The 72,089-nt window shown below is 42.2% G+C and overlaps 2 protein-coding genes across 3 annotated transcripts; one reads left to right on the plus strand and one right to left on the minus strand.

Annotated features, from left to right (window-relative positions):
• Positions 1–9,829: 9,829 nt before the first annotated feature.
• On the minus strand, positions 9,830–33,368 carry LOC6738890 (knirps-related protein). 2 transcript variants are annotated; one of them, XM_016169169.3, is made up of 4 exons: positions 32,279–33,368; positions 29,963–30,035; positions 14,886–14,963; positions 9,830–12,629 (listed from the first exon to the last, which is right to left on the minus strand). In XM_016169169.3, exons 2-4 carry the CDS (start codon positions 29,987–29,989, stop codon positions 10,803–10,805), a joined length of 1,932 nt encoding a protein of 643 aa, XP_016032712.2. In that variant the 5' UTR covers positions 29,990–30,035; positions 32,279–33,368; the 3' UTR covers positions 9,830–10,802. The 2 variants fall into 2 exon arrangements, with proteins under 2 accessions (XP_016032712.2, XP_039149128.1); XM_039293194.2 differs by lacking the exon at positions 32,279–33,368 and adding an exon at positions 31,098–31,153.
• Positions 33,369–49,458: 16,090 nt separating this feature from the next.
• On the plus strand, positions 49,459–53,302 carry LOC6738891. Its single transcript, XM_002085650.4, has 3 exons — positions 49,459–49,714; positions 49,773–50,808; positions 51,021–53,302. Exons 1-3 carry the CDS (start codon positions 49,639–49,641, stop codon positions 53,176–53,178), a joined length of 3,270 nt encoding a protein of 1,089 aa, XP_002085686.1. The 5' UTR covers positions 49,459–49,638; the 3' UTR covers positions 53,179–53,302.
• Positions 53,303–72,089: the final 18,787 nt, after the last annotated feature.

The following is a 72,089-nucleotide window of genomic DNA, read 5'->3' on the forward strand; positions in this document are numbered from 1 at the left end:
CTTTTTATTTTTTTTTTGTTTTTTTGCCTAGTTGTAAATTGTCTGTCGACAATTATTTTATTATGCTGTCAACACTTAAATGTAATAATGCCAATAATATTGTTTTATGACAGTCGCAATATCTTCTGCGGCTGGCTGCATTTTCGATATTGTTACCAGGCCAGGCCAGGCTCCAGCTTCTCAGCTCCTCAGCTCTCCGGCGTTTTCTTTTCCATCGTGCAGCTCGGAATCGATCGAGAGATCGTTGGTGGATCGCAGTGTGGGTTGCTGGATGGCCGTTTTGCCTGCCGGCTCTTTTCGGCTGTTTAATGTCGGTCTAGTTGAGGTCTCCGCCGCTTTTCGGTTTCGTTTTAGCTTGGCTTTGAGGTCAGCCATGATCTCGGATCGGCTTAGTTCAGTTCGGTTCGACTTGGATTGGATTGGATTGGATCCCGCGCTATGCATATAGTTAGTCACTGGCTTGGTGACGGTGGGAATTCTAGTCTACTCCAAATCCAAGGCTCTTAAGCTGTGCGCCCGCTATTTTCTATTTTGTGTTCTGCGGCCGTTACTATTTTTTATGGCCCCACTAGTAATTGGTTCATTAGCCCTGCAGTAGCAGCTAGTAACAAAAGCGGAGTAAGCCAAAAGCAATTATATTGGTTTTGGCCAAAACGCAAAGAAAGAGCAAGGCAGCCGAAAAAGAAATACGCCGAAAACGAAGTGCTGTCCTCAATGGGGATTTTCACAGTCTGCATTTAAGCAGTCCAAACTACGCTTGCCCTTTCGCCATCGTCAATGGTTTAATCCACTTAGAAAGACTCTAATTACGTTTTTATTGGCGTTTTGCACTGACAGCTTTTATTACCGACACTGAAAGAATAGTAAAAACCTAATGAACTGGCTCATTTGAATAACAAATTTCAAATAAATTGCACAGAACGCGTAATTCCACTATTATTAAACATTTTCCGAACTAATATTCAATTTACATAGTCTATGTGTTCTTTTCGTATAATTTTCAAATCGTTTTTTATTTGCTGAACCTTTCATTCTATAATATCTATAATATAACATCTAGAACCTGTAAACGTTTTTGCCAGCTGACTTTCTTTGGTATTGTTTTTTAATGTGTTTACAAGCTGCAATAATGATAACAGTTAGAATGGCATGGTAAGCTTTCCATTAAGTATACGACCTGTTGCCGCAGATGCGAGTCAACTTTCAGCACCTGATTACACCAGTTAATGTATCCCGTGGGTGGGTTAGACATTTTCCATGGCTTTGGCATCTGTAAGTCATCGTTTATAGGACCAGAGCACTTTCCAGGCGTGCTTTCTCTTTATTCTCCTTTAAATTAATAAATAAAATAAATCTTATATTTTTCCCCACTTATATGGATATTTCTTTAAAACTAAAATCTTACGATTTACGAAGCACTGAAGTTCATGGGGCCTGTAAAGCTGGTAGAGTCTCTAAAGTTCATATATATATATCCATATATCAGGCGAATCCATAAAGGGACTGAATTTCTAATCGAGTGGTTAATTGCAAAAGGTGGCGAGTGAATGTGGCTAGTAACTTTTGGGTTTGTGTCAATGCCTTTGGACTATCAACTCAGGGCCATCAGAAGTGGCTGCTACCATTGGATACAATAAATAAGTGTCTGTCCGCTGCATTCAAAAAATTGTTACTGCCAATGTTGCTGTTGTTCTGGTTAATGTTGCCGTTGTTGCTGTTGCATTCAACCTCATTTCGTGCGGATGCTTTTCGTCTGCGGAGCGGCATGGAAATGTGTGCGCGTTTCAAACTAAATTGCTTTAAATTAGCTTTTCGATGCTTTTTTTTTTTGCAAGTGGCAGCCCGAGCAGGTCTTCATTTGCGCCGAACAGCAGCAAAGCACTGGCAAAAATATTTCAAAACATATATTGCAACAAATAATGATGTGAGGTTGTCTCATTTTTGTTATGCTGCATATACTTTTGGACAAAGTGTAAATTAATATTTTCCCTAAATATAAACAAAGTTTCTCATAAGGATAGTCAAGTTTGTTTGTCACATAGACATCCCTTTTTCTCAGTGCAGCTAACAGCAACAACAACAGTCGCAATCCATCAATCCATCCCGGCAAGCATCCCGTGTATGAGCTTCCAAAGCCAGTTCAAGTGCCCGGGTCATCGTGGATGCCCCCACCCACCGACCTCATGCCTCCCGCTCCCCTTTCCCCTCACCATCGCTATCCGTGTGGCAAGTGCACATACATATAGACATACGAGTGTGTGTGTGTGTGTGGAGCGGTCGCTTTGTACTTTGGCTGTTGCCGCCGCCGCTTTTGGTGCGCTTTTAGCCAAAGTTTATGGCACTGGGCGAATGCACGGAATGCATGCAGCAGATGCAGCATCCCAAGTTGCAACTGGCAACTGGCAACCTGCAAGATGCAGCAGCAGCAGCACTGCCTCTGTGGTCCTCCGCTCCCAAGTGCGGCCCATAAAACCTGGCAAATCTGCGTATTTCACATGTCAAGATTTTCGCGAAACAGAGAAGAACAAGTGCAAGATGTGCGACGCTCCCCGCTTGACAGATTTATGGAATTTGCAGCAAAAGCAACTGCATCAGCAGAGGCATCAGCATCAGCATCAGCATCAGCGTCAGTGGAAAACAAAAGCCAATGGAGTGGAGCGTTTTTCGTATTTTCGGTGGGGAAAGGTTAAAGGGATCTACCCCAAGATCCCCTTCGGAACGGACAAGATTAGTAGGTGGTCATGCAATTTCAGGGCAATTAAGAACAATCGACGACTTTTGATGGATTGGACGAGGAGCCGCACTCGGGTTACAGTTATTCGCGGTATGCCATATAGATAGACATTCTTCAGGAACCTCTTATGAGAATGATTCTTTTTACAACGCAGCTACAGCCAAGATGATAAAGGATTTCAGGGGGTTTATTAAGATGTATGAAAATTCCATTGACTGTAGCTTCTTTTCAATTGCGGGTTGAATTGAATTTTTCAGCTTTATTTAATAGACTTTTATTTCGCAGTTGGTAATTCCTCAAAATTGCATTCTACTTGAAGTATTTTAAATAAACTTATTTTTTCAATATTTTTTTTCTCGTTCTTGATTGCACTTAATAACGAAGTTTGACAATATAGAGACAACGAGATATTCTTGAAAGCTTGCCGCACCACCTTAATTATTTTCCAAAAGTAATTTCATTATTATTTCTTTCTATCTTTAAATGTCTATTTAACTGAGACTTCTTCTCTGGGCTATTTCCGAACACCTCTTCTTCTCGAAGCATTCTTCCCATCCCAAATACATTTCTATTCTTGCCTAATTGTTTTCGGATCGTCGGCTGTGTCAGTGGGCTTGAGCACGTGCTCTGCTCCTAAACGGCCTTTGTCCGCCTGTCCACCCCCTTTGGCCATTTAGCGGCACTTGCTTTTATGGACCGCCGATGGAAGGAGGATAAATGGTAGAGAATAGATATTTTGGAAGCCAAACAAAAGCCCCGAGCAGCCAGAAACTGGTAGCAAGTTGTGCGCTTCTTCTGCGGATCTGTAACAATTAGTGCTGCTGCTAGGAGCTTTTGTTTGGCTGTTCTCCTTCTGGGGCCATCATTAAAAACTGCTTATAATTATTTGTAGAACGAGACTCGCGGACTCGCCCGCCGATTTGAAAACAATTATAATTCGAAAATGGTAAGCCGGCAATTTCGGCCATTAATCAAAATTAACGCCACATGCGCTGAACGCTGAACGCTGACCGAGGTCCGAAACTTTGCGATTTTTGGCCAAAGATCTCGAGATGGAGATGGGCGACTGACTGATTGGGTTTCCGCATCGATTTAAAAACTGTTCGCATAAGAAGCATACGAAAATTAGGCGACCAGTGCGGATAAGAGCGAATACGAAAATTCAAACTGGAATTTTGATTTATGTTTCAATTTAAACATCGGACTTGTGGCCGATTTGGATTCTGATTTTGGCACCAGATTTTCCGCCATTTGCTTCGGGGGCATCAATCATAAGCCGACTGCACCTAATGAACTTTGAGGCCAGGCAGTTAACGCTCATTAAAGTAGCCACCGCCACTAATCATATGGGGCCTACTTCTTCGGCTCGCTTTTAGACCTGCACAGAGAGAAAATAAGTTGTAATTTTCATGACCAGGATCTGCTCCTCCCGTGAATGAATCCTTGTCCTTTGAAAAGGATTTCTTGCACTGTAAAAAGACCCATTCACGTTGAACACATGCATATGGCTTCTATTCTGGATACTTATTCAATTTGAAAACTGTGTTACCATATAAATCGTTCAGTTGATGTAAATACCTGGTATGTACATACATTATATAGAAGTTTACAAACTCGAACATATATCAATGGTCCGATATTTTGGCCGGTGTGGTCAAGTAGTACAGTTCGGTAGTCTTTTTGGGTCCCCTGCCTGCTACCAAAACTCGAACCGCCTGCTGGGGTGTTTTGATTAATGATCTGTGCTCTGCTCACTGGAATATAAAAAGCCCTTTTTGGTCAGTCGAATCGATCGATTGTCGTTTTCTGTTTTAGTCGGGTTAATAAACTCCCCGATGTGGACTTCGGAGTACTACGTATATGGTAATAATGTATAGTCATACTCGTGTTCATATGTATAACTATAACAGTTTCATTAACTGTCTGCCGCATTAATTAAAACATTTTCGCCAGCAGCATTGAGGCCACAGTGATTGTATCTTTTACGAACAGGCATCAATTTACAGTGGTCAACTTGGAATTGGATTGATAAATGGTTTGATATTTAGGCGAAAGTTATTCAGGGAAAAATGGAATATTGAACATATTGTTGCCTTTTGTGTTGTAAGAAACTAATGTGGCTTATAATAGTTTAAAAACTCATGTATGAACAGTAAGACTTGGAATAAAACTACTTTTAATATGAATAGTTTTGGTGCTAGTACTGGTAAGTTTTCACGTCGTTTGCTAACTTTTTAGCCAACTTTCTCCTCCCCAATTAGTTGCATTGTGGTGCAGTGTAATATTTTATTTTATCTGCTGGTTGGGCGGTTCAGAGGTGGGCGGCATTATGATGGGGAAACCCATACTTTACTGGTATTTATGGTAGCCGAGCGATCTGCGAGTAATAGCCACATTTTATAAACAACTTATTTCCTTAATTGATTGTTAACAATGATTGTCGATGGGCCCCAAACGAAGCTCTTCAGCGCGCATCTGCACTTGGTGCTTTTGGCCACTGCTGCCAACTGACGTTGTATCTATTAACCACGCACTCCATTATTATTTAATAACATATTTCTTAAGTATCTGCCAACCCAGTTCAGAGCACAAAACGAGCCTCTGCCACGACGATGCTCGACGTTGGGCTTTCTTCGCCGTCGTTCGCCTCCTGACCATAATTTGTGAGGCCTGCCTCAGATCCCGATCCCACTTCACCCCTTTTAGGCCTACACCGAGAGAAATATGTGTACAGCTCCCAATTGTATTTAAATCTTTAGAGGATATAATAATTTCAAGGGTTAATCTGATTGGAAAAGCGTAAAAAAGAGACACATACTAAAGTTAAAGCAAAAAAAGGTATCTCATGTCAAATATGATTTGTAAAATGGTTAAACAATTCGCTTGGGAAAGGGATACGTATTCTTTAATTTTGACTTAATGTTTATTTCATTTTAAAAATTATTTTATTATTAAATTGATGCAAAATACGAATACCATTATATATTATATAAATGTTATGGATTTATTCATATTTTTCCCTTCGTGCAGGCCTCGACGTTCGACTAGTCGTCGCCGTTCAAAGTGATTGCCACCCCATTAAAAAAACGGCTGCGCCTTCTAGTTGCAGTTGGTGTTGCAGCGTTGCAGCCTTGGCTCCTGCCACGATCACTCAATAAGTCTAGACAAAATGTACCTGGTACCTGTGATTGTCGCTCCTCGATGGGGAAAAGTGGGGGATAGCTGCCGTAATGGATCAGCACGTTGCCAGGTTCGCTGAGTTGAGTTGAGTTGAGCTGAGCTGAGCTGCCTGCCAGCCTGTTGCCTTTCAGACGTCGTCTCTACGTCATCAGCAACAATAATAACAACAGCAGCATCAGCAACATCAGCCGTCATTTTTTTGGGGGAAGGGGGAGCCCCTTCAATCGTGAAAAAGCCAGCCACCATCAAATTTGTTGCATGATTATGTGGTAATTGCGGCTGTCAATAAAACTCCCCCGTTTTATTCTTTACAACCGAAAGCATTCTACGCCTATATTTTCCCTATGGAAATGCACACACTGAGCAAAATATAAATAAATAACTAAAGATACAGTTTATCTTATTGATTTAACAATGGGCTTTAGTTTCTCTATATGTGTAAGCTAGCTAAACATTTTATTATTTTTATAGTTATTTGAATATTTAATTTTCTTTAAAACATGCAATTTTACAAAAGTTTGCCCTGATTTCTTTCCCTGCCCATTTGGACATGTAGACGCGTATTTATATATCCATAGAGAGATGGATCCACGATGGGATCCGTTCCGTACCATGACTTAGTTTGACAAAGGAATGACATCCAAGTACTTAAGTGATTTCTTTACACCTTTTATGGAGTAGTTAATGCGGTATGCGCACAAGTCTCACATTGAGCAAAGTCATGCCGGTTGCCCCCTGCTTCCTATATAACCCCTTGAACCCTAAACCACCGATACACTCTATCCCGATTCATGGCACCCACCAAACCACAAGGCCTATACAAAACCCAAGCACTTAGCGGCGTTTAGGCTGCGGCTTTTGTCTGCCCTGTTCTTTATCTTTGTATATTTGTAGCCTGGGAGACGATCGAATACTACTCAAAGTCCAACTCCTGTTCCATAATCGGTTCGCAGTCTCCAGTTTTGTGAATCATTGGGATCGAAGTTCATGTATGTAGCTCATCTCAAGTGGAGCTACTCGATGTTTATTGTGTTTGAACTATTTGGTACTTGTCTATCGCTTTAAGAACTTCATTCCCTAAAATTCTCATAATGAATTTTGTTTTCCATTCCAATTTAATATAAATATCTCGGGCAAAAACCTATAGAATATCAAATTAAGCTATTACCAGTTATGGGTAATCTCAACTCAAATCGAGGCCCATTTTGATAACTTTGTTTGCCCGGCTGGCTGACTAACAATTTCCGTTCCATTTGTGCAACTGTTAGCCCAATTGCAGACCCCCGGGCCAGTTGTGTTGGCGCAGTGGGCGTGATATGCTTGTTACTCGCAGATTGCGGCAATTGCATCCAAAAGTGGGGCCCGCGACTGCGTTTTCAACGCTTCATCGCCAGTTATTGGGCCATGCCCCAATCCAGTTCGAGCGTTTAGTCTCCGTCTGTCGTCTGTCTGTCTGTCTGTCTGTCTAGGTGTTAAATATCGAGAGGCTCGGCCAACAGCTTCCTTCCTTTCCATATCCATATCCACATCCACATCCATATTGCCACACTCCACGGGTATCTAACATAGTACGATGTTGTGGCATCCATCTGGGAGTGTGGCATCCAGCGCAGTGGAGACATTTATCGCGCGTTGGTGTCGGCTCTATCTGGGCGATGTGTTGCTCCGCGTGTTGTTGTAGGTGCGGAAAGTGGTCCACACGAGATTAGGGTGTAGCTATCAAGTCGTCTTGCTGTTCCGCCTGCGACTCCCCGGCGAGTGGGTAGCAAATAAAAGCGCCAAAGCACTTAATGCATTTGGAGCAGATACACACTGTGGGAGAAAAGCCTATAAAAACCATATAAAAAAATCAATTTTTAATTCTACCAATAGACTAGTAATAGTAATTTTTATTGCAGTCTACCTTTAACATTTTAGAGTACAATTAGGCTGAATCTAGTTCCATCCCTTGGACAATTTATATAGATCCCTGTTCCATAAGGTATATAGTTAATATTAAAATTACACTTCTGTCTTGAAACTTAAGTCACTAATGTTTCGTATTCGAATAAATCATGCTGGCAATCAGTTAATCAGTTAATAAGAGCTTACGTATATATATTGACTGTGTTTATGGATCATTTAAATTTAACAATGCTTTTAATTTACAGCTCTCCTAGTGTATTACTTACACCACCCGGTTTCGAATAGCCCGTAAATGGAGCTCCGAGTCTAAGATCGGTGGCATGGGTGCGTCTTCCTCTCATCAGCGTCATCGTCGTCGTCATCTGGGTCTCCTCGTCTTTAGCGTCTGGATCCGACTGTGTGTGGAGCTTGTTAGCGAAAAAAAAGGGGGGAAAAGGAAAAAATGAAACGCTCGCTGCTGGGTGTTGGCCAATCTTTAAAGATCAAACAATAAACTTAAAGATCTGCTGGGTTTCTCGGCACTCGCCCCTCAGCTTTTCTCGCCTTCGACATGCAAATTGTGCAGCCGAAGAAGTGTCAAACAATGTCAGTGGGAGAATGTGTCTCGCAATTGAAATTTATTTGCACTACAATTCACGGCTGACAATGCGAGGAGGCATCGGGATGTACTACCTTACTTAGCCCGCTTTCCCTCCCGCCGCTCACCCCCTCCCTTTGCCGACGGATCCCCTCTTGGCCAAACGAAAACCCTCTGCCCAAAAATCACAGTCGAAGCTAGCGATCTCTAACCCGTCAACTCGTCAAGCTGTGAGCGTCAATCCACAACAAAGTCAACGACGAAGACGACGACCAAGCCTGCCTTGGGGACTACACTGGGAGAAGTGGGGAGCAAATAGGGCGATGGTGAATAAATAAGATTAGATGAAAGTGTATCCTCAATCCTATAATACATTTTGGAGTCATCTTAAACGATGTAGATTTGATTTCTTTTATTTTCGATCTTTGTCACATAGTTAAAAGTAAATTCTTATAAGAAATACAAAGACCACGAAATAAAGCTTCAATTTATCATGGTCAAGAAACCAATGAATATTATATTTTATATAATTTTCGATTATAAAGTAGGACCATAGATTTTTTATAATTGTTATGTGTTGGGTAATGGTAACAAAATAAGTGACTTACTTTATGTCATATATAAATCGAAATATCTGCAGCTTTCACATAACACCTGTCATGACCCCTTTTTTCTCTCACTGATCGATTGCAGCTCAGCCTCATTCATGAGCCCAGGGCCCAGAAGGCAGGCAGCTCAAGCGTTTTGTCGCTCGAATCGCGCACAGCTTCTGTGCTGTGATTTTGCCAATTGGCAATTGCCTCCTCCGGTGCCGTGAGCATTTGCAAAATGTCAATCTGGTGCTGTGCATCAATTCAAGTGTGAAATAAATAGAAACGAATCCAGGTCCCAAAGTCTAGCATTTTGCTATAATTTTCGCGCCATTTGCTGTCGACTTTGCCCGTCCGCCCGTCCGTCCGCCTGTCTGTCCGTCCGTCCGTTCGTCAGTCGAATGTCTGCCGCCTGAGTTTTTGCCGAACGATCGGAAGAGAAAGAGGAGCTATGCTGAAAGTATTTACAATTACGCAAAGATTGATTGAAATAGATTTCGGATTGATTGGCTGCTGGTATGCACATCGCTTGCAGTTCTTTTTGCGCAATGGTGGGAATATCGCCGTTTGTGTGAAAGAGGTTAAGGAGGTTAAGAGCCGGCTTCTTCGGCGCTGGGATAATTTCTAATTAAGCCGCTCCGTACGACGCCACGAGAAGATACATTTTATGCGACACATTCATCTAGCAGATACTGCGGCTACTTTTTATTGATTGCCATCGGGCAAAGCAGCGCCGCAGGAGTCTGAGAAATCAGCTTTCTCCGCCGATCTCGTAGATCGTGCAACGTCGCCTCGCCGCTTTTGAGACCGAAAACCAAGCCCAATCAATGAAAGAAACTCTTGTCCATCTAGATATTTATTTGTATTTATTTGTGGTGACATCAATAATAATTTTCTCGGCCATCATTTCGCCTGATCTGCATACCAAATCATCGGACGAAAATGAAAAATACTTATGCAACATTAAGATTAATAATTTATGCTATTTGCTATACAACTTGGTGCGCTTTGCTTTACATTCACATTTACATCCGTGGATTGTCGTACTTTTAAAATTTGCTAATTGTGACTAATAACTCGGGCGAACCTCAAAACGAGTACAATTTGTCTACCAGCGCTGATTATTCTTCTACAGAACAATGATTGTTTTTTAAACTAACAAATACTCTTGGGGGATTGGAAACGTCTAAGTAATAGCTAGTCATACAACATTATACTTTATATATGGTTTATAGCTTAGAAGAAAACGAAACCTATAGATTACAAATTCCACTACGATATTATGCATTCGCGATACAGATAAGCTGCCTTCTTTGCATATTTTGCTACAGTTTCTTTTCTTTTACCATTTGTTTAGCTTTTCATTTATGTTTTTTTTTTTTTTGGGTTTCTGATCTTGTATTCTTGCCGCTTTGTGGGTAACCGAAAAATTTGTTTATAATTCACTGCATAAATTATGGAAAGATAACATTTGTGTTATACTTTTCGGTCCCCATATGCAAATCCCTTGTCGGGGGCCGCTCGACTTTTGCATATTTTGGCAATTTGGTTAGTTGTTTTAAACGATGTGATAACATCTAACCAAAACGGCACGAACTCGTATTTAGCGCTTGTTAATCAGAGTCAAACTTTTCTGCCCGAAAACATATATTTATATAACTCGCATGCGTTTATTGTTTTCTATATTTTGTATTTATTTGGTGGTGTCTTAGCGGGGGGCTAATTTTCTATTGCCTCGATCGATCTTCAGTAGCTGATAACTGTCATTTTGCATTCTTAGTTTTCTTATTTTCTTTTTTCAGATGTTTAAATGTTTTCAGACCTTGGTGGTTAGATCCAAGGCATTCGAGGTGGCCACTTTGACGGGGGCTTCCAACCTCAGACGCTTTCCATTCTCACTGCTGGCCTCTATGAGTTCGTCCAGTTTTCTCTTGATCGTTTCACTGGCCTCGCTATCGCTTAGGATACTATTATTATTATTATTATTGTTATTGTTGTTGCTGATACTGTTGTTGTTATAGTGGGTCTTTTCAATGCTGGTCTTTGCTGTCTCTGTGGTGGTGGAGTGATCCTCCTCCGCCTCTGGATCAGCCGTTTCTCGAACTGCTATCTCCTCTTCAGGCGTTACTTTCAGATCCTCATCGTCATCATCTGTATCGTTCTTTTCTACATCGCTGGAGATCTCGGTTTCTGGTTCGATTTCTGGGCTACTACTCTTGCTGCTCAGGGAACTGCCGGTGGTCTTCATGCTCAGATCAATGGGATTATCTTGACCGGGACTGGGTCTGGCATCCTCGCCGGCTGGGGTTCGCTCTTCTTGTTGAGCGGGTGAGTGGGGTGGCGTCATGGAGACCACCAGATCCTCCTCCTCATCGTCGTGCTCGGCGCCATCAATAATTCCATCCACTCTCGCCTCGTCGTCCTCTTCGTTTTGGCGACTTTTCACTCTCTCCCTGCCACTTTCCGAGTTTGGTGTGACCAGAGCTGAAATTGAGTAATCCTGCTTGGAGTGTGGCGGTAGTTTGGTGGTCGGCGGAGGACTTTGTTGCTGGGACTTGAGCACAGCGTCCAAATAGAAGCGTTTGGTTAGCTCATCGGCAGCACCACCATTCGTTAGCAGGTGGTTGTTGTTCGCGTGGCTACTTGGACTTCTGGCTGGTGCTGGCTGATCCTCTTCCTTGTGGTGCTGCTGGTGGTTGGCAAATGGTGAAGTACCCGGTGCGAAACGCTGGCCTGCACCACTGGAGTTGAAGAGATGTTGCACGGCCGCCGCAGCCACCGCCGCCTGTTGTTGCTCTGGCGTGGGTTTCAGCAAGCCCTGGTGGTGCGAGTACAGGGCGGGGTGGTAGCCGGGGAAGAGTAGGTGCGAGGGAGGCAGGAACGCGGGTGGTGGCATCACGGGCATGGATGCTAGGCCCGGGAAAGGCAGCGGCAGGAATGGCGACAAATCCTTGCGCATCTGTGGCGGTCTGCCGGGCGCCACTCCTCCTCCTCCTCCGCCCGAATGACTGCCATCGGCACCACTTGAAGATCCTCCCGAATTGGATTTTCCGCCCAAGTGCAGGAGTGGGTTGCCTCGCACCGAGCTCACCTCCACAGAGCTGTCGGAGTTATGGGAATCCGGTGAACTTACCGAGGGTGATGCCACCACCGGATGTTTATGGGAGCCGTACTCCACGCTGCCATCCAATCCCAGCATCATTAGCTCCTCTTTACTCCGTGACGAGCCGCCAGCATTGGCAACGGCATACAGACCCGGATAACCACCAGGATGACCGAGCATTCCCAGAGCTGCTGCCGCAGCCGCCGGTGGGGGCACACCCGACATGCCCTTGACCCCGTTGGACATTCCTTGACCGCCGCCCGATCCACCGGCACTTCCGCCACCCGCCTGCTGGCTATTGTGGTGCGCCGCCATCGCAGCCACCGCCTGCTGCTGCTGCTCTTGCAGCAGACAGTGGATCTTGAACCAGTTAGAGCGACGACCATATCGGGATCCACTCTTCGACATGCCCACCATGAGGCACTTCTTCAGACGGCACGCCTTGCAGGCGGTGCGGTTCTTCTTGTTGATGATGCACTCGCCGTTGTTCTTGCAGTCGGATATAGACGACAGATTGTTGTAAGATCGGCCAAAGAAGGACTGTAATGCGAAGTGAAAGTACGAAAATGTTAGTTGTTATATAAATACTGGCAATTATAACGGATTGTTAGTTTTTATTTGATACTCTTTGCTAGGATGTTACTTTGTGGGGAATCTACTACTCCTCAAAATATGATCCGTATATTCTACTCCAAACTCCTTAAGTATTCCATTGTACCCACTTCAAGTGTCTGTTGAGTCCACCCACAACGGAGCAGAGCTTCTTCAGCAACTTCTTTCATCGCACTCAATGATGTCATTCAATAAAACGCTTTCGATGCCCGGCAATAATATATCATTATATATTTTTCTGGTGATTCATCGCTGGCGGGGCTGCTGAGACCCAGACCTCTTTAAACGCTCTGCCAAATAAGCGGCCAAAAAAAGGAGAAATAAGCCAAATCGACATGCACAAGCGGCAACCACCTACACCTCCGGCATTAACCGTTGGCTGGGGCACCACACAACCACAATCAATTGCAACAAAGCAAACAAACAATTTAATTCAATGCGGAGGAGCCATGAAAACCTGAGAGCCAAAAAGCTGAGAAGAAACAAAAAGCCCCGGACAGACAACAGGCAACATGTTGCTGCTGTTGCTGCTGCTGCTGCATGTTGCAAAGGTTATGGCTGTGCAACACTTATGCCAAGTTGCAATGTTGGCAGTAAATCACCAACGCTTCACGGCCTGCCCGCCCGCCTGACTTTGCAATCAACCAAAAGGGACAGACTACCTAAATGACTGACTGAATGGATGCACTGGAAAAAACATGTTACTTTTTTAAATCTTTAATAATTATAAATTGTTATATGGACTCTTATATATATATATATACTTGGTATATAAATTGAAAATTATATTTATTAAACAAATCTATAATTCTCATTTATTAAATTAAATTTGCATATTTTGTAAGCAATTGTATTGCATTTTTTTAAATTTATTATTTGCTCTAGAAACAACAGTGATCCGAATAAATTGCGTTTATGCTGAAATTGTATTTTATTTTATTTGGATGTGCACATGCATATGTGCATTTTTTTCAGTGCATCTGACTTACTCTCCGTCTGTTTGTCAGTTTTCAAGTTGGTTACTGTCGTTTTCTGATCGTAGGTGGAGCTCTTGAATGGAAGAAACGCCGGTGCTGAGATGCTGACGACGAAGCGCAAAATTGAACCGAGACAGAATAAAAAACAGAAATCAAAAAAAAAAATCAAACAGAAAAGAAGCAGAAACAATGCGAAAATCCACTTTTAAGGTTAATTGGGCATCAAGATTACTGGGTCGGAAATGGAAATGGAAACGGAGGATTTCAGGCCCGTACCTCTTCGGTTTTCAGACCATAGTTTTGCCGTTTTCAGTTTCGTTTCAAGAAGCAGACGGACGGACGACTATTTACAAGCAATTTTGTGCATCAAGGCAGATTCACTTTTGTTTGTTTGTTTTTTCTTGGGTCTTTAACTTAGTTGTTTTTTTTTCAACTTCTTGTGGGCGTTAAATTAGCCAAGCGAGGCCCACGCCATTGCGAACGGGGCCCAAGCACAAATCAAATAACGTTGACCCACAAATTGTACGTTAGTTGACCTTTTCTCCTTGGCGTGGGCAAAAAAAAAAAAAACAGATACTACGAAACATCACAGCAAAACTAAATAAATAAATAACAAAAGCAAATCCCTCGACTGAACTCAAATCGAGTCGGCGAAGAAACGAAACGGAACGAACAAAAAATGATCATCCCACCATTAAAGGAGTATTCGTATTTAAATCAATTATTTGTGGGGCGCTTTGTTTAACTTTGACCTTAGCCTGGGGCATCCATTTGTTGCTCCCACTCCCCCTCCTTTATGATGAACTCGGCTCCGCATTCCAGTTTCTCGAGGAGAATGGCCTCATAACTTTTTCTGCTTAGCGTTTGCATCACGAAGGCGGCGAATTCGATTTATTGAAATCGATTGAATCGATTGATACGAACGACTTTGGCCGCAGAGGAATGCCTGCACAAAAGTGTTTGTTGCTAAGAAAACTTTGGGGCCAAAATACAAGGAGATTATAATTGGCTCATTTATGAAGAAACTACGTGGTGTAAATATATAGTACCGTGCAAATTGTCATAATTATTGTTTATTGTGTTTATAGAAACCTAAATTAAAGTAAATTTAACTGTCCTCAAGCGTTCTTTCTTGTATCAGCAAAGAGATGTAATCGTTGCATCTCAAATCAAATCAAATTCAAATTAATTCGAACATCGAACTCACCTTGCAGCCCTCGCATGTGAAGGCTCCGAAATGGAATCCAGCCGCCGGCTCTCCACACACCTTGCACGTCTGATTCATCTGGAATGGCAACGAGTAGAACAGAACATGAGAATGGGATTCGTACATAGTATTTTGGGGGGAGGTCGGCCTCCAACCCACTGGGCACCCTGATCCCCACCCACTCAGCAACTCCAACACCCCACCACCAGCTCGTCGAAACTGTGGCAATAAATTCATAAAATTTCAATTAAAAGCAACAGCAAATCATGACACGAGCATCTGGAGCTCTCCATCTCGTTTCGATTCCCCCAAAGAGAATTGGAAAACCAGCCGCCAGCAAAATTCACACGCATTAAAAATTAAAATGCAAACATAGTTTGTCATATCGCGGAATTGGTATCAACGAAAGAAAAGGAGCACGGCTTAAAACGCAAAGCGAGAAACGAACGACGACAAATGGAAATGGGAAACGGGCCCAAAGAAGCCCCCAACAAATGGCCAACCAGACCCGACCATGAACCCCATGCACAGGAAGAAGCCTTGTGGTCTTCGCTAAATGTTCTCATATTGAAATGGGTCTTGGAATAATTAATTTTATTAAAGTGCGTCTTATTTACCGAATATCATTGATTATTGTATTCAATAGAATGTGGTCTTTATATTATATTCACTAATAATTCAGACCTACTTATCTTTTTTCCCAGTGTAAATGGCTAAGCGGCTCTTCTGGGGCCCATAATAAAATATGAAGATGGAATCAAATGAAAAATTGCCTCAGAGCACACACACACTCTTTGGGCAAACAAGCTGCATTTGCATTTATATGGCAAACTCCGTACCTTTCCCAATTCCCATTGCTCCCCTCGCAAATAGGCGCAACTTGTAGCTGAGGGAATATTTGTTTATTTATTGCGAGCGAAATGTTTATCAACAAATTGCCATCAATTGTTGTGTTTGGGTGCCTGGCCAGGAGTTGGCTTTTCGGGCTCCCTCCAGTTATCCATGGTTTTCTACAGTCAGGTTGAAAACTGGGCTGGAGGATCGGCTGGAATTGCGTTTTCTTATTGCCACTTGTAGTTGGAACTGGAGCAAAAAGCTTTGATGACAAGTGCACATGCAACGAGGGGGAAATTGGGCAAGGGAAGCCTGGAGATCATGACCAGGTGATCGTGGGAGACTCTCGAGTGCTTTTTTTGGAGGTTCCAGTTCCAATGGTTAACCAAATTATTGTTAAGAATTAAAATGAATGGATTTTTTTGCATTCTTTCTTTAAATTTGTTTTTACGTATCCAATAGATACAATCGAATTAGAAGTAGGCCCAGTAATATAACTGTAAATTTCGAATTAGGTTAACACACATTTCCTTTTTGTAGTTCATGTGAGTGATGGCTACACCTGTTAATTTCCTTTTAGTTTAGTCTGAAAGTCTTTTTATTAGAAGCACTGCAATTGAAATGCTTTCGAATATATCAAAACTAGCCGAAAATAGGCTGCCCAACTGGTAGCCAATGGGCCCAGCAGCCGCACTCTAAATCAGAATCATCCTCCAGCCAAGTGCTTTTCCACCTTTTCCGAAGGCCTTTGTTATGTTTTATAGCACCAATTGGCCCACGGGCGATTCTCGGCCATAATTCTTGCGGGCCACAAACAATTTGGCACATTACAAAGTAGGAGAAAGCACTCAACACATTCACTTTTCTCATTCGCCTCCCCCCTGGAAGCGAGCATCCGTCCAATAAGCAAATCCCCGAGGTGGGGGTCTTATAAGAATACCATGCCAATTGGCTTAGTTCGTTCGGGTTCAGGTCTGGGTTCCTTATTTTCCAGCTGGTGATTGTTGCTATTGTAGGTGCCTTGTTTGACTGTAAAACATGCTAATCTGATTTCGTGTTATGTGTTGAGTTGGAGGTGAGTTTCGGCCCGACTTTGGAGTCGGGGTCGCCCCTCGACTTGGGTTGGAAATAAATTTCCTACGTTTAGGTTTCATAAAGCGTCTTCGGGTCTGGTGCTTGCTGGCCGCCAGCCTGCCTGGGATTAATCGACAAATAAAAATCACATAAAATAAATTAAAAATTATGAGTTTCAAGTTTCAACAACCTGCGGATTGGCAGCAGATTTAGTTTGATTTTAAATCACAGCCCAGCCGGCCAGAAAGAGAGAGAGGGCCCAAAACACGTTGCAGATGAGCCTCGCCGTGAAATTTATGCAGACAATGTGCAATATTAAAAAGCCATAAACATTTATTTTACAACAGACAAGCTACATATTCTCTCCAGGTCTCTGGAATAAGGTAGTGATATGATGGCCGACTCTGTGTATTCCTCACCTATTTATTAGCTGTCACGTTTGAAATTAAGGCAAGTTTCGTTTCTTGAGTAATGAGTTTATCCCTATTTGGTAATGAAAAATACCTCAGCACATCTTACAGATTTCGAGGCGAGATTGATAGGTTTTTAGTTTAAGTTTAGTATAAAATATACTTGTTTGTTATGAAAAGTTGTATTGCAACTAAATTGCAAGAGCTTCCGCATTAGGTATACAATTATACAGTATCATTACATAAATCAAGTTTTATTTAAAAAAAATACATAATTGACTTGGCAGAATTGCCAAAGAATAATTGCAATCAGTGATTTATGGACCCTTAAAATTTAGTAGTCTTAGCTTCTTAATCGACCTCCTTGATTCAGACCTGTTTTCAAATCATTGCTCACAACGAAAATACGACTTTTGTATCAAATTGCATAATTTGCGTTGGCCCAAAAAATACATTTAAACTCACAATTAGCCTGGCTATTAAGTGAAAGTGTTATAAATTAAATACGAGAGCGACAAATGGGGCAGCAAAGCAAACCGCATCGTCTGCAAGATTTTAATTAAATACACATATTATAAATAACCTTTTTCTTTTGAAAGCAATTTGTTTTTTAAGCGACTAACAAAATATTTATGCCCGTGCTCAGATTATTGATGGGCTGCGAATATTGATGAGCTTTTTCGACTACACAATGCCAATTTATTTTAATTAGTTGGTATATTTTCCAAAAATAAAAGTTCCCCCAGTTAGCCAGAAGTGCAACAAGTTGATCCAAGACAAATAGACGCCAGCGAATAAATATATAAATACCTGCAAAAACTCCACCAGTCATCATCCACAATAATATAATAGTGGATGCTGTTGATTTTGTGTGTGATTAATTATGGCGATTGCTGTTCTGTTTGTTGTTTGATGTTGTTTGGTTGTTAACCTTAACGCGCAGCAAAAATAGCAAGTAGAATTTATAATTTTTCATGCCCCGATGATGCAATGAAAAAAGCTGAATATACATACACAATAATAAGATGCTTTGTTATATGGCTTATTAAGCTGGGCAAATAAAAGACGCGGCCGCGCAAAAAAATTAAATAAAATTATTAAAATTCATTTAAGGCACGTTTACTCCAGTTTTGAGCTCGGCTTGGCTCGCCTGTAGCTGTTAAGAGCTAAGTGCCATTAAGACCAAGTCCAAGCTCGGTTTTAGTTTCAGCTTATTTTCAGTTTTGCTTCCCTCGCTTCTTTTTGGCTGGCTAGCAAAAAATTATGATAATTGCCTGACCTTGGCTGTCATGTACTAATGCTAAACCTCAAATTTGCACATCCAGTGCGCAGATTGGATCCCCTCCCCCTCATCGCAGCCAACATCCCCCAACATGGTTCGCATGCAATTATAAAAAAGCGCAGGCTAGAGGCAAAAACATAATTTAATTAAAATGAAATCATGCACAAAGCAATTGCCACGCTTTGTTCATTGTGCGCTGCGGCAAATTGTTCTAGTTTTTAATTTTTTGTTCGCCTTACCGCTTTTCAGTTGTTGTAGATTTTTCGTTATAAACATTCATGACTCGTCGGCACTGAAGACGGTCGCTTGTGTTGGTGTTGCTTGTTGTCGGCGATGAGCAGATAAATGTGTATAAACAAATGCGATTAGCTATAGACTGCACCTATTCTGTGAGTCCAGTAGTGGGAAAGTACGGAGTGCAGGTGGCTTTTCAATTAATATTCTTATTTCTAAAGCACCAGAATAAACTTTTATAGATCTCGGTATAACCGCTCATTAGTAGCTATTAAAAGAACACCTTATGTTAGCTCGATATTTAATGGCCGTTTTTAGTTAGCATCAAGCCTTTAGGTTCAGAGTTTGCTTTGTATGATATCAAAGTACCTTAGCAAGCGGAAGCAAAACGTGTGGCTCGTTCATCATTAAATTTACACAAGGCTTTCTTTAAATATTACAAACATTTTTCGAAGCTTATGCCATTTAACATTATTTTTTTTCTAAAGATGCTTTTGAAAATCCTCGCCTTAATTGCACCCGTTTCATATTCAATTCAAATAAATACCTGTAGAGCAAATGCATTCACTCCCCCAGAGCTTTAAACAATGACTTTAAATCGCATTAATCTAAATCGATTATACTCTCCCCTTCGCAACTGGTCCGGTCCAGTTCTCAGCTGAAGGCAGCTGCAAAGTATGTAGAAGATTCCACTAGTCGCAGCTTCTATTCCACCCCAGCCAATCAGATGAGTCATGTTGGCAATGCAAACTCGTTTATTCCCCGGTGGATCTGCAGAAGAGGAGCGGAATTTGTCAAAATGGATATATCGCATGTTTCTGGCTTTCATTTCGTTCCTCTCCTTTTTTCTGCCGCATTAAAAATACTTGAGGCGGTGGAGAATCAGCTGCACACACGCATTTCTTTCGCTTTTCCCAACTCAGCACTCCTCTTTGCTTAGTCACGCGGCCTCTATGCTTAGGCAATTTGTCAAAAAAATAACGCACAACAAATTTTACACACATTTTCAGGGGGCCAGCCCTTCAAGGCCCCTCAGGGGAGTGATCAATCATAGGGAATCATTCAGTTCGTTTCCTCGTTTGTCTTTTGCGAGCGGAAATTATTCGCAGTTGTTATAGTTTGGCCATTTGGCCAAGTTTGGAGATTTTTTTGTATCGCATATGCTCGCTTTGAGATTTTATTGGTTGCATTCTTGAGAGAATTATTTAATAAGCGTTGTAATCTGTCTTCCACAGTTACTGAATTTTAATCGAAATTTGTTTCACATCATTGGCTTGTTCTTATTAAACAAAATACAAAAAATTATTTAACCTAAGCGTTTTTTCAATTACCGCCTTAGCCGAATTGGATTTGATGATTGATTTATGCTTTGTTTGACAATTGCTGAATGGCCAATGAAAACGCCCTTATTTCGTTTCACTATTCTTCCCTTTGCTTTTCACACAGTAACTCCCCTTGATTTTCTTTACTTTCTTCGTGTTTTCGGATCTCAACACCCCTCGAAAGTGAATCCATCATCATTTATCGTCCGCTTAGCCGGGCGAGTTCGTTGCCTAAGTCTTTCGTTTTGATTTTAGTACTTAGCTAATTGTTGTCGTTGTCGCCGTCGTTGTTGCTGTCTTAAGCTACATAAAAGCCTAAGCCAAACACTATAATTATGAGCCACGATGATCATGGCGCTGATGATGATTATGGCGATGATGAAAAGTGCTTAGCAGAGTTTGCAACTTGAAGCATCATCGCTGCTGTCTGTTTCTGTTGCAGCTCTGAATCTCTGAATCTCTGAAGCTCTTCAAGCTGTCAAGCAGGAAACGTTTGGATTTATAATGCTCAACCGACACACCCCTCTGCCCCTCGCTCCTGGTCTCGGTCTCGTCTCTGTTTGTCATTATAATTAATTTGTAACTATTTTTATGAGCTCATGTGAAATTTAAATTGTATTCTCCGGGCGTCCCTGTTTACTCTTTCTCTGCGAACGACGAGAGCAGCTTTCAGCGCCCGTATGCCAAGTGCTTGTGCAATTTCCGTTTAAAATTTGAAATCTTCCGACAAAAATAGTACAAATTATGCTGCAAAAATTGACAGGAAAACGTCAAGTGGGAGAAGTGGGTTGGGAAAGGGGCACACATTTTCCTGAGAACTTTAAGTGCAATTTGCAATGCTGAAATTGGAAATGGAAATATTTGCCCGTCAAATTTGGTGTATTGGCAAAAAAATACCAGCTCATTAGCTTTAAAAGTGTGCTTTCTTTTCAAATGTATGTAAATAATGATTCAAAGTTTAATTATATTTAGAATATTATGTATTTGATATTCAGTACATTTTGGGTACTATTTTAGTACATTCTTTGTTATTCATGTATTCACATAATTTATCTAGAATTTTCAATAGATAGCCCCCCTTTAATTTTAATTTCCTTAAATTTTATCCAACAAAGCAAGCCTGCCACTAGTTCACTTGCTTTAGAAACAGATACGGTCCTTGTTAGAGTATTCACAATTCCCGTATCGTTCTAGCATCTCTTAGTCAGTTTTCTTGTTATGCAAATGCGTGCAAAATGTGCGAGGTTTTCTTCTGTTTCCGAGACTCAAATGCAATGCTCAATGTTGCTGCAGTTCCCCGATATTGTTGCCTTTGGTGTTGTTGTGGTAGCTGTTGTTGCTGTTGTGGCAGTTGCTGTTGCCTAGTTGTTGGCTGCCAGCCACACGTTCACTGATCGCTGTGGCATTTGTTACAATTTTAAATGTTAGCTCAGGCAAAAGCGAGGCAACGTCGAACTAACAAACTTGTGCCAATTGTAGCTTACAAGTGTTTGACTTGACATTTCGGCGTGCGCGTCTTTACTGAATTGGCTCCATACATATATTAGCCATATCTGTGTGCTGCGCTTGCTCCTAGAAACTTGTATTAGCTTGGGCTTTTCTCCGAGTGTATTCATATCGTTCGGGGCAGCTGACAGGCGCAGCCGCAGGTGAAATGCTCAACGAAATTAATCACAGCCAACCAAATCCCACAAAGGCCACAAAAGTTGGCTAACAAATTAGTGAGCGCTTGGAAAATTGCATTTAAGTTGCTTTTTGTGATTTTTACTATCCATGATTTGGCATAAAAAGCTGCCTGCTCGATTCAATGAGCATTGGAAGTGCACCAGATGCCAATGACTCGACGTGATGTATGCGAATCAAACATTGGCGCTCACAAAAAACAGAACTCCAGATAAAACTTTGGAAATAAATCTTATGCTCAGCATGGCAGGCAGACAATTTCGACAAATAGAGGATGCGACAAAATGAATGGATTGCACCATGAATGGCTGAACGGATGAATGGTTGGACGGATAGATTGCTGACTGGGTTGTCTGAAAATTGTCAGCTAGCTGTAGCCTTGAACTGTCAGGCTAGATTAGACACGGGCTTAAGAATATAAAGTCGTGTAAAATCTAAAATTATAAATGTATTTCTTTGGGATAAAAGGTAGTTTTTAATAAGTATATATAACCCAAAAATATTTAGAATACACCACTAAAATTGAATAAAACATTGATTGGCCTTCTGCTCACTATTTTATTAGGCTACCTAATTCGAAATCACATCAAATTTTTGTTACGGTTTTTACATGCAATCAATGAAAGACTCTCTCCTCTCTAAATGGAATCATTACGTCTTGTTGCTAAAATTCTTCCCACGCTTTTTGACCGCTGCAGGAGCCAAGAAATTCTCAAAATCAAATTTCATTTTAATTAGTAGACATTTTCACATTACGTATACGCCAGGTCTGACTGCCATCCTTTTAGCCATCTCTCCATCTTGGCCTGTGTGTGGTGGGGCCATAAAAGCCGAACAAAATTATAACAGCCAACTTGCAAAACATTTACACCAGCCCACCAACCAGCAAATGCAGCGGGTGGAGGTGAATTTTAGGCGGTGGCAGGCATCCGCTTTCTTTGCCTGCAAGAAAAATGATTCATGGAGGAGGCCCGAGACTCCTGCTGGTTTGGTGGCTCAGCTTCGGCTTCGGGCTGGTTTTGGTATGTAGCCATGGTGTGGTTGGCTTTTTGGCCATAGCGTCTCGACGCCGGGCAGACTATTAACTTTGAAAGTTGTTTAAACAGGCGAAGAGCCAAGAGGCAAACCTCCACCTTCTATTTCTTATTTTTTTCCTGCTCTCTGGCTTTTGCATTGGAAGCTCCTCTTTGTCGTCGTGGTTGGTTGTCTGCACCAGCTGCCTGCTGCTCCTTTACCTTGCAGCCAGTGTCATCGGCGTCGCGGCTCGTGGGAATTGGATCATTAGAAGCCGGCAAAAGGAGAAGGCGAAGGCGCAGGCGCAGGCAGGGGCCGAAGTGAGTAGAAGTTGGTCAAAGGCGGCACTGGGAGAAATGCTTGGATTAATCTTTTTTCAACCTATCACATTGAAATGTGGCGCCATGTATTACAGTCAGAATATAGTAATGGATTTTCTCTTGTAATATGATTATCAAAAAATATGTGTGATTATCTAACATATCTAACAGATGTAGAGTTACATATTAAGATATCATGTTATACAATCTATCGAGTACCACAGTGCAAATCTTGCAGTGCAGCATTCAGATGTTTTGTGAGTTTTCGGTTCGATTCGCCTGCCTTGGCAACCCACCGGGCAATTTTGCATGTGTTTTGTTACTGTTGTGGAGGTTGTGCCAGAGTTGCCACCGTTTCTTGTTGAAAAGAGGCGCGATAAGTAAATGTGTCCGCAAGTCTCGGCCTTTTTCTTTTTTTCTTTCGTTTTATTTGCACTTGCACAGGCAACAATTCTTTCTTTTTATTTTTTCCCCGCCGTTTTTTGTTTGTTTATTTGTTTTCCCCGCTTTTTTGTTGGTTCAAGCTTCTATTTCTTTGTATGCGATTTATTTGTTTGTTGTCTCCTTGTTATCTGAGTTAGCTTTGACTCAGTGGGTTTTTTTTACCCCCTTTGATTATCCCCACTCCAGTTTGGTTGTATCCGTGGATTTCGGGGGAGTCAAAAGTCAATTAAATAAGAGCGGTGAAAAGCTTGTACTTGTTGTGGCTTCAACTGCTTGTTGTTGCTATTTTTGTAGCTGCTGCTGTTGTGTTTTTGCGAAACGAGCAATTTGTGCCTGTGCTATGCGGTTGACTGTTTTTTTTCGGTTTTTTGGCTTGGGTTGGGACCAGAAGTGCACTATGGGAACCTTTTCACCAAAAAGTTAGCCAAGTTGAAAAGTGTTTGGTAGAAAAATTACTTCGGTGATTTATGAAAAAGGTTTGCGGTTTGAGTCTTTTGTTTTGTATGCCATCGCTGGAGAGAAAATTTGGGAAGTGTTTGGGTTGGAAGGAATATTTGGAAGAAATTTTGGTTGCTTAAATCATTTGATTTAACACATATAATTACTAAGAACACATACACATATACACACATATTACACATATAATTACTAAGAAGGTTTTTATTTACAAATGAAGTTTGTTGTCTAAGTCTTTCGATATTATGAACCACAATGTGTCGTTTTTTCGCTTGAATAGTTAAACACATATTATTCCCAAGAACTTATTGTAATTAAAATGATGTTCGTCTTCTTTTAAGAAAGTACAATATTTGGAAGTCTGACTAAGCGCATGTAATACGGGTCTAAATATCTTTCTTCATCTCTTCACTCATTTCCGTCAAAATAAAATCGACAACGAGAATGAATTTCGCTTTCTGTTAAAACGAGATATTCCCAGCGACAAGCCCATTGAAAAATTTTGGTTTCACTTTCCATAAAACTATCAAAAAGGCGGTGAATTAAAATTGAATTAACTTGCGGTTTGCGTTGACTGGTGGGAATCAAAAATAAGAGAAGAGCCCGGGATTTGGGCAAAAAATGGTCATTGGAATGGCATTGTTGATATTTACTTTTCGACTTCTGCCCAATCTCGTCTCAATGCCAGCTTCCCCCGCTAATTCCGCAGATGTGAGGGGAATCTCCGTCACGTGTGTGCAAAAAGGTATAGAAATAACAATAACAAAGGCATTTGTTATTAGTAGCCGAGTGCGCTTTAAAAATAAACAGCTAATACAACAATGGGCACAATTTGTTCGCTGCGCCACTGAAATCGAAACTAAAGCTCAGCCCGGAGATTCAAGCTCGGATCTAATATAAGCGGACATGCGGGCATGCAATGATCTTCGATATATGTGTATCTATTTGCCTATAGTATATGCAATTTATATAAATTTAATTCAATTTGCCGAGCTAAATTGTTTAGTTTTTGTTTTGCTCACAATCGTGCAGAGGTCGTTGGCGGGGGCGAAGGCAAGGCGGGTGCGGGTGCGGGGCTTCTGTTAATTTCATGATTGGGTCTTGGCTTAATGTGTAATGCCTTGACTCGAAAACAATTCTAACAATTTGGCAGCTCATTATGCGGTGCGCTCGCTCGCTTAACCACGCCAACTTGACTCCAATAAACGATGCACAACCTTGACCTTAAGTCAAATGAAAGATAAACCAAAGCACGGGAAAAAAACTCTGCTTCTGCGATTATTTTTTATTACGGATTACAAACCGAAAATTATAACAATTTTGTTACGCTTCTTTGGGGAAAGGGCCCCGCACCGCCGCATTGTAGCAAACCCCTGCTGCCCAGAAGCCCCACGATCCACTATCGTTATTAGGCGCCAACTTATCAGCGTAATAAAGTGGCGGGGCAGCCAGTTGGAACAGTTTCTGTGCGGTGGCAACGTGTTGAACTTGAAAAGGAAAGCAAAAGCAAAACGGGGAAGAAGTCCAATACGCAAGGGTCGATTGAGAAATACTCTTCGAAATTGGATTAATGGACTTAATAAATTAAATTTATAAATGCATTATGTGGAGTAAAGTAAAGTAATGTTTATGTTACATAAAAAATGCGCTGACATATGGAAAGCAAAGCATAGAGTAGTAGGCCATGCTGAATTCAATTTTCAACTATTCTGTTTAAAAGAAGAGCATTTCAGATGCGCACTTAATTTTTAATTTCTTGAGAAGCCACGAGGCATAAAGCACTTGCAATTGGTTGAGTGTCTTGTGGCGGCCGGCGGGCGGGCGGAAAAGGGGAAGGCAACCCTGCCCCAACTTTATCTCTAAGCCACGCGCTAATTTGAAAATAATGCTCCCCAATCATTTTCACATTTTTTCACATTTCCAGGCACTCTTTAGCCTTCTGCGCGATCGGCGTGGAGTGAGCAATAACGTAGACAACCCCATTGGTTTACCTTGTGGAACATAGTTGCTGGCTAGTCGGCCCTCCCACTTGTTGATTGTCTGTATAATTACATAATATTGCATAATTTTGCAAACAGTACTCGGTCGCTTTGGGATTTCTGCTCTGTTAGCTACGAAGAGTCTCGGAAACTCGGAGTCTTTGGGGTCTCATTATCGTCGGCTGACCGACGATCTTCTTCGTTTTCGCTTTCAGTATCAGTGCACAATGTAGTACTTAAATAATAGAAGTTTAATAGCGTTTTGTTTGGTACCGGCCGTATTTGCAAGTCTTTATTTTCTGCCGTTGCTGCTTCTACTTGCTGTTTTTGCTGCTTTTGGACTACTAATGCATTCAGCTGTATGATTTTTGTCAAGGTTATCCAGTTGGCTGTGTTAGCGGATATAATGACATGATGCATATGGTGGAAGCCAAAGTCAGCATCAATTTCGGTTCTCTGGCGTTTCTTTGCCTGTTTGATTTTTTTCTTTTCGCTGTTCGGGAGGAAGTTCATTTTTAAGAGCGTTGTAATTGTGTGTAGTTCGTTCAAGTTCGCTGCCTTAGTCATTTGGCAAGAGCCTAACGAACTTTGCAGAACTTTTCAGCCATCCAGCGAATTGCAATATGTGTGCAGCAATGTTCCCTCACATGGCTTTGGGGCTTCGGACTGGCTAATTTAGCTCATTAATCATCGAGCGGCGGCTGCGGGAGAAAATCGCTCCGAAAGCTGATTACACATGCACGGCCCACCAAATCAAAGTTGTGCCAAAAGGCTCCACCACATGAAGACATCTGTTCCAAAGCCAGTGAAATGTATCTGCAAACAAATGAAGTTGTCTGCCAGGCAACTCATTCCGATTCTAAGGCTCCTCACTGCACGTCTAGTAGAGTCATCAAGTCCAGGATTGATCATTGATCTTTTGGCACTCAATCCTCCGCCTCCTCCTCGTCGTCTGCTCACGAATTATAAATAGTGCAAATGCGTGCAGTGCATCATCATCATTAGTTTTCGGCCAAAAACCGTGGCAACAGACTTGTCTAAAGTCTGGGTCTAGCCGCTTCTCGCCTCCCTTATGTTGCCCTAAAACTTGCTTTGGCAATTATAAGAGTCTATGTGTCTGACTTTGGTTTCGCCTGCTGAATTGTTTCAATTTGTTTGGTGTATGGTTACTTACTAAAGCTTGAAAATTTAATATTTATATTTAATACTTGAAAAATTCAACAAATTAAATAACACTACATTAAACAATAAAGAAGAGAAAAAAATCTAACAAAATCTCTAATTGTATTTCAATTATAGAAAAATGTTTCAAAAAAGACACATTAGTCATTCTGAATATAAGGCAGCGATTAAAGTTATTATCCCCTCAAAATATATTCCAATTGATACAAGTTCACTTGTCCTAAGCACCCGTTTGTTCGTAAGAGTATTGGCAATTCCCCTGGCAACCCATCGACTTCTACGTGTCCTAAGTCTTTCGTTTCGTTACGTTTTGTGCTGCAAGTCAGGCATTTTCTAATTGCAAGTTAATTTCTTGTTGCGAACATAAATTTAACATTCTAATTGAGTTATCAACCGCAACATGTACATACACACTCCAAAAAAATAAAAAAAAACGAAAACAACCGCGACAGGAGTGGATGCGGCGGTAAAACAAGTAGGAGAAGGAGATGCCGACGCCGGACAACTTTTACAGCTTCTCATCTCATCGTCCTCAAACCGTGTTCACTTTGGGTTTTCGCTTCCAAACTGGCTACGCATGTGAAAAATGGCCTACACATGAAGCCACTGAGCTTGTATTCCGCTCCTCTGCTGCTTAGCTGGCTGCTTTTCCGACCACAAAAGTTGCAACAAAGCCACAAGCGTCCGGGTAAGTGCAGTAATTACATTTCGGTGTGTGTAAGTTTTTGGGCCTCTGCTAATTTGCCTGCTGCTTCTGTTTTTCTTATTTAGTTTTAGGCATTTATAACTAATTTTGCTGCCGGCTTCTGCGCTTCTCCGTTGAAAGAATTTTCCAACGTGCAAATATGCACTTTGGCATGGCTCGTAATTAATTTACTTTGTGTGTTTGCCCAATGGCAGCCGCAAAGGAGAACGACACACACGAAAATATGAAAAAAATCCATTACGCAAATGTTTATGACCAAAATGGTCAGCGGGCGAAGAAGCAGCGGTGGCAAGAGCCTCTTCATCTGCTGCCAATGCAAATAGAAAAGATTTGCCAAAGCCCCCAGATGCGTGTGCCCCAAAACTCAAGCTGCAGATGGAAAATCGAGGATGGAGGATGGGAACCGAGTTTCAAGTGAGCTTCTCTCACATACATCATAACATTGTATTGCATTTTCGCCCGGACCGCCTTCCAATGTTTCCCCGTTCGAAATTAGTTTTCTTTTTCCGCAGCATCTTGTCATCAACGGGATTTTGGAGGCGTGATTGTATCGAAGGTCGTGGCGAAATGGAGATGTTGCAAGAACATTAAAGCGTTCGCAGAAGATACTTTTGGCGCACCATTTATGGGTGCTTCATGCTAGGAAACTAATGACACTAATATAATCGTAATCATAAGTGGAAGTTATGGCTTGGTAGGTGAACTACAAATACCCAAAGATCCAAATTGTTCAAATAAAATTCGAAATTAATTACTCAAAGCTGCTTTAGATGTTATCCATATCGCGTATAGTAACTTGATCCGTCGTTATCTGAGGTGTATTAAATATTTGAATTTATTTTCATTAGTTTCTCATATGCATAAATAATTATGGCTATTCAAAAAGTGGATTTTTAGCATTCGTTTTTTTAAGTTAAGTTTTATTTTTATGGTTTTCTAATATTCACTAGATTTTTCCTAAAGGCAGAAATTCGATATGCATTTAAATCATATTCTCCACTAAGATAAAAACTGTGACCAAGAGAATATTTTTAGATCTACTATTGGACTAATCCAGTGGAATTCCTTACCCGTTACCAGCTCGTTTCATATTCATAAATTTATTAGCTAACGCTACCAACTTGCCGCTCGAAGACATCATTTTCAAAAGTGGCCCAAATTCGAGCCGCTGTTGTTGCCTTCATTTTAATCAAACATTTAGTTTATCGTCTCACATTTCAACTAATTAACACTACGACGGGACCGCCTCTTTAAGCTGTGAGATCTCCAACCTGGCTCTTGAATGTTTTTTGGCTGGCTTTGGCTTAGCCAGCCTTCTGCGGTGCCGGCATCGACTAAATCGACTGATCGACTAAACGAAAATCAGCTTAAAATCATAAAAAACGCACTTAAATAAAATTTAATATTCAAATATTGACATTTAGTGCCATGTTAGCAGCAACTTAGGTGTTTTCTTCGCCTTCTCTCTTTATCCCATATTTTTCGAGCTGCCCTCCTAGACAATAAGCCTTAAATTATGCATGTGGATTGAACGAGAGACGCCGCAATTCGCTTAGCATTAACTAATTGATCTGCATTAATTTCAGGCCGCGACTAAAGACAAAGACCGAGCAGGTGAATCGCGTATGCTGGGTATACTTAACGTAGTTCGTATTTGTATTATGATTATTATGAGTTTTTTCTCCTATTAAAATTATGACATCATTTAAATATTTTCGCCGTTGTTGGCGAGATTTTTGTGTAAACTGGTTTAGGCTACTCACAATTTTCGTCGCTCTTTCTGTCGCTTTTATTGTTGTTGGGCAATTATGCATGCCCCCAAACCCCAAACCCCATAATTCATAAATTCATTTTGCGCCCAAATTCGAAAATGCGGAAGCGCTTTGATTTGCTGATGCTTTTGGGGCCATATCATACATATCTTATCAATAATGCCAGATTTTCAACGCGCAAATGGTCTTGCCTTCTTGTCGCATATGAAATTATTAGAGCCATAAACTTTTTATGCCTGCTCAATATTTAGCTCGTAAAATATTTATTCTTTTCGTCTGTATATACATATGTTATGTGTGTATGTAGTTCGAGTTATTTGATTGTGGGGATCATGGAATAATAATATAAATATCAGATTGCTTACCGCATATGGATTATCCTGATTCATCATTATGGTAATCGTGAATCGCTGAGCCCGTGGTGCTCAACCAAAAGAACTGAAAGGAAAGCGACAATACAGTTGTACATATTTATTCGCCACATATAAAGATTGTAAATTGTAGTAACGCTAGACTTAGAGACAACAAAAAAGTAAAGATAACCTATACCAAAAGTGAACTGTTTGCTCAAATGACCTCTAAATGGCTTGGTACTACTTTTTATATGATCAGGTTATTTCGATGCTCAAGGGTGGGCCAATATCCCTGATATTTGATCTGCACTGGTTTAATCGAGCTTTTGCCTTACACTGATTGAAGAATAGCTCCAAATCCGCTTGGTACTCTGACATTTAACCACGCTGCCAGCTAATAATAATAATAACCATAGTAATATTATTATATATCGCGATGCAAATGCTGGCGGAACTGGGCTGCTTAGCTGCACCTAAAAACGAACGACGAAGACAATCAGCTGCCTCACATCAGCGGCTCTCAAGAAGAACCCCCAGAACAGCTCCGTGAGTCACCCTGCATGGAGACCCACTTCTGGGCAGAAGACTCGGACAGGTCGGATCCCCACCACCCGCCCCTCGCAGCGAGGAGGCATGTTAACTGACAACAGGTGTTTGCTGCTTGCCGTTTGTCTTGAAACCTTGCGGCCTGCTTGCCACATTTGCATTTGATATTTTGTATGCTTGTTTTGCTGCCGCTGTTAACGCGTCCGCACTAAATACTTTCACACATTGCGCCCCCTTTCTGCTCTCCTTTGGCTTTTCCGGCCTGCGACGCGGACCCCTCAAGGATGTGGACTGTTCAAGTCAGCACACGACCTTGATGTGTTAATTTCCCAGCCACTTCTGTCAGTCATCCGCCCGAGATACACTTTTACAATTGTATTACAATAAAGGGAACTATCTGAAAGCCTATACAATTGAACATGTATGTTTAAATTATCTTCATACCATGTAAAAAATAGTAAGGATAGTTAAGGTTCCTATTTCTATGTATTTCATAGCTCTATTATTATATATGGATGTTATTCTAAGCCTCCTTAAATTGTACTAAGTTGATAGGACTTCAGTGTGATGCATGATATCCAATTTGGCATTAGGTGCATACCTTTTTTCAGAGTGTTGGTCTAAGGAACAGCCTCAGGAAAGAGCTGTGATCTTGAATGGTGCCAGCCAAATCAACCTGTAAAGAAGATTGCCCCAGCTAACTAGAATAAGTGCGCACTCTGCGACTTGTAGAACATGGCAAACTTACAAGGCACTCGCCATAAGTGCGAGTATATGGGTTCTGCCTATATTTGCGACAAATGCAAAAGCAATCCAAGTTAGATTCTTCATTTGCCTGCAAGCGAGTCAGGGCAAAGTGCACTTTAAAAAATAAGCAGCGTTATAGATATACATCTTTTAAATTTCCAAAAGTCACTTCTTTGTGAATATACTTAAAAAGTGCTTTTCTCATTGAATTAATTGAATGTTATATAAATTATTATTTAAGCTGCAGCTTCAAGCCAACTGAAATTGCCAGCTTAAATATTCTAAGAATTATTTGATCAAAATAATTACTTTTAGATCATTTTAAATGATCACGACCTTGATGGATTAGACAGCCCCACTTTCCTTTTTGTCCCTTCACTATTGAGCGCAATAATTTCTTTCAGTGCCGCAGTTAATGCCATTCCCATGGATCTCGCCTGCGTTTTCGAATTTTTGTAACAAATATTCTGGCAAATAAAGCTTTACACGCTATTTGCATTATAAAGCAAACATGTGCGGCGACTATATCTGTGCAGGCCATCTCGCTCGCACTTGACTTACATTGATTCTGTTATATAGTCGTAAAGTTTATTTGCCCTGCCCTTGCTGTTGTTGTTGTTGATCTAGCCATGTTTTATGGCCACACTAAAAAGTGCACTGGTCAACAAAGATCGGCCAGAGAAAACTTTCTCACAAAACCGTACAGCTGGGGGCTATAGCTCCTACTGGGCTGTCGTATAAGTGTCATATAGGGGAGTGTGTATATGGTTTGTATAATTAAATCATACAAACCCCGCCGACAGTCGTAGACAGTTCGTCAGTTAGTCGGATTGTCAAGCGTTATCTGGCGTCGCCATCTTCATCTTGACTTTTTTTGTTTTATGAATTCTATTCGTTAATGAAATTCACATGTTCCCCATCTACAACTCCGAAGCCCCATCTCTATCCCCGTTTTTATGTCCGCATGATGGATGTGTCTCAAAAAGGCCGTCAAATGTTCGTTCCGTTTCTTCGATATTGAACCTTTGAACTTACCTGCTTTTACTAGCCGATCAAGTTAATCCAATTTATTTGCTTAGTGTTTCTATTGCGTTGCGCACTTAAGGTCTGCGTCTCCTAACATTGTGAACTTTCCGTTTAAGGTTTTGTGTATTTTCGTGTATTTGCTTGCTATTATTTTTTGTTCACCTTGCGCCAATAAAACGTCACTTGAGCGTATAGAGTTGTTGCTGTTTTTGCTCAAATTGCACTTGACTTTTAGAACTTTAGGCGAGCGTGAAGCATGTTTAATATATATCTTTTGGGCTGTTTGAGTATGTGTGTTTTTGTATCTAGCAGGGTGTACATATATCACAAGAAGGCAATATTTTGTATAATTTTTTATTGTAATACAAAGTTTAAAGTTTTGCTGTATGGTTATTTTTTATTTAGCTAGAGATATTTCCGTGGGACTTTATTTGGTGCTGTTTTTACGCTTTCTGTGTGCGATTAATGCGATTTTTTATAGAGTGACCACACCTTTGTGTAAGGGCACTCCTGGCTGCGCACGCGCACTTGCCGTAAATTTCTTTATTTCCGCTTTCGTTTGCCGCTTTTGAGCTCTTTTTGCAGTGACGTATTGCAGACTGAACTCTACTATTTCAGTTGGCACTACATATATTCGTAGTATTGTTACAATTCATTTTATTTAACTGAGTAACTTTTAGATCTTAATTTGCATGTGCTGATTTTTAGCGGCGGCCAAAACAACGTAACCCCTGGGACGTAAGACGGAGACGACGCAACGACGACGGCGACGTGCGATCGAGCGTGCGAGCAAGAAGCGCGAGCTATCACTAAAGACTGATGTTAAGCAGTTCTGCAAAGTGCTCACACCGCTGCGACTCGGCGACTCAGATGCTTTGCAATATCATCCGACGAACGCTCGGTAGCACACTGAGCTGAGACTTCGGCTACCAGAGAAGTAGCAACAACAATATCTCTGGCCGGGGAGATGATACTACTATAAACAAAAACTACAAACTGGTCGAAGAAGCAGTAACAGAAACCGAAACAAAAACAAAAGACTGCAAAAGCGACAAGCTCGAGCCCAGCTGGGGTGCGATTGTGTGTGTGAGGAAGAAGACGATTCCGATTCTCTCTAACGGTGATACACCCGAGCACTCAACCCCCTACCGAGAAACAACCAGGGAGAGAGAGAGCGAGAGTGAGACTTGAAAGAGCGACTTTGAGTCAAATTGCCTGTCTGTGTGAGCCGCTGTTTGAGTGATGTTAACTCGAATCCGAGTCGTTTCGGCTATTGAGTCGTATTCACAGATCGAGCTGAAACTGAGTAAATGCATATGAACATATATTAAAAACGTATAATTACTACTTAAATACAAACTATAGCTACACAAAAGGCAAATTTATATCTTGTTTGCAATATACATATGTATGAAAAGCACAGTTTATATCTCGGTTAAGATAAAATAATAAAATGTTAGTAATTGCGAACAAATATAAGTCGTTTAAGATGTAGTCTAAGTCTATTTGGTGTGTTGCTTAATATTACCAATTTTAAGGTTTTCCTTTTACTGTTTTTATCTCTACTTTATTTATAATCAATTTGATTCTTTAGTTAAATATAATATAATTACAAAAATACAACGATTGTTAAGGAACATAGTTTTGTTGATTTAGTGTCCAATGTTTTATAACTTGGGAATATTAGTGGCAAACTGTTCAAATGTGGTATATAGTGAATTAACAATAATTCTTACTTTGTTAGTTTATAAAAATAGGATACGATTCAATATGTAGTGCTTCCAAGTACATCACTATTTTTCCAGTTGCTCACTTTGAATATTGCACTCGATTGTTTTTCTCGATCTCTCACCATTTTGTGCGGCATTTGAGTGCTTCACTCACAGGGCACACACACTCGTGAATATATCTACTCGAAGAATTCGTTACCACATTTGATTGGCTCGATTAACACAATCGGAGCACCGTTATAACCAGTATACCCACACAGACAACCGGTAAAGAGAGCGGCGTGCTCGTGAGAGAGCAATCCACCAACACCAGCGCAAGTCGTGATCGTGCTGCAGTCGTCGTCGGGTGTTATAGATAAACGAGCCGATCCCGTTTGCCGTGGGCGAAAACGAGACCGGACTATAAGGCCGTCTCCCGTGCATCGGGCGAGTTATATACCCGGCATATATGTTCTCGTTTCGCTGACCAATGCAGAGCAGCTGGCTGAGAGCTACCCATGCAAACGAGAGCGATCAATGAGAGCGATCACTCACACAGACGCATCCATCGAAATCGTATTAGCGGCTTGCCAGTGGGCGTGGTCTATCGATCGGGGAGTTGTACCCACCACCCACCTCCCCCGAACCCAACAAAAGTCCATCGAGCATTGCCCACATCCAGCGATCTCGACTGAAAGTGCGAATGAGAGGGACTAAGTGTCTCAGAAAGAGAGGGGAGTACGTAAGTCTCGAGTGATGGAGTTTTCCTAACGGTCTGCAACTTTTTCCTTTTTTTTGCGCATCTTCCACTAGTTTTTTCGCCCGTTTTGCAGTTGTCAAGCTGTCATAGTTTCGATCATTAAATGCGATATCTGTTGATAGCCATAAGACATTTTACGATATTACTAACATTGTTAGCTGGCGCCCCTAGTGCGAAAGAGAGACAAACTCGCCGATCCGCCAGATTCCAGATGCCATCCGCGGGATTAATGTATCATAAATAGCTTAGTTTCTGGAAATTATACCTCGACCGTATGGTAATCGCTAAGTATAAATTATAATTAGCCATCTTTATGCTCAAGATCTACAAAATTGAATAGTTGCAGTCGCCGGTGTAATACCAATTGATTGGTAAATAGTTGCCGTTGGTAGTATCGGTCATTAAGGTCTATGAATATTCATACCCACAGCTCTTAGCGCATAAAGTGTTTTTGCGACGAACAACGATATTTGCACGTTGTATTAAAAATATTATATAGGATTATTTACATATGTAAGATCATGTAGTTCGATTGGAAATAGGTTTCGCAACAAAGATCGATCAGTCTGGTAAATAGATATACTGTTAAAATTGTATTGGAGCGACCATTATAATGGGATAGATGTATGATAGAATTTTATGAACATGAACTAACAAAACTTTTTATGTCAAACTTATTACAAAATACAATGTAAATAAGGAAATGTTTTTGGTTTCCCCTTTTGATTGTGCACTACTAATGATACTTCATGTTCTCAGTATTGTTCCATCGATATTACTCAGTTCCCATAACAACAGCCCTTTTTGCCACGACAAAGACTTTCTTAATGAAATATTTTACAGATGTAAGTATTTTCCTTGGCATTTTGCAATGGGCGTGAAGCCAGCTTATTTCGTGGCTCAATACGATTTCTATACTAATTTTCCCACTTTTCCCGCTTTCTCCACGCACAACGTCTTATCCCATTTTGACTTTCGGTAGGAAAATGTCACAGAAGTTAATCCAATTTGCTGTTTTACGACAGGGCACAAAACAGTGGAAGCCCGCAGCTCGTTATCATCCTGTTCGATGCTCTTTGGAAAGGGTAACCCTTCTTCTGCCTTCGGTCGGGAAACGCCTCTGATTCTTGCGTTTCCTTCGGAACAGAAATGGGGTGTTTTAAACCCATTACAAGGGCCCTTACCAGAAGGAGTTCGCTTTCCTCGTTTTCCTCTTGCGGTTTTCCGATTGCGGTTTCCTTTGCACCCGCACTCTCAGCCAGATACTTTACACAAATGTTCACGCTTTAATTTTTGGTCCTTGGCATTTGCATATGGCCAGAAGGAGATGGAGTATGCGGGAAAGGAAAGGGGCTAGGTAGTGCCTGCTAATCCCTGGTGAGCAACAGATTATCCCCGACAATTGTTTGTTCTTGATTTGTTTGTTATGGGTGCACAGCCGGGACTAAATGGTGATTCTCCATTCTTTCTATTAATCTACACTGGAAAAAACGTAACAAAGATAAAGTCTTATTAAAGTAAAAGTCAAGACTTTAATACTTGTGTAGAAAATTGATTAATCATAATAGTCAAGGTAGGAGTTTATTGAATTATGACTACAAGTTCTATTTTTCATACTAATAGTACATGGGCTCTATCAATTTCGCGCAGTGTATATTTTCACAAAAATGCTGCCTTACAATTGCAACAATTGCAGCAGGGAAATGCTCAAGGGGTTTCCTCTCTCTCGCCGCCTTTCTTTTCCTCCGCTTTTCCGCTGCGGCCTCGCCCCTTTCTGGTTACACTTTAATGCGTTCTAATGTATGTGACTTTTGCCGGGATTTCTCGTTTGCCATTTGCCGCCGCCGAAACTCGAACTTCGAGTGACTTGCAGAATGCGGAATCGGTGAATTCGGAGCGGAATGTGTATGAAAATGGACTAAAGTCGTCCTGACAATCGGACATCATCAATCACCGGCTCGATTTGTGTTTCAACCCAGCATGATCGGGCCCCTTTCGATCAATATAAATATTTCTGCTGAAATTAGGTTACAGGCAAATTGTGTCCATACGAGGACACAAGGCATCCAGTTTCGGATGGATGCGCTGCAGTTGCAGCTCCAGTTTCAAAAAGAAAGAAAAGGAAAACTTATGTCATGCCAGGCTACCTTTGGTTCGGTTTGTGAGGACTGCGTGTACAATAAATTAATTATAAATGCATTAATCACTGCCAAAATCAACAACAATCGTAGCTGTATATTTTTTATATTTTTTTGACAAATACTGACATGAGTGCTCCTCGCTAGCTGTTCGTCTCATTTCATTTGGATGGCGGTTCGGTTTTTGGCTTGGTTTTCGGTTATCGGTTTTCGGTTTTCGGATTTCGATTTGGTTTTGGTTCGATTCATTCTTTCAGGCAGCGCGTGAAATGAAAACAAAAATTTAAAACACGTTTTCGCGCTTATTTCTGGCTAATTTATGCGTTCGATTTGAATTCGCCTTGTTGTTGGCTTCGATTCGACAGAACTCTGTCTTCAAATTACACTCTCGCAATGTGGGTATTGCAAAAATAAAGCTAACCATCGAGGATTCAGGGTTCAGAATCTACATATATGTACGAGTTCAAATTTTGTACAACAATTAGGGTTAATTTCATGCTACAAAGGCTTTCTACAGACTAAAATTGACAATTATATAAATCGAAATTAAATACTTTCGATATTTAATATTTCAGAGCATTCCCAGTTCGTCGACGATTTTGAGAACCCCTAATTCATTTCTCAACCGAGTTTGATTTTGATTGAAAGCCAACAAAGAAACGAAAGAAAACAAAATTGATTTCCACCTTGCGGCAGTTGGATGCCCGATGCTCTTTGCATGTTTCACATTTGGCAGCCTCAGTGGTTTTGGTTTATTTGGAATTCGGTTTCGGTTTGCAGCTTTCCGTTCGGATGGCTTTTATGCGGACGGAGAAGTATGCAAATGAGATCATTGATCTGCTTTTGGTATCGATTTGTTTTTGAAGAGTTTGGAAAACTTGAAACCAAATCATATTTGACCCTTAGGGGTCGCCACATGCCAAAATTAACGAAAACAGAAATGTTAATTTCGGCATATGAAAAATGTGAACTGTTGACCATATCTCTCCATGTATATTTATATATTTTTTTTTTTTTTGGTCACTTCGCATTAGACGGTTGCCTTTGCTCCCTGTCCCCGTTCTACGAGCGCGAATTTGAATTTAATCAAATGAATTATGATTGTCAATGGAGCGAACTGCGCGATGATCAATTTGGACCCCGACTCCCCATGTGAAATCGTGGACAGTGATAAATTGGCAGATCAGTCGGAACCCTTGGGCGATATCAATCAGCTTTGGAAGTGGTCCAAACAAATTGCTCCACAATTCGGGCTGCCCAAAGAAGCGGTATTAATCCTACACTTTATGGCCGGACTAGAATATATCCCAACATAATGGGCCATCCGAGAACAGCTTCCGTTTTGTCAAAAACCAGCCATTAGCTTTTCCCTTTCTAGAGTTTGTTGCGTGCACAAAAGTCGGGCATTGTTGTAGTTTGTCTTTTTTCCGCTGCGAGTGGAGATTTTTCCCAAATGTGGCCGTAAAATGTGAACGAGTCGAACTTAAAGTGCCATATTTAACAATTGTTCCACACACTTGGACTTGGACGTGGATTCGGTGGGAACCTGGCCGAAGTTGACATCACACATCAGGGGCGAAGAAAAGCCAACTCTGTCCATTCGGACCGATTTCAATGTGTAATTGTAACGCCTTTGTTGTTGTGTTATTAACACCTTGCAGCCAAATGGACTATGAAATTGTTGTTGCCCCTCCAGGTGCGAAAGGTTTTTAACCTTAGCTGTAGCGGTCCGAAAGGTGTTCCAGAAAAACAAAGCTTTCGGTTCACTCTCCTCACTTGGCCCGCTCCACGGAATTTCGTGAATTTATGCATAATGGACATACATTAAATTCATAACATCAAGTTGGTCGATTTGTTGGTCCCACAAATGAACTTCGGGCTCCTCTGCAGCCGCCGATGCTGTGAAAGAAGCCCATTTTAGTGGGTCATAAATGGAGTACGATTTTTCACAGCTGATTCCGAGAAACGCTTGCCCTGAATGGCACCGCTCTGTATTTCTGTATTTTCTGGATTCGCCGAGTGGGTGATTCAGTTCACCGGTCCGAGATTTCTTAATTGGAATCGCAGCGATTGGAAGGTGGAGACTAGATGGGCACGGAATCTCTATAATGTCGGTTCTTTAGAATTTTGGAGTACGTTTCGGTAGGAGGGTTATTAAAGATTTAATTTAGAAGTACTGCCTTATTAGGACACTTGAAAATGATTGAAAGATTTATTTATTAAACATGTTATAATAGAAATATATGAATATTTGTTATACGAGCTTAACTTGTTCATGTTTTAGATGTATGAGTTCTAACTTAAGATTTTTGTGATTTATTTGAGTAAATTCGTATCAGAACTTGACACCCAGCACTCCCAGAGCATCTTGAATTCGACGATGGCAGCTTTTCCGCATTTCCCATGGCCGGGTTATGTGAGAAAGTAGCCGGCCTGCGCCAACAGATGGGCAATAAAATGGCCAGGCCCACAAGGCGCATCTGGGAGGATGGGAAGGCAGGAGGACATGACTTCAACCTGCCTGAACTTCAAAGTGGGGCGATGCAGCCACCAGGCAGCAGGCACCTGCACTGGGTTAGCTCCCTTGCCTCCAAGTCGGCCGTGGCATAGCAAATCATTTTGAAATGAATCATATATCTCGGACCATGACACGAAGACCCAGAGATGAACTTGCGCCGGGGTGCTGCAATGGGGCGTTGACTGCGTGCCGACAATAAAACTGTGAAGATGTATAAATCAAAGCGCTGGCGATTAGCCGGGGGAAAATCGTATAAAATATGTTTTCAATTTTCCCGCTGCCACACTGGAATTGGAATCCAATTTAATAGATGGATTGTCTCGCCTTTCCACCAAGCCCGCGCTGAACTTGACCCAATGATATTTAGTTAGCCAGGCGACGACTCCGGCCAAGACAAAGGCAATGTCGGCCAGGAAAGTGGCAAGTCAAAGGCAGTGGCAGTCGCATCTGCATTATGGCAATGCGGAGTATTGTGTTGCCTCTTCTTTCCCATGTTGCCAGTTAGCCAGGTTGCCTGTTGCCGCTTGCCAGTTGCCAGTTGCCAGTTTGCCCATTCGAGCTGACAAATGACTAAGGTCGCCGCGCGTTTGCAGCACAATTGGCCCGATGGGGCGGTTTCTGTTTGGACGGGGCGGTAAGAAGGTCGTCGGATCGCTGCAGTCGTCTTAGCCAGTTCCAACTCTGATGCATCACACACCGCTCGGCAGCTGCGGTTGCGCCGGACGCCATCGAACACTTGAAAATAAATGAGAATAATATTCGAAAAATGAACTACTTTCAAACTAAAAATTGTAATTACTAACTAAATAGAACGAGATGTCTGTTTGTAAAAATGAACGAGATTTTTATATGAAATGTATGCAGATAGCACATTTAATAAAAGTAATCATGAATTCTTAATTCAAGAATTCATCTCAATTTCTTACTTATTACTTGTTTTCAATTGGTTATTCTAGTCGATGAAAACTTGGAGAAGATTGTAATTATTTCTAACCTGGATTGGATCAATCTCGACTAAAGTTTTGGTTTTATTGCGGCATTTTGAAAGGTCCTTTTAGGCTTAGGCACCTGAAACTAACCATATCTTCTCTAAGTGTATCCGTAGCTAAAGAAACCTCAACTTCGCATCCGAGCAGGTGTTCCGCTACATAGAAAAGACACAGAAATCTCAACTGAAGCTGTTTGATGCGCACGAATTCCGTTTTTAGCTGAAGCTTAGGCGATGCCAGTTTTCAGTTTTCCATTTTGCTGCAATAAAATTTTAATAAGATTTTTCCTCTAGAATATATGTGCACACATAGCTAAATCGTGATGCAGCTCATCGCTCCAAACTGCCCAGTTTTTTGCAGCGTTTTGTGTGGCAATCGATCGCAGCTCCATTTTTGTATGCCTTCGCCTGGCGAAATCCAAACAAAACTCCGCACTTTTGAAGGCTCTCCATCTGATGCCTCCATATAATATTGATTATTGAGTAGATCTGCACGTGTGTGTCAGTGTATTGTTAATGCAAATTGTGCTAAAATCGCTAAACGTTGTTAATGACAGTCGACGTCGACTTCGAGCCGAGTGTTGAGCTGAAAAGATGGCGATAGATGCACTTTGGGTGTGTCGGCTGTTTGTCTAATAGAATAAAACGCAATCAATATATTTGTATATTATATAGACAATAATTGCAAAATAAACGATCGGACGATTGTGTGGTTAATTGTTCGATGTCGTCAAATATGAACACGTACAGAAATACAGATATACGACTTCTACTGCGCTTGATATGAAAACATACTAATTGGTAGATAAACTTTAAGGTCGCAGGTCAAAAACTTCGATAGATCAATATGGATTAGTTTATTTTAGTTTTGGATCTAAAATGCAATGCTTCGAAGTCTTTTCCCAGGTTTGAAAGATATAAATGCTTGAGGGTCTCCTTCCCACATGTTATCTGCCATTTGTACTCAACTAAATCTTGATGCTGTCAAAATTTGTTAGTTTTCCGAAACGAAACTGGCAATTAAGCCGCAGTTTAGCCGAATACCCTTCTGGATCTTGATCGGCACTAACTGTTGACCCTCACGCTTGATCACTCAATTAGCCTGACCGCACACGGAGCTCCTGCTCCTGCTCCTGCTCCTAACTAATAACTCGGAGGCTCTACGTCCAGATGTTCCTGAGATCGCCCACAGCCGTCAACACTGGAGTATAAAAATGTATTATGTCCACCCGAAAAGGCAGGGGTGTGGCTCAAAAAAGAGATGTTCGAGGGATAAAGAGGGAAATCATAAAATTTGAAATGGAGAAAAAAGAACGAACCTGACTAAGCCGCAGATGATGAAAAGAGCGTGTGTCGCAGATTAAGATTTCCATGTTTAGTTGAGAAAATAATGCAGAAATCATGAATGTAAACGGCAATTGTCATTGTTTCGGGGCGACCCAACCTAAACAAGCAATAATATTTGCCTTTCGGCATTTTGCGCATTTAGGGCGCTCACGCATGTAATTAGGAATAAACTGAACTGAGGCGAATATGCAAACTGAATGCTCGAAACCGAGGTACACCGAAATCCGAATCGGCATGCCACAGATAATATTTGGTCCTCAATGCCTAAATCCTCGTTCTCGTGCGTGTGTACTTAGCAAAGTCGCTGGATTTTCGAAACACTCGTCGCTTGGGAAAATGTGTGCCAACAAAGGGCTTATTTAAATGTGCATTAGAGCCCCTCGCCTTAACCCTAAGTCGTGTCACATGTCAACAATTTTCCAAAACGACGATCTGGAAACTTCCTGTCCGGCGATTAAAGAAAGTTCCTGGCTAAATACGAAAAAGAGGAACTACGAGTTTTCAAAATTTCCCTCAGGCACACGAAAAGACAGCCGACATATGGTCGATTTTATGGTCAAGAGGAGCAGAGCGATCCTAAATTGCCACTGGTAGTTAGTTCGGGTTTTTCGGCCCTTAGCCTATTGATACAGTCATTAGGCTACCGATCATCCCCTGGTTAATTGCCCTGAAATTAGGCTGTCATCGTCATTTAGTTTCAGGAAGTGCAGGAAACATCGCTGTGGGTCTCGATCATCGATTTGCGGCCGAAAGGCTTCTGCTGCCGTCAGCTGTTGGTAATCCCTAATAGTGCGATCATTATAATAGCATCATCGTCTATTTGCAATCAAACAAACTCACACAGTTTTTCGTTGATTAATAAACTGCGGATTATTCACCATACCGCAAAGCTGCCAGAGCTTCTTGTTAATGAGCTCCATCGTGATGAGTTTCTCGAATGTCGAATGTCGAAGTTTGATGTCTGAGGTCACGCCATGGATTTATTTCCATCGCTCACGGATCATATTTCTCGCAAGGGGGCGGTAGCCCAACACCTGCGTATTAGCCGATCAACCGTTGAAATTTCCGCATTCCGCTGACCCACAAAGGTGGCCACAAGATCTCGCTCCACGACCGCCCAAAAATCAACTGGCTATCCAAGATCGCGCCGATATATTTTCCCTTTTGTGCATAATAAATCACACACTTTTTCTTTCGCTGCTTTGGCGTGGGAATATGAAAAAGCGGTGAAATAGTTTCAATAATCAACGGAGAAACAAAAGCCTAATCAATTAAAGTCTCTTATCATTGCGGTGCATCAGCCAGCGCTAACGAATAATATTTTTTCGGTTGTTTCTCGGCCTCTTATTATTGAAAGTGTTTTGTGGAGCTCACGATATGCTTGTAAAACAAATCGAAATAGTGGAAGGGGACAAGAGAGAGAGAAAGATTCGACTTACACATACCCTATATAAATATAACTTTTGTTAAAAAGCTAGATGTGGAAAGAAAACTATGAGTTTTCTAGAGCTATAATGGATGGTGATGAGCGGGAGATTAGACTTATTGATTAAGGAAATAAAATTAAACCTAATATTATAGAATTATCATACATCCTATAAATTCAATAAAATATTTGGCCGCAACATTTGCGCACCCACAAATTTAATAAACCCTTTTAATTCAGTACTTGCAGGGTATCAAGTTTTTCGGGGCTATTCGAAACGAGTTTCTGTTTGATTGAAAATCCAATTACCGATCATTGACAGTTACGTTGAGTTTGTTGTACTAATTTCGAGATCTGGAGGGTATCGACGGCCGATCCGTGGTGGAAGGACATTCATCAATCAAGCCATGGCCGACAGCCCATGCAAAATTATATCATGTGTTAAAAGTTATGACGGATCATCGGAGGTGTAAAGTGTCGTTGGCACTGCCCTCCTTCGATTTGGCTCTTCCTTTTATGGCTTTGTCTTTCTTTTTTCGCACAGCTTGAGTTTTTGGTAATACATCCACTTTTCCATCCATTACTCATCGCATTCAACGATCGGCGGAACAAAAAATAAATACGCCCAATCAAAGCGATCTTTCGACGCAAACAAAAGGATCGTTCGAGATTTTTATACAACGCTTTTTGATTCCCAATTGACAGGCGGCATACAAATCCCCCGATTGTTGTTATAAATTGGCTCAAAACCCATGCACAATGCACTCGGCCATCAATCATACAACGCAACTTATACTGGCACATATGTATCTGATATGTTATAAATGTTTTCATTCCGGGCAGTTCGTTAAACCGAAGAGTTCTCACCTCGGAGCTAAGGGCGATTCCACCTGCGTATCTCCTCGGATGTCGAATCTATGAGATTCTTCGCCAGTTTAACCTTAATTGACTTGACGCAAGTTAAACTTTATCGGGCTGTGTCTATCTATCGTATTTTCTGCTGTCAAAGCTTAATATCTGTGCCTATCAATTGTTTTCGCATCTGAGTTATCTTTTTTAATTTCAAGCCCGGCTTTGCCCTCTGACCCGGGTCAAAGTTGAGAGTGTGCGAGTGTGAGTGTGTATGGGTCTCCTTTTCTCCCCATGTCGCGTGTTTCATTAGAGGCGACAAACAAACACAGCCAGTCCACAGATTTCCAGCAATGATCAGCCCGCGGACCTCAACTCGCAGTCGCAGTCTCACATGCACAGAGAAAAAATACGATGGCTTGCCTAATAAATAAGTATTTTTTATATCCATATAGTCAGAAAAGTGTATTAATAAAGGGAACATTTTTAATTATATTTCAAATGTCTTCTTATAGAAGAAGGTAATAGTACCTCCAGAATTAGCTTTCTTTCTGTGCAGCATATAGCACACAGCGTATTGTGACCTCAAAAATAACGAACGTGCGGTAAAAGCGTCGCCAACCTCAGAGAGCTCTAACCTGGCCAAAAGCAACACACACTCGCACACTCCTTGGGCAAAGAGTCTTGGTCCAGTCAGCTAGAGTAGCAGCATCACAGGCAGCAGACTTCTCCTCCTCCCAGTTTCCTTTTTTTTATTTTGTTTTTTTTTTTTTGCGACGTGCCACACCTGTTTCATGTAGTCAAGCTCTTCTCTGCCTAGGAACCAGCCATCCAGAACAACACCTGGAGAAACTTATAGAAATTTGTCAATACAATTGTATTCAAAAGGGTTTAAAAGCTTCTAACTTTTTGTTAGATGTAGGTTTCTAAATTTAAATGTTCTCTTAATATGATTATTCTAAAAAAAACGTGATATATGTGTTATAATGCAGTTAACTGCATAATGAATTTTTTAGTTGCCTATATTTTTTCCATTGCAGCCAGCGCCTTGTGAGAACTTTTGTTGTTGTATTTTTCTTAAGTTGTAGTGGAGTTGGGGGGATGGACTTTGCAGGCAACAATTTTTTGGTCTCTAAACTGACCTTAGCCAGAGATCTGGCTTTGGGAGCTGCAAACGCATTTCTGATAATGATGGACTGTATTAACCGTTAGCCAAAGTTGAAGCCAGGCTGCTTCGGGCCAGGCCTTTACCACCATGCATGTGGCCATAACAACAACAAGCTGCGGCAATCAGTGGACATTTTAAGATTTTCCAACCTCTCTGGTGGGAAATTGCTGGCCAGGGTTTCGCCGAAAAATGAGCACCAGAGAAATGAAAATAGGGGGAGCTAAATAAAAATGAACGGAAAAAACCTTTGACAGCTGAGGCTTTTACTCTCAGTCTTTAATGTCGCCTGTCCCTAAACAATTTGAACTTGTCAAGCGTAATCAGTTTTCCTTTCATTTGCTCTGACATTTACCGCCGCCAACGAAGCCGACGTTGACGCATGGCCATGTCATCAGCTCCTCAGCTCTCCAGCTCCTTGGCCATCCACGAGACACCAACGTGTCCGGCTTCTTGGCCAGAAACGCAGACGTGGACGCAGCTCGGTGGCAATTATCAAAAAGCGCGCAGCTTTTCACACGCAGCCGATCGATCGCAGTCGCATTGCTGGGATGCTGCAGTTGCAGTTGGTGTCGGTTGCAATTGGAGTCGCACTAGTCGCAGATACAGCGGTGTCACTAATTACGGCTCATTATAGTGACCAAAGTGTAACATGTTGTCAGCTACGAGGACAACCAGCAAATGTAATGGGAGAGCAATAAACGAAGGTGCCAGTGCAGCGATTGCAGTCTGGAATACTCTGCCAAACTAATATCTTATGTTACTAAAAGTAATGTTACTCTAAGTTGATTTTAAATTTCTGTTTTCCATTTGGCTTGCTATATAGTAAGTATAATAGACTTGCAATTGCATTTATCAGGTGCGAAGAAATCTGTTTATTTAGAGTTATGTGAGGAAAGCACTACTTCAAGCGAAGAAATCTCTAAAAATGATCGTATCATGAGAGGAATGAGGTAACTTATAACTACGGCTAATTGACTTTCCACATTAGAAAACTCTTTTCTATTTATGGCCTTGGCATCTACTTCTTTAGTTTATCGTATAACATTCATTCTGGAGGCTGGGGCAAAAGTAATCGCAAAGTTATCATACCCACACTCCCTGTTTTCTTTTCCTTTTTTTTTTACCAACGACTCGTGGCTCACACATGCGAGTGGATGGATCGAAATCGAAGTTGGAGACGAGGCTAAAGTCAAAGTTGGAGGAGATATCCAAACACCTGACAGTTGGCTGTTGGCGCTAACGCTGGGCCTTCGTGTTATTTCTGCCAAGTGACCATTTTTGGGCAGCCAAGTTTCGTGTGAGTTGCGATCGAAAGTGCAGCAAACGCAATTCCCAACTATTTGTTTCGTATCTCAAAAATTCTACGGCGTTCGGTTTCGAGAGCCTAACAATTAAGTTCTCGAAAAGACAGCCAACCTGTTCGGAATTTCGAAATTCGTAGTGATGCCAGGCGAAATGTCATTTTTGGACCCCGTCTCACAAATTAGCTCCATTACATCGCTCGAACGATCCATCGATCTTGGCTGTGAAAACCATTTCAAGTGGTTTCAGCAGCCCAGAAACGAAAAATACAAACCCCTCTTGTACTGAGCGATACTCTCACTTGAGAATAACCCTAGAGTCGTCGTTTGCTACACGAGTTGCCCGAATCACTTATGAAAATCGCTTGAGAAACCCTTGAAAGCCGACGACGATCAGAGTCGTTCAAAGTTCGTGTCAACATCATCAATTTTGATCAATATGTATGGTCTAATGCTCTCCCGCTCCATCAATAAAAACGCACAGTCGAGGCCAGAAAAATAGTCGTGAATAGGTAGAGTTCCTTAAAATCAATCCAGTAAGTATTTTCTGAGAGATAAAGATCAGTATATAAATTACTGGGATTAAATAAATTGTTTAGCTTGAAGGCCAAACTGATTAATATGCAGTGGAATGAAGCTTTTTTCCATTATACTTTGAGGCTTTCTATATTTTTCAAGTATGCTAACATTTTTCAAATATAAATTCATAAATACTATTTATTCAACCCCAGTTGTCCATGTGTATATTCCTCTCTCTATCTGCCATTTAAACGGCTCCTTTGCCTTCGGGGCCCGATCGTGTTTGAGTTCATCGCATTCGTCTCCGATCGTAGACTCGACAAAAATATGGAAAATTACAATTATTAGGCATTTGGCTTGTTTGTTTATTGGTAGGTGTATTGGGGTTATACGCTAAATGATACATCGATCGTTTGAATAGAGCGATCGAGCAAAACGACGCGATCCGGCGCGATCAGCGCGATCGTTCAATTGATTGCCCGCCCCAAACCGATCCGATCCGATCCGATCCGATCGGATCCAATCCGCTGGCCAGCGGACAAGTGAAAATCTGTGGACCGACTGGAAGATGAATGGAAATTGCTGCCTAAATGGCAGCGGACATGATCGAGCCGATCATCACTCCACCTCCTGGCATGATCACTTTCTTTTCGGACTGGCCGGGGAAAAACGCCAAGTGGTGGTGACATGTGTTCGTATGGGAAGATGGGTCGCCTCAACTCTTGACCCAGCTGCATAAGCAATTATGATCTTGATGATCCCCGGCGATCTTGACTGCTGATGATCTTCATCATGATCAATGTCCGAGATCATCTGGAGCGAGGGAGCTGTGGCTGGGATCTGGGGGACTTCGTCTAGTTAAGTGACGCCCTAGGGCCGCACTCGCTGGCGACCCTGTTTAAGTTTATAAAAACTCATTATAATGTCTTATAAATGCACTTGTATCAAGTGGGATTTCTTGATTGCCGTCTCCGTCTGTGGCACTGGCACTGGCCCTTCCCTTCCCTTCCTGCCATTCTTGTGCCTCAACACCCCCAACTTTGCTTTTGGCCTGATCCGAAGCTGCTCCTTTTCTTGAACGCGCTCCCGGCGGCACTTGCAAAAAAACTTTTCAGACTAAAACGTATTTTCCTACAAAAAAGTTTCATTTTCAGATGGTCATATAACGATTTTTTAGGTGCTAAAATTTGTTGTGCCACATGAATTGGAATATTTATGATATATGCTGTTTTGTGCACTGAAACTATTTTTTCCAGTATGCTCGCTGGGTGTCTGTCTTCTGAGTCTGGGCCTTGCTCTCCACTCGACTCGAGTTGAGTCGCCTGTGCTCAGCACTCGGTTCGGCTTGGGGTCCGGGCTCCCATGCTCTCATGCTTAGACACATAGTTCGCTCAAGATCATAACATGACCTTTTGACTGGCAGTGATTTCAACGCCCACGCGTATAAAACAGACCCAACAGCACCACCGCACCACTGCACCACCAAGGCAGAAAGCCAAAAGGAAGGCAGAAGGCAACCACACCACAGCGATCTGGCTCTGTGGTCTGTATGTTTATGGAAAATGGGTTATGAGATATTTCTCTGGCCTTTATCTTTTGGCCATTTCTATTTTGACCATGGGAAATAAATTCTGTGAGCTCGGGTAGGTTGGTCGCCGGCTAATCGAATGGACAGAGTGGCATCTGAAAATCTGGCCGAGGAAAAGCCAACCACGAAGGACGTTCGTTCTGCATTTTACACCTACGCCAGCCCGAAGGTTAATGATTCCGCCTGGTAACTTGTTGCTATTTCCTTATATGTGCGGTAATTGAACTCACGCGTGTGGGGATAGTCCACCCTTGATGGAAAATCGATAGACCCCAAGCCAGCAGTTCAGCCCAGCCCCGAACCTTCCGTCGACAGAGTCTTCCTTGTTTTCTTGGTTGTCCTTTTAATTCATGCCAACGAACAGCAAATAGAGTGTGTATTTTTGGAACAGACATCGGGCACGCGATGATGGCTTCAGTCTTTGGCGCCCCACCACCCACATAACAAGTTTAGCCGACTGCATTAACCCACTGCCAAAAGCGAGTGCAAGGACTCACAACCCCCCACACGATATCGAAAAAGGAAGGTTAAGCTTGACTTGTCGAAGGTGGAATACCTTGCCCTCACAAATTTATTCAATGCAAACGGGTGTGATATATAGGAGTACAGGGTAGGCGATATTTGCAAGCAACATTAAAACCATCATAAATTCATGTTGCAAACTACATATTTCCGAATCCTTTTTGCAACAAAAGTTTATAGTTCTTGGCTGTAGCGTACCATAATAGTAAACTAATACATATTTTGCTTACCTATATATTGACACGTTTCTTATATTAGACATTAGACATAGATTATTTGTGATACCCTTTCAGTAAGGTACGAAAATCGGCTTTGTTTACTGCTTGAGTGGGGTTTGCTGTTGCCAGGACAACCCGTAGGCATTCCAATGCAAAACAAATCGAATTTCGGTTGTCGGAGCCCAGGGTTTGAAGGAATTTCAGTGAAGCTCCTGCACAGCCTTGGTGTGGTGCTTCACCGAGTGCTAGGACTCCAGCCGACCTTTGATATTTCGGCTTTTATATCTAGTCTGCGAATTGGAAGTGCAATGAACTGACATGATTACGGGACCGGAGGCCAGGCAAACGCACAGGTTGTTGGACTTGAAGAAGCAGCAATGGGCTAAGGAGAGAGGTGGGTCTGCCAGGATCCTTAAAATGTATACTCCGTAATTAAATATTATATTTCACAGAGGAAATAGCGCGCATGGATGAGATGTACCATCATCACCACACCTCGCACCACAAAATCGAACGCACCTCCATTCGCACATACTACTCCAACCTGGATCTCAGCCAGACTTCGACCTCCAATCAAACTTCAAGTCAATCGCGACGAGCGCCGGGTCCGGATATGCAATTGATCCTGCGCCAGCCGGAGTATCGCCAGGGCAATCAGGCCTATATGAATCAGTTGGAACGTTACATCGACGATCTGGATGGGGATGCCGATGCGGACTTTGAGGACGAGGATGAGTCTATGTATCGACGAACCAGGAGAGGGAGCTATGCACCTGGAATGTCATCTCGCCAGATGCAGAATCCTGCCCGCTATGCGGAACTAGTGCCCACATCTCTTCAAACTGCCAAGGGAAGGATGCAGAACTCTCGACAGGAGGCGCAGCAACATTTGAAGCAGCAACACCAGCAACTTTTGCTGCAGCAACAGCAACATCAGCAGCAGCAACAGCAACGCCTGCGGAGTCCCAGTTTGCCAGCCATTAGACACAGGGTGAGACACCAGGACAGCAAGACGGGAAAACCAACTGACATTGATCCCGGCAACGGGCCACATCGATTAAACAATCCCCCGGGAGGCGCTGGCAACCCGGCTGGTGGAGGTGGCGGAGTCCCGGGGCCTCCTGGTTGCCAGGAGGAGGACACATCCGGCTATCTGAGCGATACGCCCAAGAATCCCCACACCCCGGACATTTGGTTCAACGACGGTGCGAGTCAAATCGAGAGCATTAGTGGCATGGGAAGTGCCAGTGTCCTGGATGGCGGAAGTGTGGGCGCTGTGGGAGGGGGCGTGGCCGGGTGCCGACGCCTCCGCCGATCGATACAGGCGGGCACTTCAGGTGCACCAATTCCTGCGCCGATTCCTATGCCCTTACCCCATCATCAAGCACCCCCGGGAAATCCACTGGGTAAGATATACACCATCAAGGGACGACGTGTGCCAGGGCAGGGATACGAGCCACTTGCCGCCGATGGATACATGGCCGATGGGTGAGTAACCAAGTGACCCAATCACATATTAAACAAACAAGCTAACTGTAATTAACCATGAAACAATTTAACTGGGTAACCAGCTTTATTAGTTTATTTTAATTTGTATGGGGTGTTGTTGCCAATAATCTTGTATGTAAACCATTTATATCTTAATTTTAAGATACAAAACATTATAATTATAATATATAATAACCTTTCTATTCCTATAGATACTGCTATATGCCTGCGCCGCCCAGCTCATCAAACATGAGCTTGAGTCGCGATGTCTCCACCTCGAATACTTACCAGGTGCACATTGGCAATCCGGACCAGAACGATTTCTTTGTCCATGAGCAGCACGAGAGGGAGAGGGCTCGGTGGGCCAACTTTAATGGTGGAGCTGGCCATCAGGCAGCCCAGCAGCCGCCAGGATGGCTAAGTCGCGGAATGCACGATCTGAAGGACAGTGAGGACGATGTACAATCAATGCAGTCATCCTCAACCTACTTGAGAGGGCAGAATGCCCCTCTAGATGCACATACACTGGCCGAAAGAATGGACAAAAGACGCAAGGCAGCGGAGTACCACAATGCCATCAAGAAGCAACTTCACGAACGGGAATTGATAAGGAAATGGGAACAGGAACGGCATCGGCAGGAGGAGCAGATCGAGGAGGAGCGCATCCGCAGACAGAAGCAATTGGAGCAGGAGCGTCTGGAATTTGAGAGAAGAACTCTTCTGGAACGCGAAGAGGCCCAGCAGAAGAAACAGCAAGTAATGCTGGATGCCATACAGAAAGCTGAAGTGGCGGCCAAAATCGAGAAACAAAAGAGGCGAATGGTCCACCAGCCATCCAAAGTTTCTCAAGAAACAGAAGAGGATGATGAGGCTGAGCTAATGAGAGTTCAATCCGTGGAGGAGGAAGAAGATGCGGAGGAAAAACCTGCTGCAGTAGATCCACCTTCCCAAGAGGAAGGAACATCGAATACACCACGTGGTGCACCTCCAGTTATGACAGAGGAAAAAGTTCTTATAGGTACCCCTATCAACCTTCGACGCACCATCACGAAACCCATTAAGCAACCGAGGGATCCTAGAAAAGAGGAGCCGAAAGAACCAACCCAAAGCAAAAGACAGTCCTCTTTCCTGGGGGAAGATAAGGAGAATGTGGCGCTGCTGATGCAACCAGCTACCCTTATTCCATTGCCCGTTACCAGTGATATTTTTGGGCTCCAAAATGCCATTGGGAACCTTCAGATAGCCACTTATTTTATGCAACAACCCATGCAGAAGCCACCAGAGACACCGTGCTCTTATTCGAAAGCCACGATGACCCATCGTACGGACACCTCCATCTACACCGAGGATGGCTACCAGGCGGAAAAGGAGGAGGATCCACTGACAACTGCACGATCTGGGAGAACGGATTTGGTGACAGCCAGTGGGTGCTTCTCCCCAGATTCACTAGAGGTAGATGTGGCTCCAGTTTTGATACCCGATACAGATAAACTGGCACTGATACCTCTGAAGACACCTCTACAACTGGGCAACTCGAGTAGTTTAGATGACAGAGGCGAACATAGCCATGAGGTGGGTCACCAAGCTGATGTGGAGACCCAAACAGAGTTACCCCTCAATTGCGATCTCTGTTTGTTCCACGATAACTTCTACAAGGTCTTGCTTAAACGGGAGGTTTCTACCACCACCACAACCCAGACATCGAAATCTCAGACACAACCCGCAAAGGAATCAACTGCTGAAAAAGATCATGAGACCACAACGACAACAACCACCACCACAACAACCACATTTAAGGCTAAAAGCAAGGATAAGGACAAAGACAAGAATTTGAAAAGGAGCCTAAACAAGGATAAGGACGCCAATAAGATGGACGATCGACCAAAGTGGGGCGTCAATCGTCCGGTTGTCCAGTATGTAAAGGCCAGTGATCGGGATCCTTTTTGCCTGAGAAAGAAGAAAAACCACCCGAGCACCGCCAAGCCACCGAGATCCTTGTCAATGGACTCTCGTTTGGACAGTGTGGCTCTCCCCGAAGATCGGCTAATAAATATCGCCGGAGGACCTCCATCTGCAGCGGGTGAACTGGAAGAGGAGGGCTTCCTTCTCAAAGCCCGTAATGTATGCACCGAAATTTTGCCCATTAAAACCGACGACAAGGGCCGCATTTTCCTCAATTTTCGCGAGGCAAGCGCCATTATGAACGAGGATGAGATCAAGGACAAGCTGCGGCAGAAATACTTCAATTTTGGCAGGATCCTTCCCAGGAGAAGTTGGGCCTCGGCCACCCAGCATGCTCTGCCCTTTAGTGCGGTCACCACGGCTCCTCCACAAGCCACAGTGGGTGTAGGTGACTTAGCGGATGATTGAGATCACTTTATAAATCTTATGCGACCAGGAATCTTTTACAACGCATTCATTCATTACTAGAACGACTGTAAACCATTTATGTAAAACCTTTAAAATATAAACATTTATATTGCAAGCACCGAAATCTAATTTTCTTTCTATCTATCTTTCTATCAACCAACTAGATATTATATTCTACGGACGTACAGGAAAACATATTGCCAGATCGACTAGTAATCCTGATAAAGGACGAATCTCGTATACCCTTTCTCAACGATTGACGGATATAAAAATTCCTTCTCTATATTTCTGTCTTTATATTATTTTTGCATCTTGTTATTTACACATAAAACTTGTAAAAAGACAGCGAAGTTTTCTAAGCAGTCCTAAGATTCTTTTAGAGGTGAAATGACTTCTTTAACATACTCTAAACTAAGCTACTTGTTCTACTGAAATCCGCAGCCCGTGAGAAAGGACTTCTTGTTTGACTGGGATTTTTCGGCTGCCTAGATGCGGATTCCTCGTCAGGCTTTCGACCAGGTCTATTAGCAACATTGTTGTCGGGTCTTAACGCTCTGAAAGCCACAAATCACGCAAATGCTGCCACATTGTTCACGGCGAGCTGCTGAGCTTTGCGTTGCTGATTTTTGGCCAGATCTGTGGCTATAAGTATCTTAAGCTGGGGGTCGGAGTCTGTTACACTTTCACAGAACTCAAACTGTCGTATTTCACGCATTTTTACGAGCGTTCGCGTAAATTTATGCGAAAAATCATAAATAATCTGGGCATAGCTGCCTTTCTGGGTTCATCGAGTCCTCGGCAAACAATTTTTTTATTATTTGCTGCGAGGGGCGTTCGTTTCGGTTTCTGCCAATATTTTCCCTTTTCAGCAAGTGGGCGCTGCATATTTCAGTTAATTAACGCATTTGTGCGTTGTGTAACTATGAGATATCTTTTGGCATTTGTTTTTGTGATCCGAGCTCCACACGTAGCAACAATGCAGCCATTGAGGAATTAATTGCATGCCTTTCTGCGAGTTCTCTGGCTCCCAAAATCACAGAAACGAAGCCAAGGCGAGGTCACTCCTCGTCCCTCCACTTTTCCACCTTCTTTTAGTCGAACACCCCCCGAACTGCAACTACAACAACAAGTTCAATGCCTCCGAATTAAAATTGACCTTAAGTTCTGGGCTATTTTACACACTTGGTGTTAATAGCTACTTCAACTTTATTGGAAGGTTTCAAGCGGCACTTCAGTTTTAATAATATATTTGTAGTGACCTTGTGAAAAAAATATGTAAGATTAAATCTTCTATATAAAATTCTATTAGACATTCATAAAATTAAGAAATAACAAAATTTTTTTAAATTTATATATTTATTCCTTAAAAATATGTAAAGATTTAGCTTTTTTAGCCATCTTAGCATAGCTTATATAGTAATATTAATCTCCTAATTTTCATTAATATTATTATTTGAAATAATATATTTTTGCTTTCTAATTAAGCGTATTTAGTTTTCGGTTTCTAAAATAAAATTACTTTTTTGTCGCTGACTAAGGGCAAACAAAGCTAGCCAGTATAATGGCAATACAAAGTTCTCATTCGTGTTCTAGTTTCGCAGCAACAAGACGGCAAATTGCATGTGGATGCCTTTGAATTCGAGTTTTTGGCATGGCAAATAGCACGGTTCCTTGGCCATTTGGCGGAGGGAAAATCTGCGGGGTGGCATGGCCGGAAAATTGCATTTCCAATGTCACGTGAGGAAAAAGAGCCAGAGGCGGCAATTGTGCTGTGCCGTCACCTTGAACGTATGCCAAAATCAAAGCGACCCCGTGATTAATGACACTTGATTAGGAATTCAAAGCGACAGATCTGCATTTCTTGTCAGCCAGCGTTATTTATTTAGCTAACCCGTTAATGGCGGGACCCTCTTGAACTACAAAACTCCGACATAATTAATGACACTCGATGGGAAGCTGAGACTTCGAGCAATTCAAATCGATCAAGGGATCGCGGGTACGAATGTCTGCTCTTTTGCATGATTAATGATCGCAAAAAACAGATCAGCTTTTGCAACTGTTTTCTAATTGTTATTTTGCCAACAGTTCTTTCTGCTGTGACAGTTGCTCAAGATTTTCAAGGAGTTTCCATTTGTCATTTGGGCCCTTCTGCGGTCACTTGAGGATCATTTGCAAGGCAGCTGCATTTTCATTCTTTTGTTTTAATATGCAGACTGCAACTGCAACTGCAACTGAATCCGAAAACCCAATCCGTAACCGAAACCGAACATTTTGACGGACGGAGCCCACCTGAGGTTGTTCCCGAGCGGAAATCACATCGACAAACACCACATAAACTATAAAAATTGTTTATTTTCGATGCAAGGCATTGCACTGTATCAATGTCCATAAATTTGATTATTCCTATGCCCAATTGCTGTACTGGTTTATGGATAATTTATGAATGTCTGCTGCCCGGAATGTGAGCTGAATAATTGAGGCATTTCTTGTACTTTCAGTGCATTTTTACGGCTTTCTTGTACTTCAATTGCTCTAAAGTTGATGTTTGTTTTAAAAACGGACTTGTTATATATTCAAAGTTCCCCATATCCTTTTAGTCAATCAATTTGTAGTATTTTAAAGCCATATGAAAAGAGATTCATTTCTTTTGCATCTGCGTGTTCCCCAAGGACAGCTGGAATATCTATAATGCTTTGTCATGGCCACACTTGATTAATTCCATAAAAGGATTACGAGAGTCGGCCGGTTATTAGATAACTTCCGCATGAGGATATCGCGCTGATGAAGTCATCAGCGTGTCCGAAATGCTGAGCAGGAAATTGACATTTATCACACTTTTACCTTTTGCTCCGCGCCCGAAACGCACTATTTTTTATTTGCGCACACGTCCTGGCTTCCTGACTTCCTTTCTTTCGTTATTTTACGTAATGGGTGCCAGACAATATCCTGTTCCCATTTCAATTGCCATTGTCTGAGATTGTCGCCTTTGTGCCGGGATTCGTTTCGGGGCCATCATTATCATAATTAATGTGACTTAATCAAGAATAATGTTCGCCGAAGGAGCAAACGGAATGTTGCGTCTAATCAAGTTATCCCAGGGAACCTTTTCTATTTCAGACAATAATGCGGTCAACCGCAGCAGTTGAGAGCCAAATGAAGGGGTTGAAGGTCAGTCGGGTCTCGGGAAATGCAGAGCCTACTGCCTACTTTGCATACGGGCAATAAAACTGAAGTTTTCTCTCTCAAAGATTTATGTAGCATGCGAAAAGGCATTAACGGAAAAGATACCATTTGTACGTACTTTTCGAAGTTGAAGATTTTAATGTTACGGGTGCCCATATGCCAGTTGATATCTCAACCAGATTTGCTCATTATGCGTGCATTGTTGTGGTCGTTTTCCTCGGCGGGCACTGGGCTCCCTGGGCGACATTCGCACGAATCGTGTCCTGATCCTTATCGGTAGCCATGGTCCTGCTACCAGGAACTAGTCGAGTTGTCGAGTCCGGACTACTGTGAACGCACCTTTTGTGTGGCTGGCTGGCTAGCTGGCTGGCTGGGCTTCCTATCGTCGCACATGTTGACACATTAATGTCCTCGATCCGTGCGTGAGGCCACTGGCAGATCCTAATCGGCGTTACTAACTGGAATCGTGTTGAATCTCACAATCACAATGCATTGCATTAATTTTGGGGTTTTGTTTCGTGCAATTAGTACGGACTCGATTCGGGGTGAGCCTGATTTCAAATGCAATATGCGGGACTTCCTGATCGATGGCGATCTAGATAAGTTACAGTTAGGTGTGAAAACGCAACCGAAAACATAAAGTATATATAATTCTACACTTAAAACAAGGATACAAAATCCGTTAAATTTTTAAAAAATTTTGCTCCTCTACTTAAATCTAATAAATACACCTAAACTTTGTTGGTTTTAGAAACGTTTTACCAAAATAAAAATAATAATAATAATCTCTTGCTACGTTATTTTCAAAAAAAAAAGAATAAATGTACTTAAAGATTTTTCCAGTGTAAGCTTCCGCCGATCAATAGCGATGAACTCGTGATTGAATTGTATTCATTTCGGACTGTACCCGATGTGTGTTTCAAACGGGCGTGGTACAGCTGCTCCCAAAAAGGCATAAACAAATCATAACAATTGCTGGAGGTAGGACATGGAGTATCCATGATCCGTACAGAGGGATCCTCACACACGGCAGCAATTTATCATCCACCAAACAAGCCAAGAGATGATGCCGAAGTAGCGGGGAGGCACAGACAGAAAGGACTTGCCATTGTTAGGGCAACACTCTTTGTCTTTCCTGCGAGCGAAGTCCTCCACTCCCGAGTCGATCATAAATTGGAGGTGTGTGCGCCATATAAACATTAAATTTTATTTAGATGAGAGTCGGTTGAGGGTTTTTTATGGGTGTCCTGATTTCCAACTGTGCCTGATTATTGATTATTCTCCTCTGCCAGTGCACCTCAATAAAAAATGAATTAGGGCATTGGGAATTTGGTGTCTTTTGCTCATCGATTTCGTTTTGATTTATTATCCTATCGTAAATCGCATCGCGGACAACGGGCATACAATCTGGTGAGAAATCCTAATTCCTTTCAGTTCCTTGAATAGCTTTGGAACATTAAAGTTATACTTTTCACATCGATGGCGGCGCCTTCGTGTTCTCCACTCACTTTTGAGGGTTTCTCGTTTTGTTGATTTCCCTTGACAACGTTTACTTCCTAACTTAGCACCTGGAATCGGGACACACACTTCTCGCCACTAGTTCAGGCCAAATCAAATATTATTTGTTTAGTATTTTTGATTTTTTCGTTGTCTTTCGTTTCGCTTTGTTTTCTGTGTCGAAAACCAAATTTTAATAATGTTAATTTGCTGCGTTTCATGGGATCCGAGATTTATGACCTCCTCTCCAGTAAGTCCATCGTCATATTTGGTTTTGTTATTTCCCCAGGTTCGCTGTAATTATGCTAGTAAGTCGCAGTCGCAAGGTGCGGTTCAGTTTTTGTGGCTGGGTTCTCATTTCACCGGACTTGAATTGCGTCGAAGCAAAAAGGTGCTGATTACTTGATTTGGGGTGGCAAAATGTGAAACGGAATAAATGGTTACAAAAGACAGGAAAGTTGGCTATCAAGCGGTATTAGGGTTTAGCTGATGGGGAAGTCTATGCAGTACAATTGTAATCCTTATGAATTTGAAGGAGTTCCTTCAATATTAAGATACTCTACGCACCTATGATTCCAACGCTTTGCCTCCAAATGAGATTAAACAACTACCTTTAGTTCCAGTTAGCCCAAATGCTTCTCGCTTATAGTTATGGCCTCCTCTGGGGCATTAGCCATAGGCAATTATTAGTTCACACAAGCATAAAATCCAAAGCTGGAGAAACACCAACAACGCTCTATCACATTTCCGCATAAATCGGTAACACCCGTAAAAAAATCATGAGTTTGACAAACAAATATGAGATGAGATGCGTAAATGAGGGGCAATCGTAGGGAATATACATATATACCCATATACCTATATGTGTATGAAAAAAACAGAAATCAATTTGCATATTTTGGATGACAAACGCTGTGGTGGGTCCCCAAATTTCTGACAGACTTCCGATGCGACGTGAACCGAAAAGCGTGTTAATTTTCACTGTGCATTTTATACGACTGCCATATAGGAAAGGAGCGACTGGAGATCGAACGTCTTATGTTAATAGGCGGATCGCAGCATTCAACGCCCCGAAAGTTTCACCGCTTGAAATGTGCTGTAAAGTTGTTAATTAAAACCAAGAAAACCAAGAAAATCCACCCAGGCCCCAGCTGAGGACCACACAGCAGCAACCCATCGCACCAGCTCCCCAGACTCATCTCATCTCATCGCATCCCATCCCAGTTTTGGGGATTTCGTTTACGGATTCCCACCAAGACCTGTTTTATGTCTCGTCCGCTCATTTTACTTTGATTTTTCTGTTTTCTGTTTATTGTTTGACGTGTGTGTCGTTTTGTTATCGCTTTCAAATGCACTTGCTGCTCGTTTCGGACATTTCAAAATTTGAATAATTTTGCAAGCGGATTCGTACTCGTTTTTTGATTGATATTGCCAGCCAACCTGCACGGCACTCCTGCGGGCCAACGTCAAAATCAGCCAGAGAAGCCAACACTCGAACTCGAAACCGAATAAGTCAGGAAAAAATCGAGAGAAATTGGGAATACTCTTGCTAAATTGATGTAAGCGATTTTTTCATATTTCTGAAATTGTTCTTTAATGTCATTCGATTTTTGCTTAGATTGTTGGAAAGCTAAGTAAAATAATCAGACTCAAAAAAAGGAGTAAATAATATAGTTAAATTTGCAAGTCCTAGCTGAGTCTAGTAGTCCCCGGAATTGGACAGATTCTAGCGAAACGAATAGAACCACATTGCAAAAGGGTATAATTAAAGCTGGTTTTGCATCATTTCGGTTTGGGGGTTATCAATCACACATAGAAAATTTCGTCGTTCGTGGCCGTTTCTGTGCTGTTAGATGAAGCGCGAGTTTGACTGACTACGCCTGGCCAAATGTTAGTCATTAATTATGGCCAGAGATCCAGCAAATGATCGGCGCGATGATGAACCGGCGACTCATCATCGTCATTATTGACAGACCCTCCCCGAAGTCCGCGGACCCCGCGAAACATGTTCTTTAAACTTTGGCCTTGAATCTTGGCTTGTCGACTTGTCTTGTCTTTTGGCCTAGGTTGGGTTGGCTTTTTCTCTGGCTTTTTGGTTTGCACATTTCAGATGCACCACCCCAAAAACCCCCGTGGTCGCCGGATTATTCACATAATTGTTGCTGTTCTATTCTCGTTTTTCCTTCGCTCGTTTCAGCGTTGCTTATATTTAATTGCTAAAAACTATAATTCTGTCAAGTTTATTATGAAAATAATTATAATGCACGTTCTTAGCCATTGTGCTTGTGATGGCAGAGTTTATCTGAGTGCGCATATCTTTGAGATCCATACGAAACAATGGTCGTGGCCTGGCAGATTTTGCGTTATAATTGCCCTGGCAAGAACAAAACAGAGTTGCTAGCAACGTTAACAAAAACACTCCATTCTCGGTACAAGAATTTGTCCATTGGGTCATTGGGTTAGTGTTAAGTCATTTTCATTGAAATTAGCGGCTGGCGAAAAAAAGCTAGGGGATAGTGAGTTTTTCCTCAAGTTGACACAGTTTGACACCCATGAAAAACGGAATGAGCTATGCAAATCATTTGAATCATCTTAATTTTTAAAACAGTTAAGATGAATAAAGTAAAGATATAATATTAATATACAACGTCCCTAACTAGCTTATCGAAAAATCAAATCGTATCTTAATATTTTAAATATATGTATATATATGTTTCTTTAAAAATACGAGCTGCAATTTCTGAATGGATTGCCATAAATATTTGTATAACCTACGACGCTCTATAAATCTGCCTTGGTTGCCGCCCCAAATTTGTTTAGGCAAATAAAATTTGACATAAATTGCCATTTGACTTCGCTGCCCCTCCTACTGGGAACATTTTGCAGTCGTTTTGGCATCTCAAACATTTGTGCGAATTGCCCAAGAAATTGCCGCAATTCGGGCTTGAATAGTTTGTGAATCCCTGTGTCCTTTTCGATATGTTTATGGTTGGGCAGGACCACACCCCTATCGTTGTCCTTGTTCCCGTCCTTGCTCATTGTTTCGCGCATTGTTGGCGAAAAAAGGTATTTGTCAAGAGTCAAAATATTTATTGAGATCAACTGGTTTTTGGTCGTGGTCAAAAGCGCAGTATCTGTCTGTAACCTTAACCGTATCAGGACCCTACCCTTAACCCAAGGCAGCTACGACGACGTGTGCCAAAAAATAAAGGTGGAGGGCAAAAATGCAGAATGCGAAAAATAAAGGACATACAGCGTTTCTGATAAATGGCATGAGCGTTAAATTTTGTCGCTTTGGTTGATCTAGATAAATGAATTTGAATTTGCATGTTTTATTAAGAAATTTATTAACACACACGCACACAGCCACCGATAAGTATTCGCATGCAGATACACCGAAGAAATGCAATACAAGTTTATGGAATTTCAAAGCCACAAAGTATGCATTTGAAAGTAAGCGAAACGGTATTAAAAACCAATACACTTTATGTTTAGTTGCTAAACATTTTTGAAATTAAATTCACTTTACTCCACATTCCATCAATAGAAGCTTTTTCTACACTAGTGTAAAGTTGTCCCTTTTTTTCCTGAGTGTATAACCTGGAGCTCCAACAATCTTGCCAGATTTTGCCAGCTTTGTCTGCGCCTGCGCGCCGGACTTCGTTATAAATTATGCACTTAAGTTGAGGGTGTATTCATTATATGGATAAAGTTCGACTTGGACTCGAACTTCGTTTTGGGGAATTTGTGCTCCTCCGCTTTATTTCTCGCTTCGGCTGTCTGTTCTTCATTTTTCAACGCCTGGGATGGTCCGTGGGTCTGAGCCCGAGTTTTAAAGGTTTTCCAGTCCCAATCTCGGCCGGGCCAGTCGTCGCCATCGAAGCCACCTCCTGCTGGGCCAAGTGACACTGACACTTGAGTAGATGTTTTGCGGTTGATAAAATCAAGAGCAAACAAGGTCTCTCCCTCGGATTGTGGATATATTTTCGATTGCAGGCTGCAGGCTGGAAATCTCTGAGCCTGCTCCACGAGCACGTCCACCAACTCAGCGAGATCCTTTCGCCGCCGTTTTTTGTATTTTTTCATTTTTTGCTAATGGTGTGACAAATTTTAAACAAGTAATTTCTGCATGTTGTTTATGGGCCTCGCAACGCTCTCAACGGGGGGATGAGTTCGACTGGGACTCGAGTTCATAATAAAATTTATGAGCAATGCCCTGTTTTGGAATTGAGCAAATCAAAAAGGAAGGGGCCCACTGCGGCGGAGTCACATGTGGAATTTCATCAGAAATGATCGGAGCTGCAGGAGGGAAGATCCCGAAAGTTGCTCTCCTTTTCGATCGGAATTCGATCGCTATCTTTTATAATAATGTTCATATATCTTATTGGGGAAAGGGAGCATATTCTAATTTTCCAAGGATACATTTCAAGGAGAGTTACTTATCACTTTCAAAATGGCTTAGAGCAAGAATATTGAAACTAATCTTGGTCTATGACAAAAACCTGCTTCACAGAAAAATTATCCAAATATTCATTAGAGAAGCTTTTCAATTTTAATCGCCTCTGAAACCACAATCATCAGATATATATGATTATTGCGGTCTGTTTAAAAATCGATAACAAGTCATCAACTTTATGACAATCTGCGCTCCAATCGACACCAGCCCGATGCCTATCTGGCCGACAATATAGCGCTTCATTATAGTAAATCATAATTCTGCCATCTAGGGATGCCTCGCCGCATGTGGCGACCGCGATGATGGGAGTATCATATCTGGTGCCCAGACACACTCTAAACATTCGGAAGATACTGTCCGCATGGCGCTGGGCTGACAATGAGTGTGGGCCAGTTAGGGAGCACCCATACCAAAGCAGAGGAGCGGGCCTAAGCGCCATCAGCTGTATTCTTCGGACATAAACGCTGCAGTTTACTATATGTATTATGGGCATTATGGATGACGGTGGAAATTTGAGTCTAAGCCACCACGCCAGAGTCACAAATTTTCCAACTATGATCGTTGATCGTCTGGGTGTCAATCTGGGAGTAGCTAGAGAAGGCACAATGTTTAGCTATTTTCATACATAATATGTTCTAAAATAGATATTGCTTAGCTCTTGAACAATCGCAATAGTTCGATTTATTATGTAAATATATTAAATTTGCATTTAGTTATTCAATGCTAGTCCTTCCGATCACGGAACATTCGTGAGTTCGATTGACCCACTCACGTGATGTGACCATCTCCAGAAGCGATGCCAATCAGTTTAGCCGCCTGATTCAGCTAGATCTTCCAAGTTGCAACCTCCAGCCTCATTTCGTTACCTTACCTTACCTCCAAAGTTGTCTCATTTTCATTTTTCGTGTCGAGCTCCGTTCGTCTGGCCATCATCCGTTTGTGGGTCCCAGTTTTGTGTCGCGACATTGACGACTTTGTTGATAATTTTGATTTTATTATGTTAATAAAATGTTATGGTTTAAAATGTTCAACATTTCAGTCAGCCATCCAGCTGGTGCAGCTGGTTCAATGGGTCCGAGATGGTATGGTACGGAATGGAATGGACTGGTATGGTAAGGAATGGCATATGGTATGGTGCCTTGTCCGCTTCTGTCGTCTGCGCATCATAACTCATTAGTGACAATATCGTCGGAGGCTCGCCGTGTGGGTTTACCTGATTTCGATAATTGTCTCTGTTAATTGGATTAAATAACCCCAACAAACGAAATATTTCGCAGGCAGAAATCTGTTTCGAAATATGCACATCGATTTGAATCGGTTGCCGTTGCGTTCTCATTCTCGTTCCCGGCTCATTATCTTAAGGTTTGTTGCCGTTCGAGGGCTCTTTTATAGCCCCTACATCTCCTCATCTCGTGGCGCTGTGTTCGCTGTCATGTTAATAACATTCGTAATATGCTTTTTAATTAGTCTACTCTTCCAGGTCCCCAGCGACTTGTGGGGGGTCCCCGAGAAGGGTTTTCGTTTCGGGTTCATCTGGGATCCGAGCTGATTAATGCTGCATTTTTGATTATGGATCGCTGCTTAAGGGGCCACAAATCGCTGTTGGTTTATGCTAAGTAGCTCTGGTGGCCAAAGTGTTGGAAAGTGGAGTGGAAATGGGGTGGGGAACACTTGTTAGGGGGCATTCACAAGTGGATCTGGATGCACACTCGACGAGCTGAACATCTTGTGACATAAATGGATCACCGATGAGATCATCTCCCTAATGAGGTAGATGTTTCGTAGTCAATTTGAACACTCTGAAAAATAAGGTGTATACAAAGTATTCACCATATCCAGAGTTCTTTTAATGATGCAAACACATATGAAGATATTCCTTTGAGGAAGCAAAGAATGCTCCAAACGCCAGCCTTGTTTTATAGTATTTACTTAGTCAGCCTTTATCTGCAATGCGGCAACAAATGTTTACAAAGCGAAAAAAAGCGAAAATTCAACCGCCCACTTCCAGTAAACTTCGACTCCGAACTCTGCTCCAAAAACAAGCAAAAAGGCCAACTTAAACATAATGCAATTACTTAAAACTGTACCATGGCCTGGCGCACACAGTTTAAACAGAACACGCCCCCATCGACGGCGGCGATTTGTGCAGAAAGGCACAAAAGCCGGGCAAAAGGTCCGACCTCAAGTGGATTTGGATTTGGCTGTGGCTGTGGCAGTGGCTTTTCCTTGGTCCGCCGATCCGAGCCGAACCGCAAAAATCTCTCTCTTAATGTAGATCATCTGGCGGCGCTGAGCAGCCGATCGATCAGAGGAGTTTCTGGGGCGGAATCGGAATCGGGAAGGACAGGGCCAGGAACGAGTGCGGCATTCGAGCCATGTGAAATCCATGAATTGCGGCAAAAAGTCCGAAATTAGGTGCACTCCAATGAAAACAACAACCAAAAAGTACACTACAATAAACCGAAAGGTAATGTATTATAAATGTATTCTAAGTTTGTATTAATCAACGGAGTAACATAAGTATAAATTTAACTTAATAGAAATTATTGCTAAATATATATTCGAAGTTTTAATTATATCACCCCAAAACGGGCTTTGTAAAATATGAACCTATTTTAAAAATCTTGTATACTGCCAATAGCGGATTTTAAAGTGGTTTAACTTATATTATAAAACATTAAGGAATGCTTGCAACTGTTTTATTCAGAAGCATAAGTTATTCACTAAACTCAGTCCCGAATTCGATATACCCCGTCTGGCAATAACAACAACCAAATTGAATGCTTCGCTTTGCACTCCGAGCCGAAAAACCACAAAAACAACCAACAAGAAAAGCCAAAAGTGGGTGGAATAATGGGCGGCTATGCGAATTTACTCAGTGCATGATTATAGCGTAGATTACAAAAAGTGCGCTCCAGAGCTCTACCCCAAAAAACAGCAAGCCGAACAACAACAACAACGCACAGGCTGGCGTTTTTTGGCCAGGAATCGGATTCAGAGTTGGATCTCGGATCGGACCCTCTTGGTCTTCCCTGCCTTTATTTCGCTTAAGGTTTCTTCCCAGGTCGACGACGGCGAGCAATATTCATAGAGGTCGTCGTGTCGCGGCCACATGAGAGATCATCTCGTCCTGAGCTCTTCCTCTGGTGCTCCTCATATGCTAAGAGAATCATTTCATGGACTCCACTACACTACTATATGCAGCTAGGTGTGCGGAGCGGTTCGGGACCTTATAATTGCTTTGTAACCTTCGTTGGCCACGCACCCAGAAGAAAATCGCCGAGGAACAAACAGCCAGCAAACAGTTTTCTGTAGTACAAATTAATTGCTGGTTTACACGCGTTCCTCATCCGAAAGCCAGGTAAAATCATTCATCTGATGCTGGAGAAGCAACACATGCAAGTACTGCGCAGTGCACTGCGAGAAATAGAGCGATCTTTAGTAGCTATATAATTCAGCTTAAAATCTATTTACATTCTTCTGCATTCACTCCATATATCCGTAGCTTATCCCAGACTTTTCCGAATATTTTCCATAGTGTGCTTTACTATTACAATTTGGCCGCAGCCAAACAAAGTTGCAGCTAGACTTACTGCGGGGTACTGGGCCACGGAGGAGCTAAGCGGAGTGGACTGGCTGTCTGATCAAGACATTATCGATATGTTTTACGTAGTCGGGGCTCCGGGCTCCAGGCTCCGTCTGCGCGGCTCTCCCAGGAGAGAAATCCAATTAGCTGCGCTTGTGGCGGCCTTAGAGAAATGCCCCCAAGCCCGTGGCCAGCGCACTGCGAACATGCAAAAGGACCCCAGATCCCGAGATCCCCAGATCCACATCCAGACTGCAGCCTTAAAATTCAATTGTTGAACTACGAGCTGCTCCAAAGACTGGAGCTGGAGTTGCGGCTAGCCAAAGGAGATTAAATCGCCGCGGCGACTGGGGAAAAAAACAGAAACAGAAAAAAAGCGAGTCTGGCCAAAGGAAAACGCCGCCTCTGAAAAGAGCAACTGGGCGCAAAATTATAATTGCAAATTTGTGCCAGGCACTCGAATCCACAGTGTACTTGTGCCGAAGTAAGTGAGAGTGTGGCGGCGTGATAAGCTCCAAAGTTCCTGATAACCGTGTGCAGATGGAGCGAGACAGCTCCACTCGGTGCGAGTGGGACGGCAGAAGGGCACTTAATTGTACCGGAGGATGTGAAGTTAATGCCGCCGATTTGCATTCATTTCGGTGGCATAATGAGTCGCGGTCCCCAACTGCAAAGAGGTCGAGGTCAATCTGCGAAGAGGTTTTCAAAAGGCGGGGATTAAAGAAAGTGTTCGAATTAAAGTGGAATACAAGCGCACTCATCCGCTTAACTTAAGTATATTGAGAAGATTCTACCAAAACAACTAGTATTTTATTTGTACGTTCAACATAACAAGGTGATTCTATATCGGATTATAGTTTAATATCATTTATTATAGTTCCTTAAGTAGAGTAAATGGAGTAAATGCTACCCATGTGTACCTTGCAATCGCTCGACTTGCATCTGTTCCGCTTACCGAAAAGGGCAGTGGACAAAAGGCAACCCGGGGACATCCATCAAAGTCAAAGTCAAAATAGAGCGCACAATTCCCTGTGCGCAATGTGCCCCCACATGCAAATTGGCTGCTCGACAATCCGCATCCTTGCAGCCATGTGTTGACTTAAGTGCCACACAATTTACTACACTTTTGGCATGACAAACGCATGGCGAACGCATCGAAGTCGCTTCGCAGGGGGAAAAAGCCCAGATACATGGGAACATCGAGGCCCACAATCTTGGATGCAAGTCTCAAAAACTTGTAAAGAATTGCAGCAATTTTCTTCTTGTTAAGCAAACGTCACAAACAAACCGCCCGCAATTGTTTGTGGCGGCTGCCAAGTCAGCTATTCCGCAAGGGGAAGACAACATCTCGGCCTCGGTTTCTGGTTGAGAATCGAGGTTTGGGTCTCCAGGCTGCACAGCTCCTTCTCCTTCGTACCTAGACAAGACACATTTCGATCACTGTCACGGCTTTTGGCCCTCAAGTTGCGGCGGTGTCAATATTTTGTGAATTTACGCAGGCTGCTCGAAAGTCGAGGGAATAGGAAAACAAGAACGCCAAGCCAAGGAGAGCCTCAGTTGACATTTTCTTCTTTATGGTCAGCACTCGCTTTGGTGCTGTGCGGTTTGTTTTGGGCCAAATTTGCATATAATAAGCCGCATCAATAGCCGAACACGATTTCTGAGCCGAGATTTCCATGCACTTGGAAAAACCCAAACAATTCAGGGGGGCAATGAAATGTGTTTTCAAATCAATTAATTGGCACTGAGTTGTTGCATATTTTAAATAATTTAAGACCGCACAAGGAGTTTACTAACTAATATAATATTGTAAATATAAAAAACAGCATTGGTGTATTTCTTGGATGTTCTTACTGCTTACTGCTTACATTTCACTTTCTTCGGTTTTACTACCAAACATTAGCACCACATATTAACCACGCCTCATTATTATATTATATTCTTCAATTATTATTATTTCTCAGTGTCTGGCCAACTCCTTATAGAGATAGAGGGAGTACAAGGGGTCGCCGTGTCGACTCGTCCTGTCAGTTGTCAATCGCTCTCGACCCGTAAGGAGACTTAAGTTTTGCGATATGTCTCATTTTCATTGCATTTGGCTGGCAGGTCTCTCTCAACTCTCAACTCGGCATCGTCGTCGTCGTTTTGGGGCTAAACGCATTTGCGAAATGCTTGGCTTGGCATAATTGAACATCACTTGGCCGATCGGGCAGATCGAAGACGAGGAGACGACGACCACATGTTGACCCAATTCATAATCATGCTTAAACGCCGCCTGAACTTTCAACTTGGTTTCTCGGGGGCTCGGGCTTAATGCAGATAATCATGTTAATAACAATGGCCAATGATGATTAGGTAGGCAGTGAGCCCAAGAGCTGATGATGGTAGCCTTTCACCGACGCCACATGAACCTGCCGATCGCGAGTCAAGTCGAGGCCCAGTCTTATTTCCAAAACAAAAACGTGGACCGCCATGGATCCATCCTCCGCAAAGACATGAGGATGAACGTGTATGTGCGCCGCTCAGAGCAAACATTATTTTCTCAATCACCTGGAATCTGGCTCGATGCCCCATTCCTCCTCCAAGCCGCCGATCGCAGATTCTTCTGGGCGCTTTCACATGACTCATAAGCAGCCGAAAGCGTTTCGCCAGTAATGCGAATCGAAAAATAAAACAATAAAATTGTTTTGGAAAAAAGCCTGCAATATGAGTACTTTAGGAACCCTCGTGCAATCCATTTTCAGAATGATTGCTTAGATTTATTTAAAACTTTTACAAACAGTTCAATTAATTTGATTTAAAACTGCATTATTTTATTTAATAAATCTATTCCTCGCTGATATCTGATATCTTTCATATGCTATTACACATATTTCCTGGCATCTGTATCTACAGACCTCAATCCTTTCACTAGCTTAAAGCGTAGAATCGGCAGCAGTTAGTGAGATCCCCTTATAAGATCATGCTGAATGGAGGGGCGATGTCAGGTAGCCCCGGTTCGGGTTTTGGGCTCTAGAGGATGGGCCAGGATGGCAACTTAGTTGCCATACCCTAACCTAAACCCATTCGCAAGGTTATGGAGGCCTGAAAAAAGAAATTCTGAATAATTCGTGATCTGCAGGCGCAAAAAGAGGGTCACGTTGTTGTGGCCGCGGAAGACGATGCCTGTTGCTAAAGCTGAGCCCCCGAAAACTGAAGCTGAAGCTGTCTGCATCTCGGTCGGTTAACGAAGGGGGTTAAGGGGGCCACCAGTGGGTTAAGGGGAACACGGGTCCTTTCTGGCCTCTGTCCGAATAAAAGGCAAAAAAAAACAGGCGACGACGAAGCGCACGCTGCACTGCAAACACGATTTCAAAATATTTCGCATAAATAAGTTAGTGTAACACACGAGGCAATGCCCCCTCCTGCAAACATGCCCCCCTTTCCCCACAGTGTAAGCGTTGATCACACGTTCACATTATTTGATGATCGCACGATATGAACACTGCCGAAAACAGAAAAACCAACTTGCTCTGGAACTCCCCACCCGAACTGAAGCACTCAAAGAAAAGAGGGTCTAAATACTTTTAGAAGCTTTATTTAGTAACGAAATAGTTAAAATAAATATTTTCAGAAATATTTAGCTAATAGTTAACAACTAACTGTGAGTTCTTATAAGGAAGTAATACCTGTTCCTAACATAATTGGTAAAATAATTAATTTTCTGAAAAAGCACTTACATCTCATATTCTGCACACAAAATTGGTACGACAATAGTTTAGTTTATAGAGAGAATGAAAAAACAATTAAGCTTATCAATTAAGTTGTATTATTCCCTGGTACATTGCATTCTTCGAGTGCACACACACTCACACTTCCCAGAGAACGATATTTCCATACACCCCAGTGTCTGATCGTGATAATCCATTATTAATGCCAATCAGCATATAAAAAAAGAAAACGAAACCGGCAGCCAGGCGAACATTGCCGAAAGCTTCCTGGCCATGGTTCCCAGCTTCCCAAAGATTATGATCGCTCCCTGGCGCTTCTGTCCCCCAGTTTGGCCCACCACCACCCACCCAAACCGGCGATCCCCAAACTCACCATCGACTTGGACCATTGACATGAGCAATTCGTAAGTTTGTCGCCTGCATTTTCGGGGGAGCTCGTCGGCAGGATGGGGCAGAAAAGCGCTTAGGAGGGGCAATTGGGGGAAAATTTGCATGCAACTCACCTGGTGGTCTCCATTGCGGTTGTCATTATGGCCAAACAGGACCTCCCACATGCAGCTCGATTGTTTTGTTGCGGTTTCTGCTACCGTTTGCAACTTCGTTTTATGAGCTGTGTTGTCGGTTCGTCTATACCAAATGGTGAGCGGGTTAGCAGCGGTGTTGTGGCGGGGATGCTCAATCTACGGTGTTTAGGATACTATACTTTAAATATCTCATCATATCAGTAAATGATGTGATTAGAATTAAATGAAACTAAGACTGGAATAACAAAACATACTATTCACATGGCCTTTATGAACTTGAAGATAAAATCTGATAATAACTCTCCTAAGGTTACCCCAATACCATACTATACTTTTCATATTTAAGCATTTTTCGAGTTTCTTAGGTACTTCCATTGTCGAATCCCCTGCAGTTGGATTCATTCTTGTTGTGGTCTCATAATTGTATGAAATTTAGTTCGCATGCCCTTGCGGTCGCTGGGGATCTGAGAAGACTATGGGCCAGAGCCTCGCTTTTTGCCTTAACGGGAGAACAATAAATGTTTCCTTCGCTTGTTTTCGGGGCTACTGTTGTAGCTGACTCTTTCTGCCTTTTGGCCGGGGCTGGTGAAAAACTTTCGCGAAATGAAAACTTCAATTTTTATCGAGTGCATTGCTCATAATTACAAGGGGACAGAAGAGGTACCGTGAGTCCCCTCGCTGCGATCCCCTCGAATGCAGCACTCTGTTGGCCTGCTCCTTGGCTGCACTCAATATTCAATTTTGCATTTTACAACAAATGCGTGCCTTACCATATTTAGGTGGCGTGCAAAAATAAGCCAAACCCAAAAGGCTCAAGAGACGGGGACAAAATGTTCACTTGGCCAAGATGCAAGATGCCTTCGCGGAGTTGTGGGCCGCATGGCATTGTGCTTATCATTTACATAGCTTAGCATTTTGATGACCCGGCTAGCTGGCATTCAGCCTCCTTTCTGGTAGCAGCAAAAAAATTAATTTCAAATTAAATTTATGGCGCCGTCGGGAAAAGGAAAGCGTCCGCGTCCTCGTCCTCCTACTCCTACTTCTACTCCTCCGGAACCCCAATCTCTTTGACCGCAACAAAGTGATTTACAACTTCGACTTTGCCTTGGTTTTACCTCGGTTTCCACCAACTAACTTGCCAACTTACTCCCCTCGCACAGGCTGCTGCATTGTGACCACTCATCTTGTCGGCTATAAATGTCCAAATGAGTTTCTGCCCATCATCGAGCCGCTTTACGGCGGCATTCAGTCTTGCGGTCACTTTGTGGCTCTTAATCGCTTCGGAATTGCTTTATTAATAGAACAAATTGTCGGAATTGTACATGAAACACCACCACCAAAAAGTAGATTACGTCCCAAGGATGCAAATATTTTCAAACATTTTTAGAGTATTATTAAGTATTCGCTGAGATTCTCAATAAAATATCAAACGAGAGAGCACGTCAGAGTCGATTTCCACGACTATCAGATACCCGTTACTCATCTAGTTGGAGTGCGAACGATAAAGTTCAACAATCTTTTTGGCATACCATAAAATGAAAAAACTTCAACACAATGTTCAAAACACTGGGCGTGGCAGCTTTGGGCGGCTTGTGGGCGTTAAAAGGGCGTGGCAATATGGGTCTAACAACGTGCACTGCGTTTGTCTCTAGAATCTGTACGCTTAATCTGAACTATATAGCTTTTATAGTTCATGAGATCTCAACTCGGCTATTGATCCTGATCAAGAGTATATATACTTAAAATGTTCGGAAACGCTTCCTTCTACTTGTTACATATTTTTCAACTAATCCAGTATACCCATGTACTCCACAAGTGACGGGTATTGAATATAATGTATTATTAAAAAAAACATTTATTTTAAGTTATTGAAATGAACTTAACCCTTATCTCGTGAATGTAATTACCAAGCACTTTTGTATTCCCTACTTGTTGTTTGCTTATTAATAAAAGTT

Source organism: Drosophila simulans, chromosome 3L (assembly GCF_016746395.2).
Source record: "Drosophila simulans strain w501 chromosome 3L, Prin_Dsim_3.1, whole genome shotgun sequence".
NCBI classification, from domain to species: domain Eukaryota; kingdom Metazoa; phylum Arthropoda; class Insecta; order Diptera; family Drosophilidae; genus Drosophila; species Drosophila simulans.

What these genes read in the sequence shown, in the direction of transcription:
- LOC6738890 (XM_016169169.3), bottom strand. Translation starts at nt 29,989, where the DNA reads ATGATGAATCAGGATAATCCATATGCG. An exon ending in ATCAGGATAATCCATATGCG is followed by an intron (nt 14,964 to 29,962) that starts GTAAGCAATCTG and finishes TTGCCATTCCAG; the next exon opens with ATGAATCAGACGTGCAAGGT. An exon ending in TCACATGCGAGGGCTGCAAG is followed by an intron (nt 12,630 to 14,885) that starts GTGAGTTCGATG and finishes TTCGCATTACAG; the next exon opens with TCCTTCTTTGGCCGATCTTA.
- LOC6738891 (XM_002085650.4), top strand. Translation starts at nt 49,639, where the DNA reads ATGATTACGGGACCGGAGGCCAGGCAAACGCACAGGTTGTTGGACTTG. An exon ending in GCAATGGGCTAAGGAGAGAG is followed by an intron (nt 49,715 to 49,772) that starts GTGGGTCTGCCA and finishes TATATTTCACAG; the next exon opens with AGGAAATAGCGCGCATGGAT. An exon ending in GATGGATACATGGCCGATGG is followed by an intron (nt 50,809 to 51,020) that starts GTGAGTAACCAA and finishes CTATTCCTATAG; the next exon opens with ATACTGCTATATGCCTGCGC.